The sequence below is a fragment of the Gorilla gorilla genome, chromosome 15, assembly GCF_029281585.2.
Source record: "Gorilla gorilla gorilla isolate KB3781 chromosome 15, NHGRI_mGorGor1-v2.1_pri, whole genome shotgun sequence".
In the NCBI taxonomy this organism is placed as follows: Eukaryota; Metazoa; Chordata; class Mammalia; order Primates; family Hominidae; genus Gorilla; species Gorilla gorilla.
In genome coordinates this window covers 69,055,427-69,127,515 of record NC_073239.2, presented here as the reverse complement: position 1 = coordinate 69,127,515, position 72,089 = coordinate 69,055,427, and the positions used below count along the sequence as shown (strand labels likewise).

Below are 72,089 nucleotides of genomic sequence, written 5' to 3'. Positions count from 1 at the left end.
AGCTGTTCAGGAAGCAGTAGTCTAATGATTAAAAGTATAGACTCCAGAGCCAAAATGCTTTGTTCGAGTCCTGGCTCTACTTACTAGCTGAGCTAAGGTGGGCAAGTTCCTCACTTGAGGTGTTAGAAGAGTTATTATAGGTAAAGCATGCAAAAGAGTTTCTGGAACATAAGAGGCACTGTGTATGTGTCAACTATTATGATGATTATTGTTGTTGACTGAATGTTTGTGTTCCCCCAAATTCATATATTGAAATCCTCAATGTGATGGTAGTAAGAGGTAACTAGGTCATAGGTAATTACCTCTGGGAGGTAATTAGGTCGTAAGGATGGAGCCCTCGTGAATAGGATTTGTGGCCCTAGAAGATGAGACAGAAGAGCTTGTTTTTCTCTGCCATGTGAGGATACAACCAGAAGATGACCTTCTGCAAATCAGGAAGCAGGCTCTCTCCAGACACCACATCTGCCAGTACCTTGAGCTTGAACTTCCAAGCCTCCAGAACTGTGAGAAATGAATGTTTATGGTTTAAGCCACTCAGTCTATGGTACATTTGTTATAGCAAGCCAAACTGACTAAGACAATCATATTCTTAAGGAAACCAACAGGGTTTAAAAACATAGTATATACTAATTAATCATGTGTATTTACTTTTGCTCCCTTATGAAATCTCACTAAAAAGGCTGGGCATGGTTGCTTATACCTGTAATCTCAGCACTTTGGGACTCTAAGGTGGGCGGATCACCTGAGGTCAGGAGTTCAAGACCAGCCTGGCCAACATGGTGAAACCCCGTCTCTACTAAAAATACAAAAATTAGCCACGCATAGTGGTGCACACCTGTAGTTCCAGCTACTCAGGAGGCTGAGGCAGGAGAATCGCTTAAACCCAGGAGGCGGACATTGCAGTGAGCTGAGATCATGCCACCACCCTCCAGCCTGGGTGACAGAGCAAGACTCCATCTCAAAAACAAACAAACAAAAATCTCACTAAAAGAACAGTAAAGGAATTGAGAAATCAAAGTCTATGAAGACAGAAGGAAAATGGAGATGCAGCACATACATGTTTTGGCCAAATGCTAAATGGGTGAACGTTAAAATCAATGTTTGTCCAAAACCAAGGCTAACACCAAATAGCACCATCATTTGATTAAATTTCTGAGATATGAGAATAAGTATAAAGTTTCAATTAATATTTCAATTTTCAAATTTATTATGACAAATTTTAGTAGTCAAATATTTGAAATTTGACATTGTTGAGCAGAAACCCAATTTTCTCAGCACTGTCAGCTGTGGAATGCTCTGAGGGTCACTATATTGCACATTGGCAATACTAAAGGCATTGCTGGTTTTAACTGAGGTGAGTAGAGTGGAAGATTTTTTGTTGTTGTTGTAGAGACAGAGTCTCACTCTGTTGCCCTGGCTGGAGGGCAGTGGTGTGATCTCGGCTCACTGCAAGCTCCGCCTCCTGGGTTCACACCATTCTTCTGCCTCAGCCTCTCCAGTAGCTGGGACTACAGGCACCCGCCACCACGCCTGGCTAACTTTTTGTATTTTTAATAGAGATGGGGTTACACCGTGTTAGCCAGGGTGGTCTTGATCTCCTGACCTCATGATCCACCCACCTTGGCCTCCCAAAGTGCTGGGATTACAGGTGTGAGCCACCGTGCCTGGCCAAGTGGAAGATTTTAGTAGTAGTAGTAGTAGTAGTAGTAGTAGTAGTAGTAGTAGTAGTAGTAGTAGTAATAGTAGTAGAAGCATTTTGGCTAGCTCTGCCAGTGTGAGATAATTACTGATTGTAATGTTAACACTAAGTTACCAAGTCTTTTTCCCTCTCTAATAGTAACTGCCTAAAGCAGAGTTAACTCATCTTTGGTTTCTGCAATTAAAACTTAAATGATGGTGATAATGCAATTTCATTGAGGCAAACCACTTCCTTTAAACGATGCTTAAATATATTTAGAAAGAGACTTAATATCACTGCCCTCCTTTCTTTTTCTTTTTTTGGGGGATAGGTGGGCAGATAGGCATTGGATGGTTTATCAAAACTTTATCAAAAGTTTTGTACTTATATCCTGATCTAGAAATGTGGCAATGGATAGATGCAATTGGCTTTGAAAGTTAGAAAATTTCTCTTTAAATTTCCATTTGTATCTCAATTTTTATTGTATGCACTCTAATTCCAGCATCTATCCTGGAATAGAAGGATAGATGGAGCTTTACAACAGGTAACATATGAAAGATACTTGGCCTCTCAAGGCACATCAGTTTGGTATACTCTGCAGCATACTCCAGGATACAAACTGCTTTTTCTGCAAACAACTGTTGGATTTTTGATCTGCTAGATTGACAGAAAAAAAACTTCCTGAATTATAATCTTCTCCATGTTGTTTACAATGTCCTAATTCTGTATTTTGTATTTGATATTTGGACATGCCATGTGTGACCACTTGGTGAATGAATGTTGATTATTGTTGACCTCTGCTTCTATTTCACTTGGCTGCCAAGAGCCTTCTGGGTCTCACACAGTTAAAATCACATTAAACCTAACTGAGGAGATATTTACATAATGGAAAGTCAGTGAAGAAAAGTGTTAGGCAATTGTCAATGACAATATGACAGCCATGATGGAGGCTATTGATTATTTGGGAGCCACAAGCATCTGATGTGTTGGCCATAGGCTTGGTTGTGTGTTCAGACAGTAATGATAGCATAGAGTAAGGTAACAGAAGTATTAGAAGTAGACAGTGAGAGAGTGGGCCCCTTGCCTTAATCTTCATCTCAATCTACCTGAATACAAGGGATTTGGAACTGCCTTGTCTACTCATTCAACTTGTTGATTTAAGATGGAATGAAAGCTGTGCAATGTTAAAGAAGCTGTTTGAACAAAAACAAGTCTTAATACTGCTTTTCTATGTAACATTGCCAGCCTAGTAGGACCAAAATTCACCAACTGATATAGCTAGTTTTTCTGTGAGGAACTTTTGTACCTAGAATTCATAGCTTCAGCAAATTGCCAAAAAATATTTTCTGTTTGATTATTGCAAATAGTTGGCAGTACATGGCAATTATTTTGACAAGTTTCCACTTAAATTTTTGGCCTCTATAAGAGACTCAAAATTATAAAGTGTTTTAATTAAGGAGATTTGGAAGTTTTGCTATTTGAAGTTTTATTACTAGAAAAAAATTGTTAATTAGTAGAAACATTTCTCTATTTTGCTGAGACCAGCTCAGTCGTGGAGACCCTAACCCAGTGGCACTAGAGAAGCTAAAGACGCACACACAGAAATATAGTGTGTGGAGTGGGAAATCAGGGGCCTCACAGCCTTCAGAGCTGAGAGCCTTGAACAGAGATTTACCCACATATTTATTGACAGCAAGCCAGTGATAAACATCGTTTCTATAGATTATAGACTAACTAAAAGTATTCCTTATGGGAAATAAAGGGATGGGTGTGGCTAGTTATCTGCAGCAGGAACATGTCCTTAAGGCACAGATTGCTCATGCTATTGTTTGTGGTTTAAGAACACCTTTAAGTGGTTTTCTGGCCTGAGTGGGCCAGGTGTTCCTTGCCTTAATTCCGGTAAACCCACAACCTTCAATGTGGGTGTCTTGGACACCATGAACCTGTCACAGTGCTGCAGAGATTTTGCTTGTTTCCAGTTTTGGGGTCCTGCTCCCAGCATGTCCCCCTTCTTTGTTTTGCAAAGCGAAACAAAGGCAGCTTTGTCACAGGAGTGTGGATCTGCATCTGCAGACTATACAAAGACAAACAACACAGATTAAAAGCACAATCATCATTGAAATCACAGAGCTTCCAAGTGTTTTTATCCATTTCAACGGGTTACTAGCTGCTAATCTGTCTGCAGCTCCTTCAAGCACTCCAGTTCCTGGCATTAAGGTCAGGTGTGCCTGGGATGCTTTAAATATTTGTTCTTTTAATTTTTCAATATCCAAAGACAAGTTTGTAGAATGTCCTTATAGATGCTTTTTTATTCTTTCCCAAATTTTGATCTTGTTAAGAGCTATTAATAGTTTCCACAAAGCCTTATGTTTAGCTCCTACAACTGGCCATATCATTTGAGGTTGAGGTGCCACTGTACTGCCATGTTTCCAGATAATAGGAACTCTTGCCATACTTCTTACCATTTCTACCATCTGACCATTTTTTTCAGACCAGCTGAACACAGTGTGGCTGTGGCATGCCGACTGAGAGGTGCAATTCAAGCTAAACATACCCTTAGGGGGCCAATCAATAATGATTCCATAGGAATCATTGCGCAGCACCTCTGCCTGTTCTGCAATGCAATCTTCCTTAACAAGTACATTCATTTTTTCTGGCCAGGTCCAATCCTGTTTACAGATAGGTTTTTGAGGGCAGTTTGCCTTAATTGTAGGAGCAGATTCATTATGATAAATACTGATATCAGAAAGCATGTGTAACTGTGTCATAGAGTGATTACATCCAGGCATTATTGCCAGCCAAGATTGACAAATGTGCCCAATAAGTATGATTGTTCTCTGTGTCAGTCCTTGTTGAAGGAATACTCATGGCAATGGTGATCACCAGTATCATAGCTACCATTAAATTACTCATTGTGACTGGTTGTCCCGCTTTCCTCAGGTTTTCTTCTGCCATCTGTGACAGCTTCTTGATCTGTCTCCAAGTAGGTGGCTGTGTTTGACAGGTGTTGCTTGTGACAGTTGGGGTCCTCCTGCATCAGTCTCAACATGGCTGCAACTGGGGGGTCCTTGGGATCCTCCCAGAATCTCTTCCTTGGCATCTGGCTCCTGATAAGGTTTCAGATATCTTGATGGTATCCAAATCGGCTATTGATTCAGTCCTGGAGAAACACAAGCATAACCTCTACCCCAAGTTATTATTTTACATATTTCCCAACTTTTTGTTATTGGATCTCTCCACCAAACCAGTTGTTCTGCTTCTGTCTTTGCAGCTGGTTTCTGTAAATGCTGTTCAGCTGCTGATAATATCTGGCCTTTAGGCAGGCTCAAAAAATTTAAAGTTCATAATGCTAGATTCAATTGCATATGGGGTGTCCCTTAGTCCCTGTTTTCCCCCCTCTGCTTTAGCAACTGCTGTTTCAGGGAGATTCATTCTTTCCACTATGGCTTCTCCTTGAGAATTATATGGGATACCAGTAATGTGTTTAATATTTCATATAGAGCAAAATGTAGCTAAAGCTTGGCTAGTATAGCCTGGGGCATTATCTGTTTTAATAGAAGCTGGAATGCCCATCACTGCAAAACACTGCAAAAGGTAACATTTAACACAGCCATAAGACTCTCCTGATTGGCATGTAGCCCAGATGAAGTGTGAAAAGGTGCCCACGCATACATGTACATAAGCTAGTCTCCCAAATGATGGAACATGTGTGACATCCATTTGCCAAAGAGAATTAGGTTCCAGTCCTTGAGGATTAACTCCTCCAGTAAAAGATGAGGAATGTACCATTTGGCAAGTTGGGCATCACTGGATAATAGCTTTAGCTTCTTTCCAGGTAATGCTGTATCTGCATTTGAGACCAGAGGCATTAACATGGGTTAAATTGTGAACTTGTCTAACATTAGATATTGCATTAGCAACTAGGCGATCAGCCATTTGATTCCCTTCAGTTAAAGGTTCTGGAAGAGGTGTATGAACCCTAATGTGAGTGATGTATAAAGGGTGCATTCTACTCCTAACTGCTGTTTGCAATTGGGTAAATAAAGTCATCAGTTGTTCATCTGTATGAAATCGTAACTGAGAATTTTCAATTAATTGTGTGGCATGAACCATGTATGAAATATCAGAAATCACATTAATAGGCATATTAAAAGCAGTCAATACCTCAATTACAGCTACAAGCTCCACTTTTTGAGCTGAAGTATAGGGTGTCTGGAAAACTTTACCTTTTCATCCAGAATAAGAAGCTTTACCATTACTAGACCCAAGTGTAAAAACATTCTCAGCACCTTCAGTTGGTTTAAATTTAGTTATTTTAGGGAGAATCCAATTAGTTAATTTCAAAAATTGAAACAGTTTCATTTTAGGAAAATGATTATCGAGAATACCCACAAAGTGAGCTAAATGGGTTTGCCGAGTAAGACTATTTACAAAAGCTTGCTGTATTTGTGCCTTCGTGAGAGTGACAATAACTTTTCCAGGATCATATTCATGTAATTTAACAATCTGAGTTCTCCTGTGTCCTATCATAGTAGCGATTTGATCCAAACAAGGAGTTAGAGTCTGTGAATTAGTATGTGGAAGAAAAAGCTACTTTACTAAGTCCTGCTCTTGGACAGTAACAACAGTAGGTGAATGCTGAGTTGGAAAAATTAGCAAATCTAGAGTCTTCTCTGGATCTATTCTATTTATTTGAGCTTTATGGACTTGCTTTTTGATTAGCTGCAGCTCTACTTCAGCTTCTTTTATTAATTGTCGAGGGCTAGTGAGACTAGGATCTCCTTTAAGGATAGAAAATAGATTACTCATGGCAGAGGTAGGAATACCTAGAGCAGGTCATATCCAATTAATGTCCCCTAGTAATTTTTGAAAGTCATTTAACACTTTCAACTGATTCCTATATATGGCTACTTTCTGTGGCACAATGGTAATGTCATTTACTAAGGTCCCCAATTAGGAGTAAGGAGTAGTAGTATGAATTTTGTCAGGAGCTATAATTAAACCAGCACGAGAAATCGAATTTTGCATGTGACCATAACATTGAAGTAATATTTCTCAAGTGGGGGCAGCACAAAGTATACTGTCCATATAATGAATAATGTAACACATGAAAATTTTTTATGAGTAGGTTCAATTGCTTGCCCTACATAAGTCTGGCAAATTGTTGGACTGTTTAACATACCTTGTGGCAACCTTTCCAATGAAAATGCTTAGCAGGCTGCAGGTTGTTTACTGCAGGAATTGTAAATGTAAACCGTTCAGTCTTGCTCAGCTAAGGGGATAGTAAAGAAACAGTCTTTTAAATCTATGACTATTAAAGGCCAATTTTTTGGAATCATAGCAGGAGATGCTATGGCTGTAATGCTCCCATAGGTGGTATAACTGAATTAATAGCTCTTAAATCAGTTAACGTTCTCCGTTTACCTGATTTTTTCTTAATTATGAAAACTAGAGAATTCCAAGGGGAAACTGTTGGAGCTATGTGTCCTTTTTCTAATTGTTCATTAACGAAGTCCTCTAAAGCCTCCAGTTTCTCTTTACTTAGTGGCCATTGTTCTATCCAAATTGGCTTATCTGTTAACCATTTTAAACGTATAGGTTCTAGAGGCTTAACAATGGCCACCATCAAAAATGATATTGTGTCCAGAATTGGTGGGTTCTTGGTCTCACTGACTTCAAGAATGAAGCCGTGGACCCTCGTGATAAGTGTTACAGTTCTTAAAGGTGGTGTGTCCAGAGTTTGTTCCTTCTTATGGGTTCGTGGTCTCACTGGCTTCAGGAGTGAAGCTGCAGACCTTCGCAGTGAGTATTGCAGCTCTTAAGGCAGCATGTCTGGAGTTGTTCATTCCTCCCATCCAGAGTTGTTCATCCCTCCCAGTGGGTTCATGGTCTTGCTGGCCTCAGGAGTGAAGCTGCAGACCTTCATCGTGAGTGATACAGCTCATAAAGGCAGTGCAGACCCAAAGAGTGAGCAGCAACAAGATTTATTGCAAAGAGCGAAAGAACAAAGCTTCCACAGTGTGGAAGGGGACCCGAGCGGGTTGCCACTGCTGACTCGGGCAGCCTGCTTTTATTCCCTTATCTGACCCCACCCACATCCTGCTGATTGGCCCATTTTACAGAGAGCTGATTGGTCCATTTTAGAGAGAGCTGATTGGTCCGTTTTACAGAGAGCTGATTGGTCCATTTTGACAGGGTGGTGATTGGTGTATTTACAATCCCTGAGCTAGACTCAGAGTGCTGATTGGTGTATTTACAATCCTCTAGCTAGAAGTAAAAGTTCTCCAAGTCCCCGCTAGATTAGCTAGACACAAAGTACTGATTGGTGCATTTACAAACCTTGAGCTAGACACAGGGTGCTGATTGGTGCCTTTACAAACCTTGAGCTAGATACAGAGTGCTGATTGGTGTGTTTACAAATCTTGAGCTAGATACAGAGTGCTGATTGGTGCATTTGCAATCCTCCAGCTAGACATAAAAGTTCTCCAAGTCCCCACCCAATTAGTTAGATACAGAGTGTTGACTGGTGCATCCACGAACCCCGAGCTAGACACAGAGTGCTGACTGGGGCATTTACAATCCTCCAGCTAGACATAAAACTTCTCCAAGTCCCCACCAGGTTAGCTAGACACAGAGCACTGATTGGTGCATTTACAAACCTTTAGCTAGACACAGAGTGCTGATTGGTTCATTTACAATCTCTGAGCTAAACTCAGAGTGCTGATTGATGCATTTATAATCCTCTAGCTAGACACGAAAGTTCTCCAAGTCCCCACCAGATTAGCAAGACACACAGCACTGATTGGTGCATTTACAAACCCCAAGCTAGACACAGAGTGCTGATTGGTGCATTTACAATCCTCCAGCTAGACATAAAAGTTCTCCAAGTCCCCGCCTGACTCAGGAGCCCAGCTGGCTTCTCCTAGTGGATCCAGCACCAGGGCTGTGGGTGGAGCTTCCCGCCAGTCCTGCGCTGCATGCCTGCACTCCTCAGCCCTTGGCGGTCGATGGGACCAGGCACTCTGGAGCAGGGGGCGGTGCCCATCGGGAAGGCTCAGGACACGTGGGAGCCCACCACAGGGGAGCTCAGGCATGGCAGGCTGCAAGTCCTGAGCCCTGCCCTGCGGGGAGGTGGCTGAGGCCTGGCAAGAATTTGAGCATGGTGCCGGTGGGCTGGCAGTGCTGGGGGACCTGGTGCACCCTCCGCAGCTGCTAAGCCCAGGTGCTAAGCCCCTCAGTGCCCAGGGCTGGTGGCGCTGACTGGTTGCTCTGAGTGTGGGGCCCACTGAGCCCATGCCCACCTGGAACTCATGCTGGCCCACGAGTGCCATGCACAGCCCCGGTTCCCGCCCACGCCTCTCCCTCCACACCTCCCCACAAGCAGAGGGAGCTGGCTCCAGCCTCAGCCAGCCCAGAGACGGGCTCCCACAGTACAGTGGCAGGCTGAAGGGCTCCTCAAGCATGGCCAGAATGGACGCTGAGGCCAAGGAGGCACTGAGAGGGAGTAAGGGCCGCCTGCATGTTGTCACCTGTCAATATCCTAAACCTTTGTGGGAACTTTGTCTTTCTGCTTGAAGCGGTTCCTTCAAACCTTGCACATTTTTTCCTAGTCCCATACCAGGGACATACCCCATTTCATGCATCATATGTTGACTTTGAGGGGTATATAATTGTTCTGGAATTAGAACTTGTGCTCCCCATTGTTGTAATAAATCTCTTCCCCATAAATTTATAGGTACAGAAGTTATAATTGGTTGAATAGTTCCAGGTTGTCCATCGGGCCCTTCACAATGCAAAATATAACTACTTTGATATATACTTCAGGGGCGTTACCAACTCCAACTATGTTAAATTGAGTGAGTTGAATTGGCCACATGGACAGTCAGTGCTGTAGGGAAATGATTGAAATGTCCACTCCTGTATCTACCAAACCTTTAAATTTCTTTCCCTGAATAGTTATTTCACAGGTAGGATGTTTATCAGTAATTTGATTCACCCAATAAGCCACTTTGCCTTGTTTATTTGGGCTTCAAAATCCTCTTGTTTGTTTAATTTCACTTTTCCCCATTTCCACATATGGCACAATCAGGAGCTGTGCTGAACACTCTCCTGCTCTGCTTTCCAGGGAACAGACGTAGATACAACAATTTGAATTTCACCATTGTAATCTGAATCGATTACTCCTGTATGTATTTGTACTCCTTTTACATTTAAACTAGACCTTCCTAGAAGTAATCCTATCATCCCCACTGTCAAGGGTCCACAGATTCCTGTTGGGACATTTTTGCGGGGGTTCCCCAGGCAGAAGGCTCACAGCTTTTGTGCAGCATAAACCTACTGTGGCACTACCAGCTGTGGTGGGGGACAGACATTGTACAGGGGTGAGGGAATGGCCTGAGCCAGAAATGCCCTGGTTTGGAATGGGGCCCAGGACGGGCCCCTCATGGCGTTTCCTGAATTTAAAAGGAAAAGGCTCAAATGTTGATCTGGGGGGTGGTGGTGTATTCTAACAGGAAACTGCCAAGCTTCTATATCACCCTCTCATCTAGCTTGCTGAATTCCTGCCTGAATAGAACTGACAGCGGTCACTCAAGGAGCTGCTTGAACAGTAACTGGGGCAACTACTTTTCTCCCAGGGTCCTCCAGAAAAGAAAGATCTGGAGGGTCAGGCCACTCTTTTTCTTCAAAATAAGGAGGGGGTGCAGAAGGGTAACAAAGTAACAAACAAACAAACAAACCTTGTCTGTTACTTTGTTATACTTTCCTTCCTCCTCATCATTAGTGTGAAAAGATTCCAAGTTGGAACAAACCAGAGCCCACACTTGTCTCATTGTTACACTGATGCTTCCGAGCTACCCTTTTTACTCAACACTGGGATTGCTTAAGAGTACTCTGGTGTCCTCCAGCTTAGTTCCAGGTTTTCCAACCATCACTCTGGTGACCCTTCAACCTGGGTTTGAGCCTCCATGTTGGGCACTGCTTACCAAGACCAGCTCAGTCTTGGAGACCTTAACCCAGAGGCACTAGAGGAATTAAAGACACACACACAGAAATATCATGTGTGGAGTGGGAAATTGGGTCTCACAGCCTTCAGAACTGAGAGCCTTGAACAGAGATTTATCCACATATTTAATGACAGCAAGCCAGTGATAAACATTGTTTCTATAGATTATAGATTAACTAAAAGTATTCCTTATGGGAAATAAAGGGATGGGCTGAAATAAAGGGATGGGTCTGGCTAGTTATCTGCAGCAGGAACATGTCCTTAAGGCACAGATCCCTCATGCTATTGTTTGTGGTTTAGGAATACCTTTAAGTGGTTTTCCAGCCTAGGTGGGCCAGGTGTTCCCTGCCCTCATTCCAGTAAACACAATCTTCAGCGTGGGTGTCATGGCCAACATGAACATGTCACAATGCTGCAGAGATTTTGTTTATGGCCAGTTTGGGGGCCAGTTTATGGCCAGACTTGGGGGCCTGTTCCCAACACCTTTTCTTCAAGTTTTTTACTTTTTATTATGATTGGATAAAAGATGTTTTATTATGCATGCTGTAGTCCAGGATTCATTGCTTTTATTTTCTTGTAAACATTTTAGGTGACAAAGTTGACATTCTGCTTCCTTCTCATTTTCACAAGATGTGAGCAATTTGAAAATAAAACATTTTCTTAAAAGACTCAGCCTAAATGGAGTGAAATAACTAAAAATTAAATATAATTCCTACAAGTTATTTTGCCTAATGTTACCAATGTCTGTATACCAAACAATTCTACAAAGATGAGAATTATAAGTAAATTTCTATTATTCTACCTTGCATTATTATTTAAGGTCTCATAAATATTTGTTGTTTTAGAAGGATATATTTTATTTCATAAAACTCTCCTGTGAATGCATCTTCTTTTAATATTTTAATTAGCATTAATCTGTTTTCCTTTTTATTTAACTTTTCACAATCATGAATTGTGGCAGCATTTTCCTTTTGAGAAATTGGGAGAACTCAGAGAATTTCAATATATAACTGAGAGAATTTCAATATACAAAGTACATAAGGAAATCTTCTACTTCAAGTTACATCTACATGTTTTAAAGTGAATATTCAGATATTAACAATAAGTCTTAATAACTAATTTGTTAATATTACTAAGATTGGTAACCTCATTTGATATGATGATAACTTAGCCACCTGATCATTGATCCTGCATAGCTCTAGAGGTGACAAAATTTTTTTTCTTTCTTTCCTTCTTTTTTTTTTTTTTAATTATACTTTAAGTTCTAGGGTACATGTGCATAACGTGCAGGTTTGTTACCTAGGTATACGTGTGCCATGTTGGTTTGCTGCACTCATCAACTCGTTATTTACATTAGGTATTTATTCTAATGTTATCCCTCAGCCCCCTACCCCCAGACAGGCCCCGGTGTGTGATGTTTCCTGCCCTGTGTCCAAGTGTTCTCATCTTTCAATTCCCACCAATGAGTGAGAACCTGCGGTGTTTGCTTTTCTGTCTTTCTGTTAGTTTGCTGAGAATGATGGTTTCCAGCTTCATCCATGTCCCTGCAAAGGACATGAACTCATCCTTTTTTATGGCTGCATAGTATTCCATGTTGTATATGTGCCACATTTTCTTAATCCAGTCTATAATTGATGGACATTCGGGTTGGTTCCAAGTCTTTGCTATTGTGAAAAGTGCCACAATAAACATACGTGTGCATGTGTCTTTATAGCAGCATGATTTATAATCCTTTGGTTATATACCAAGTAATTGGATCGCTGGGTCAAATGGTATTTCTAGTTCTAGATCCTTGAGGAATCCCCACACTGTCTTCCACAATGGTTGAACTAATTTACACTCCCACCAACAGTGTAAAAGCATTCCTATTTCTCCACATCCTCTCCAGCATCTGTTGTTTCCCGACTTTTTAATGATTGCCTTTCTAACAGGCATGCGATGATATCTCATTGTGGTTTTGATTTGCATTTCTCTGATGACCAGTGATGATGAGCATTTTTTCATGTGTCTGTTGGCTGCATAAATGTCTTCTTTTGAGAAGAGTCTGTCCATATCCTTTGCCCACTTTTTGATGGAGTTGTTTGTTTTTTTCTTGTAAATTTGTCTGAGTTCTTTGTAGATTCCAGATATTAGCCCTCTGTCAGATGGGTAGATTGCAAAAATTTTCTCCCATTCTGTAGGTTGCCTGTTCACTCTGATGGTAGTTTCTTTTGCTGTGCAGAAGCTCTTTAGTTTAATTAGATCCCATTTGTCTATTTTGGCTTTTGTTGCCATTGCTTTTGGTGTTTTATTCATGAAGTCCTCACGCATGCCTATGGCCTGAATGGTATTGCCTAGGTTTTCTTCTAGGGTTTTTATGGTTTTAGATCTAACATTTAAGTCTTTAATCCATCTTGAATTAATTTTTGTATAAGGTGTAAGGAAGGGATCCAGTTTCAGCTTTCTACATATGGCTAGCCAGTTTTCCCAGCACCATTTATTAAATAGGGAATCTTTTCCCCATTTCTTGTTTTTGTCAGATTTGTCAAAGATCAGATGGTTGTAGATGTGTGGCATTATTTCTGAGGGCTCTGTTGTGTTCTATTGGTCTATATCTCTGTTTTGGTACCAGTACCATGCTGTTTTGGTTACTGTAGCCTTGTAATATAGTTTGAAGTCAGGTAGTGTGATGCCTCCAGCTTTGTTCTTTTTGCTTAGGATTGTCTTGGCAATGCGGGCTCTTTTTTGGTTCCATATGAACTTTAAAATAGTTTTCTCCAATTCTGTGAAGAAAGTCATTGGTAGCTTGATGGGGATAGCATTGAGTCTATAAATTACCTTGGAAGTATGGCCATTTTCATGATATTGATTCTTCCTATCCATGAGCATGGCATGTTCTTCCATTTGTTTGTGTCCTCTTTGATTTTGTTGAGCAGTGGTTTGTAGTTCTCCTTGAAGAGGTCCTTCACATCCCTTGTAAGTTGGATTCCTAGGTATTTTATTCTCTTTGAAGCAATTGTGAATGGGAGTTCACTCATGATTTGGCTCTCTGTTTGTTATTGGTGTGTAGGAGTGCTTGTGATTTTTGCACATTGATTTTGTATCCTGAGACTCTGATGAAGTTGCTTATCAGCTTAAGGAGATTTTGGGCCGAGACTATGGGGTTTTCTAAATATACAATCATGTCATCTGCAAACAGGGACAGTTTGACTTCCTCTTTTCGTAACTGAATACCCTTTATTTCTTTCTCTTGCCTGATTGCCCTGGCCAGAATTTCCAACACTATGTTGAATACGAATGGTGAGAAAGGGCATCCTTGTCTTGTGCCAGTTTTCAAAGGGATTGCTTCCAATTTTTGCCCATTCAATATGATAATGGCTGTGGGTTTGTCATAAATAGTTATTATTTTGAGATACTTTCCATCGATACCTAGTTTATTGAGAGTTTTTAGCATGAAGGGCTACTGAATTTTATCAAAGGCCTTTTCTGCATCTATTGAGATAATCTTGGATTTTGTCATTAGTTCTGTTTATGTGATGGATTATTGCCAGTATTTTATTGAGGATTTTTGCATCGATGTTCATCAGGGATATTGGTCTAAAATTCTCCTTTTTTGTTGTGTCTATGCCAGGCTTTGGTATCAGGATGATGCTGGCCTCATAAAATGAGTTAGGGAGGATTCCCTCTTTTTCTATTGATTGGAATAGTTTCAGAAGGAATGGTACCAGCTCCTCTTTGTACCTCTGGTAGAATTTGGCTGTGAATCTGTCTGGTCCTGGACTTTTTTTGTTTGGTAAGCTATTAATTGTTGCCTCAATTTCAGAGCCTGTTATTGGTCTATTCAGAGATTCAACTTCTTCCTCGTTTAGTCTTGGGAGGGTGTGTGTTTCCAGGAATTTATCCATTTCTTCTGGATTTTCTAGTTTATTTGTGTAGAGGTGTTTATAGTATTCTCTGATGGTAGTTTGTATTTCTGTGGGATCGGTGGTGATATCCCCATCATTTTTTGTTGCTTCTATTTGATTCTTCTCTCTTTTCTTCTTTATTAGTCTTGCTGGCGGTCTATTTTATTGATCTTTTCAAAAAACCAGCTCCTGGATTCATTGATTTTTTGAAGGGTTTTTTGTGTCTCTATCTCCTTCAGTTCTGCTCTGATCTTAGTTATTTCTTGCCTTCTGGTAGCTTTTGAATGTGTTTGCTCTTGCTTCTCTAGTTCTTTTAATTGTGATGTTAGGGTGTCGATTTTAGATCTTTGCTGCTTTCTCTTGTGGGCATTTAGTGCTATAAATTTCCCTCTACACACTGCTTTAAATGTGTCTTAGAAATTCTGGTACGATGTGTCTTTGTTCTCAAACACATTGGAAAAATGTTTCAAAGAACGTCTTTATTTCTGCCATCATTTTGTTATGTACCCAGTATTCATTCAGGAGCAGGTTGTTCAGTTTCCATGTAGCTGTACGGTTTTGAGTGAGTTTCTTAATCCTGAGTTCTAATTTGATTGCACTGTGGTCTGAGAGACAGTTTGTTGTGATTTCTGTTATTTTACATTTGCTGAGGAGTGTTTTACTTCCAATTATATGGTCAATTTTAGAAAAGTGTGATGTGGTGCTGGGAAGAATGTATATTCTGTTGATTTGGGGTGGAGAGTTCTGTAGATGTCTATTAGGTCTGCTTGGTGTAGAGCTGAGTTCAAGTCCTGCATATCCTTGTTAACCTTCTGTCTCGATCTGTCTAATATTGACAGTGGGGTATTAATGTCTCCCGTTGTTGTTGTGTGGGAGTCTAAGTCTCTTTGTAGGTCTCTAAGGACTTGCTTTATGAATCTGGGTGCTCCTGTATTGGGTGCATATCTATTTAGGATAGTTAGCTCTTCTTGTTGAATTGATCCCTTTACCATTGTGTAATGGCCTTCTTTGTCTCTTTTGATCTTTGTTGGTTCAAAGTCTGTTTCATCAGAGGCTAGGATTGTAACCCCTGCTTCTTTTTTTTTTTGCTTTCCATTTGCTTAGTAGATCTTCCTCCATCCCTTTATTTTGAGCCTATGTGTGTCTCTGCACATGAGATGGGTTTCCTGAATACAGGACACTGATGGGTCTTGACTCTTTATCCAATTTGCCAGTCTGTCTTTTAATTGGGGCATTTAGCCTATTTACATTTAAGGTTAATATTGTTATGTGTGAATTTGATCCTGTCATTATGATGTTAGCTGGTTATTTTGCCCATTAATTGATGCAGTTTCTTCATAGCATCAGTGGTCTTTACAATTTGGAATGTATTTGCAATAGCTGGTACCAGTTGTTCCTTTCTGTGTCTAGTGCTTCCTTCAGGAGCTCTTGTAAGGCAGGCCTGGTGGTGAAAAAACCTCTCAGCATTTGCTTGTCTGTAAAGTATTTTATTTCTCCTTCACTTATGAAGCTTAGTTTGGCTGAGAAATTCTGGGTTGAAAATTCTTTTCTTTAAGAATGTTGAATATTGGCCCCAACTCTCTTCTGGCTTCTAGGGTTTCTGCCAAGAGATCTGCTTTTAGTCTGATGGGCTTCCCTTTGTGGGTAACTGACCTTTCTCTCTGGCTGCCCTTAACATTTTTTTCTTCATTTCAGTCTTGGTGAATCTGACAAATAAGTATCTTGGGGTTGCTCTTCTTGAGGAGTATCTTTGTGGTGTTCTCTGTATTTCCTGAATTTGAATGTTGGCCTGCTTTGTTAGGTTGGGGAAGTTCTGCTGGATAATAACCTAAAAAGTATTTTCCAACTTGGTTCCATTCTCCCCATCACTTTCAGGTGCACCAATCAAATGTAGATTTGGTGTCTTCACATAGTCCCATATTTATTGGAGGCTTTGTTCATTTCTTTTTCTTCTTTTTTCTCTAAACTCGTCTTCTCACTTTATTTCATTAATCTGATCTTCAATCACTGATACCCTTTCTTACACTTGATTGAATCAGCTATTGAAGCTTGTGCATATGTCACGAAGTTCTCGTGTCATGGTTTTCATCTCCATCAGGTCATTTAAGGTCTTCTCTACACTGTTTATTCTAGTTAGCCATTCTTGTAACCTTTTTTCAAGGTTTTTAGCTTCCTTGCGATGGGTTAGAACATGCTCCTTTAGCTTGGAGAAGTTTGTTATTACCGACCTTCTGAAGCCTACTTCTGTCAACTCGTCAAAGTCATTCTCCGTCCAGCTTTGTTCTGTTGCTGGCGAGGAGCTGCAATCCTTTGGAGGAGAAGAGGTGCTCTGGTTTTTAGAATTTTCCGCTTTTCTGCTCTGGTTTCTCCCCGTCTTTGTGGTTTTATCTACCTTTGGTCTTTGATGTTGATGACCTACAGTTGGGGTTTTGGTGTGGATGTCCTTTTTCTTGATGTTGACACTATTCCTTTCTGTTTGTCAGTTTTCCTTATAACAGTCCCTCAGCTGCAGGTCTGTTGGAGTGTTTTGGAAGTCCACCCCAGACCCTGTTTGCCTGGCTATCACCAGCACAAGATGCAGAACAGCAAACACTGCAGAACAACAAATATTGCTGCCTGATCCTTCCTCTGGAAGCTTCGTCCCAGAGGGGCATCCGCCTGTATGCGGTGTCTGTCCGCCGCTACTGGGAGGTGTCTCCCAGTTAGGCTACATGTGGGTCAGGTACACTCTTGCGGAGGCAGTCTGTCTGTTCTCAGAGCTCCAACACCATGCTGGGAGAACCACTGCTCTCTTCAGAGCTGTCAGACCAGGACGTTTAAGTCTGCAGAAGTTTCTGCTGCCTTTTGTTCAGCTGTGCCCTGCCCACAGATGTGGAGTCTATAGAGGCAGTAGACCTTGCTGAGCTGCAGTGGGCTCTGCCCAGTTTGAGCTTCCTGGCCACTTTGTTTACCTACTCAGGCCTCAATAATGGTGGAGGCCTCTCCCCCAGCCCAGCTACAGCCTTGCAGGTCAACCTCAGACTGCTGTGCTAGCAGTGAGCAAGACTCCATGGGCATGGGACCTGCCGAGCCAGGCGCAGGAGGGAATCTTATGGTCTGCTGGTTGCTAAGACCCTGGGCAAAGTGCAGTATTTGGGCTGGAGTGTCCCGTTTTTCCAGCTACAGTCTGTCACAGCTTTGCTTGGCTAGGAAAGGGAAATCCCCCCACCTCTTGCACTTCCCAGATGAGGCAATGCCTCGCCCTGCTTCAGCTCGCCCTCAGTGGGCTGCATCCACTGTCCAACCAGTCCCATTGAGATGAACCAGGTACCTCAGTTGGAAATGCAGAAATCACCTGTCTTCTGCATTGATCATGCTGGGAGCTGCAGACCAGAGCTGTTCCTACTGGGCCATCTTGGAACCCAGTAGTAGTGACAAAAATTATGTTGAAGTAGGTGTTTGGCTTTTTGACTTTTCAAAAGCCAGGGCTAAAGCCAACATCAAACAGTAGATTTTGATAAATAGTAGAGCTGAAGGAAAACTTCAGCATGTCACTAAAGAGGTTTGCTGAATAGAAAATGCTGGATAGAAAATAAAAATGAGGCTGGGTGTGGTGGCTCATGCCTGTAATCCCAGCACTTTGGGAGGCAGAGCCAGGCAGAGGTGGGTGAATCACGAGGTCAGGAGTTTGAAACCAGCCTGGCCAATATGGTGAAACCCCGTCTCTACTAAAAAACACAAAAATTAGCAGGGCATGGTGGCATGCGCCTATAGTCCCAGTTACTCAGGAGGCTGAGGCAGGAGAATTGCTTGAACCTGGGAGGGAGAGGTTGCAGTGAGCTGAGATCATGCGACTGCACCCCAGCCTGGGTGACAGAGTGAGACTCCATCTCAAAAAAAAAAAAAAAAGAAAAGAAAAGAAATAGAAATGGGTTACGGAGAGGGGACTGCCATAGCAATGTAGAGGAATTTACTACCTAAGTGACTGCAGAGGACACAAGAGGAGAAACAAGTCAAGTAGCCCCATGGTGTCCTGGAGAGAATCAGAACTTGGAGACACTTGCAGAACTGCAGAGATGGTGATGAGATGGGAGGCTGACAGCAGGGAGGGAGGACAAGGTGTGTTTATGTGTTATGGGCAAAGTCCCCTGTAGTGAGATACATATTCCTCATGCCCACATCTTACTCCACCTACCCTCTCGAGGAAATTAGGCCTTTATTTCCTTTTTGTGGAAGCTGAAAAAGAAAGAGTACAGAATAGAGAATTCCAGATATAGTAAAGTGGAGAAGAGAAAAAGCATTTTTTAAAAAGCAAATGAAGTCAAATCCTACATATTGATCAATAAGACCCCTCCCCCAAACCCCACCTGCCACTGCTCTACCTGGAGTGACTGACCCCATCCCTATTTCCAGGCCTTTCCATAGGCTACCCTATCTGGGCACACTCTTTTTCAAACTTTTCTACTATTATTTACTTCTCCCCTTAATTAAAATGTGCCTGTCTTGTGTCCTACTCTTCCAGTGATTTTTATTTGCTGTGCCTCACATGATGTCAATGAGATAAAAAACAAAGCTGCCTAGGACATGCTGTAGCCACTCACTCCGTGTGGCCATGATTGGGCACTTGAAATATGGCTGGTCTGAATTGAGATGTACTGTTAAGTGTAAAATACACACCAAATTGTTAAGACTTAGTGTGGAAAAAATGTAAAATATCTCATTAGTAATTTCATGTTGATTAATGTTGAAATGATAATTTTTGGATATATTGATTTAAAGAAAGTACAATATTAAAATTAATTTCATCTCTTTCCTTTTACTTTATTAAATGTAGCTACTAGGAGATTGAAATCTTCATATATGAAATTATATATGTCGCTCATATTACATTTCTACTGGGCAGTAATGGTCTGGACTAATGGGTTGTGGACTAGACCTACTACTTGCAGTAGCTATCAGAAGATTGAAATTGTATACGTTGCTCGCATTACATTTCTACCGGACAGCAATGGTCTGGACTAATGTGTTGGTCCGGGTGTTCGTCACGTTGATGCTCAGGAGCAGTTTCCAGACGTCTCTGCTGTACTGGATCCTGCCCGGCTTCTGCTGCTGCTCCGACATGAAGGCTGCCCGTATCTGCAAGTTGCTCTCGCATTTATTGTCAGGCCCGCACTCCTTCTGGAACTGGACCTCAGTATGGTTCTCCAAAGCCTGTGCCTGGTGGGCGTCCAGGGACCGGAGCCCCGGCTGCAGGCGATCCGGCATCCGTATAGGTAAAGAGTAGTTCATGGAGATGATGATGGGATGGAGTTTGTCACGGAGGTTGTCCATCTGGAGCAGCTCCAGCTAGGGCAGCGTATCTCGGGCATGGAGAAGAAGCCGTGGAAGACAGCGGACTCACTGCCGGCAAAGCCGAGCCGGGGTGGGCGGCGGTCCCTGTCAGCCTCCAGAGTGTAGGCCAGGGTTTACATACATAATTACATACATAATTTCAATCTTCTAGTAGCCACATTTAGTAAAGCAAAAAGAAATAGGTGAAATTAATTTTAATACTATATTTAAACCAATGTATCCAAAATAATAACATTTCAACATTAATCAACATAAAAATTACTAATAAGATATTTTACATTTTTTCCACACCAAGTCTTAACAATTTGGTGTGTATTTCACACTTAACAGTACATCTCAATTCAGCCACATTTCAAGTGCTCAGTCATAGCCACAGATAGCGAGTGACTACCATTTTAGACAGTATGTCCCAGGCTGCTTTGTTTTTTATGTGGTTGACCTCACGTGAGGCACAGCAAATAATGAGCAGTGTTTCCAAATTTCCAGGTGAAAAATTAGGTATAACTATCTATCCATAAGTCGAAAGTAAGAGTAAAATCAAGATTTTTTTGGATATGCAAAAACTCGAAAATATCAACTCTCATGCACACTTTGTCAGGAGGCTGCTAGAGGAAGTGGCCAGAGTGGGAGGAGGTGAGGTTACAAGATCTAGAAGATCCTCCATATCAGTTTCTGTAGAAGGGGCTGTGGTCTGGTAGCTACTGTAAGTAGCTATCTCATGTGAGGCATAGCAAATCCGGAATTCCCTCTTCTGTAGTCTATCTTTTTCAGCTTCTACAAAAAAGAAATAAAGGCCCAGTTTCCTTGAGAGGGTAGACGAAGTAAGATGTTGGGGCCTATTACTGAGATGAGAGATTGCAGGAAGAGAGGGTCCTTCCACCTGGTCAAAGTGAATACCTCCTTTGATACTATGGGCTCTAATCCCCACATCTCTTCAGGGACCTTCTAAAAGTGCGAACTTTTCCTCTTCTTGTATCTTCAGCCTCACCCTTTTTTGCCTCCCAAGTCTCCGCTGCTCCATGTTCACTACCATCCCTCCTCCAGCTGCTGCCTTTTCCTGCAGCCTCACTCTACTCCACCCTGGACATCATCCTTCTTTCTTCATTTCTCCAAAGTTCCACTGACAACAGACTGGGGCCTGCTACAGACATTTTCAGAAAGATTGGAGTATTATATGTTAATTGCTGCTCAAGGAAGGAAGCAACAATTGAACCTCAGACATTACTATTGCAAGATTTAAAAAAAAAGGATATTCCATCCCCTGCCCCAGAACATTTCTCTTGGGCCCTACCTACTCTCTTCCGCTGTGTCCTTTGGGCTGCTCCCTCCTTCTTCTTACCCAGTTATCTGAGGACTACTTCCAAATTCACATGAAGTATTTTAGCTCCCTCCCTCCCTTTGAAATAAGGCTTTGATCCTTTGCACATATAAAAATTCATTTTTGGCTCAGCTAAACAAGGAATTATTTGATCTATGACTTTTTTGTGAAAAAAAAAAAAGACAAAAAACTGGCAGAAGCTTTGAGACAGCAGTTGTCCTTTAATATAATCCAGGATCAAATTCTTAGGCACAGACTCTACCTACAGAGACCCCATGGGTATGGGCTGTTTCCTTTTTATAAATGATTATCTTACAAACGTTAGAAGTTATTGTAATTATGTTTGCTCAGCTGTTTCCACTGCTTGCACCAGTGCACCACTGCTGGCAAAGCTGTGCAAAAAAAAGGTAACCTTTTCTGAGGCCCCATAGCTTTTTTGGTTAACCTTAGACTTTCTTCATTTCTAAGAAGAGCTTACAGAGCTTTTTAAAAAAAAAAAAATTGTGGTTAAAAAAACATAAAACATTACATTTGCCCTCTTAACACATTTTAAGTGTACGTACAGTACAATATTACTAACTATAAAAGCCATATTATAGAGCAGATCTCTAAAACTTTCCCATCTCCTATTACTAAAACTGTATATCCATTGAGCAGTAATTTTTCCATCTCTCAATCCCTGCCATCCCTGGGAAATGCCATTCTACTTTCTGCTTCTATAAGTTTGACTACTTTATCAATAACTAATAAAAGTGGAATTGCCAAGTGACGATGGCTCCTGTCTGTAATCCCAGCTACTTGGGAGGCTGAGGTGGGAGGATCACTTGAGCCCAGCAGTTGGACACAAGTCTGGGCAACATAGCAAGACCCTGTCTCTTAAAAAATAAAATAAAATAAAAGTGAAATCATGCAGTATTTGTCCTTCTGTGATGGGCTTATTTCACTTAATGTCCTCAATGACGCATCCATGTTGTAGCATATGACAGGAATTCTTTCTTTTTTTATGACTGAATAATATTCCTTTACATGCATATAACACATCCCCTTTATCCATTCATCACTCAGTAGACACTGAGGTTGTTTCCACCTCTTGTTGATTATGAATAATGCTGCTATGAACATGGGAGTGCAAATATTTCTTTGAGATCCTAATTTCAATTACTTCAGATATATTCCCAGAGGTAGGATTGCTGGATCATATTGTAGCTCTATTTTTAATTTTTGAGGAAGCATCACAGTGTCTTCCATAATGGCTGTACCATTTTACTTTCCCACCAACAGTGCACAGGAGTTCTGATTTCTCCGTGTTATTGTCAAACTTGTTATTTTCTGTTTTATATTTCATATATATACATATATATATTTAACATATTATATATATTATATATATTATATTTATATATATATAATATAAAACAGAAAATAACAAGTTATATATATCATCCTCACAGGTTTGAGGTCATATCTCATTATGGTTTTGATTTGCATTTTCCTGATGATTAGTGGTGTTGAACATTTTTTCATATACCTATTGGCCATCTATATGTCTTCTTTGGAGAAATGTCTATTCAAGTTCTTTGTCCATTTTTTATCAGGTTATTATTTTTTATTTTTTTGATATTGAGTTGTAGGAGTTCCTTATATATTTTAGGTATTAACTCCTTATCAGATACATGATTCCCAAATATTTTCTCCAGTCCATGGGTTGCCTTTTCAGTTTGTTGAATTTTTTTTTTTTTTTGGTATTGTAGAAGCTTTTTAGTGTAATGTAGTTCTGTTTGTCCATTTTTGCTTTTGTTCCCTGTACTTTTGGTGTTAGATGCAAGAAATCACTGCCAGGACTAGCGTTGTGAAGATTTTTCCCTTTGTTTTCTTCTGAGAGTTTTATAGTTTTGGGTCTTATGTTTAAATTTTAAATTCATTTTGAGTTGATTTTTGTGTATGGTGTAAGATGAGAGCCCAATTTTATTTTCTTTAAAAACATGTACATCCATTTTTTCCAACATCTTTTGTTGAAGAGACTCCACTGTGTAGTATTGGCACCCTTGTCAAAGATCATCTAACTATACATGCATGAGCTCATTTCGGCTCTCTATTTTGTTCCATTGATCTTTATGTCAGTTCCACACAATTTTTATGATTGTAGCTTTGTAGTATATTTTGAGAACAGATAGTGTGAGGCTTCTAGTTCTGTTCTTTCTCAAGAATAGAAAGAACAGTTGGGTTTGTGGAGGTTTTATGCCCGCAGATGGAAGAGCTTTTCTAGTTTTATAGTCTCCTCCATTGAGGATATTCACCTCAAAATTCTATCATCTTTTGGCCAAAGATTGCTAGAGGTCTGCTGTGATATCTCACCCTTCCTAAGGTGGATAAACTAATGACACCCCCCATACCATGAGTTTAAGAGGCCTTAGAAATCACATATTCTCACCTTTTATTTAACTGATGAGAAACTGAAGCCTACAGAAGTAGTTAGTTGGTGGTAGACCCAGAGCTAGAACCCAGGATTCCTGGCCCTAATTCTATTATTCTTTCTACTCCATAAAATAAATGTACAGGAGGAGAGTTAGGGAGGCAGAAGACATATCTGAAGGTTGCAAAATAATATAGTTCTGAGTGAGAAAGGGGGCACATCCAAGAGGACCCTTCATTGATTTAAGGGTTGCTGAGCAGAATCCTGCTGTAGAGACAATAGGGGCACCACCAGGAGCCTGATAAAGTGTCCACAGACTATCCCTTGGGCCAGAGCCTTTTCTGACCAATTCAGGCCACTGTCAGTTTCCTAAAGCCAGGCATAACTTCTGGGCAAGGGGGATTATTCTGAAGGAGAAGCCACCTCTTTAGGGTCTATGAGCTTAGATTTAGGGCTTCCTTCTAATCACTATTGTTCTTGCCAAGCCCTCACAACCAGAAGTGATGGCCTCAGAGACAGAGATCATCAAAAGAGAAACAAAGGAGACAGGACCAAAATGCAACATTTTCTCCATCAGGCAACAGAGGGAGGAGGAGCCTGCAGAGGAGGTGAAGTGACAGAGAGGTAGGATTTAAACCAGTAGGGCTGAGTGGGAAAGAGTCCAACATGACAAATGTGGCAGAAATCAGAGGCAAGGGCTGCGGAAGACTGGAAACGGTTGTTCCTTCAGGGAAGCAATTTTTTGTGTGTGATGGTTACAGAGCCAGATTTTGAGGAAATAAGTGAGGAAATGGTGAGAGGCAGCAAGTATGGACTACTTTCAAAATCTGGTGTTGAAAGGAAGTAGAGGGACAGCGGAGAAGGGTGAAGAGGTAATCTTGGTGTTTACTGTTAACAGTTCAATATATGATGTTTGAAATTTATATGATGCAAGAGCTACAAGAGCTTAGCCCTTCAAGGAAGGAGCTTGGAGGGAAAACTTTTAATATTAAGAAAAAAGTCTCTGGGGAAGGAGCAAAGTTGGTGGACTAGAAGCTGCTCATGTGTATTGCTCACTTGGAAAGGAAACAAAAGAGCTAGTGAACACTGAAGGGCTAGTGAACGCTGACCTTGCAGGCTGATCATCTGCGAAACTACATCAGGATGCAACAAGGCAGCAGGGGGACACAGAAAGAAGAGAAAAGCAAAGCTGGGACCAGCCTGTCTGGGCTCAGGGCAGAGCCAGGAAAACCTCTCCAACATGGGAAAGGGTGAGCGAGTGAAAGCCCCCTGAGGGATTCACCCTCTCTACAGGGACCATTGTAAGACTGGAAAGGGGATAATCCTCCTGGCCCCCCCAACACCTTTCCACTGCACTTCTAGACGGAGGCAGAGAGCCACCTGGACATTCTGCGGGGGCAACTCTTGAGTCTAAGGGGACCTCTACCTGCCTTGGGCCCTTGAGCAGACCAGCACTGGTGCCACCGCTCCAATAGAGGCCACAGTCGCAGTGCCTAGGAGCAGTAAGATTTTTCCACTTCCTCTCGCCAGATGGGGCTCATTGCCAGCTTCCAGCATAGTGGTCCTGCTTCTGCCTAAAACTGGCCAGAAGCCACAGCCACTTGTTGTCCCAGAAAGCACTTGGATGGCAGGACAGGCAACCCCCACCCACCCCTGCCACTGGTAGCCAGATGGGCAATGTGTGCTAGAGCTTCTGGTCCAGTGGCTCTGCTTCTGTCTGAACTCAGCCAGCAGATGAGGCCTCCCACTGACCTAGGAAACACCCAGATGACAGAGTGGGCAATTCCACCCACCCTGGCCTCTCATAGCCAGATGGACCACACCTGCTAGTGCTTCCAGCCCAGTGTTCCCACTTCCGCCTGAACTCTGCCAGCAGGTGCAACCCAGTATTACCTCAGGAAGCACTTGGACAGCAGATTAGGGCCAACCCAGCAATCATATGGCCTGTCTGACAACTGCGGCCCCTGCCTGAGGGAGCCCCATGGAACAGAATACCCAACAACAACAATAACAAAAAGTAGGTATGGAGACAATAATCAGAGGAGGCTCTGGGCTCCTCCAAGACCATGAGCACACTAGAATTGAAGCCAGTAGACTGAACCCAACTTATTCCACAATCAAACCCCCAAAGGCATCAAAGAAGATAAAAGCAATTTTTAAAAACCCATCCAAAGGAAGAAACTTCAAAGACTGAAGGAACATCAACCCACAGGGAAGAGAAAAACCAGTGCAAGAAATCTGGCAACTCAAAAAGTCAGAGTATCTTCTTATCTCCAAATGACTGCACTAGTTCCCCAGAAATGTTTCTTAACCAGGCTAAAATGGCTGCAATGTCAGAAATAGATCTCTGAATATGGATAGGAATGAAGATCATTGACATTCAGAAAAAAGTTGAAACCTAATCCAAGAAATCTAAGGAATACAATTACATGAAAAACAACCTACTCCCGAATGAATTTTGAGTAAACAATGAAATTAAGACAGAAGTCAAGAAATTATTTGAAACTAATGAGAAAAAGATACAACATACCAGAATCTCTGAGACACAGCTACAGCAATGTTAAGAGGGAAGATTTTAGTACTAAGCATCCACACCAAAAGATTAGAAAGATCTCAACTTAACAACCTAAAGTCACAGGTAGAGCGACTACAGAAACAAGAGCAAACCAACCTCAAAGGTAGACGAAGATAAGACATAACCAAAATCAGAACTGAATTGAAGGAAACTGAGATGTGAAAAGCCATACAAAAGACCAATGAATCCAGGGGTTGGTACTTTAAAAGAATAACTAAGATTGACAGACTGCTAGCTAGACTAATAAAGAAAGAGATAAGATCCAAATAAACACAATCAGAAATAATGACAAAGAGGACATTACTATTGGTCCCACAGAAACACAAAAATCCCTCAGAGACTACTATGAACACCTCTAGGCACATAAGCTAGAAAACCTAAAAGAAATGGATAAATTCCTGGAAGCATACAACCTCCCAAGATTGAATCAGGAAGGAACTGAATCCCTGAGCAGACCAATAACAAGTTCTGAAATTGAATCAAAAATAAAAAGCCTACCAACCGGAAAAAGCACAGGACCAAACAGAATCATAGCCAAATTCTACCAGATTTATAAAGAAGAGCTGGTACCATTACTATGGAAACTATTCCCAAATGTTGAGGAGGAGGGACTCCTCTCTAACTCATTCCATGAGGCCAGCATCATCCTGATAACCAAAACCTGAAAAACACAATAACAAAAAGAAAACTTTAGGCCAGTATCCTTGATGAGCATACACGCAAATTTCTCAACAAAATACTAGCAAACTGAATCAAGCAACACATCAAAATACAAATCCACCATAATCAAGTATGCTTTATCCCTGGGATACAAGGTGGATTCAACATAAACAAATCGATAAATGTTATTTATTGACCACATAAACAGAACGACAAAGAAAAACCACAGGATCATCTCAATAGATGCAGAAAGGGATTTTGATAAAATTCAACAACCCAGGAAGCAGACTTTGCAGTGAGCTGAGATCATGTCACTGCACTCCAGTCTGGATGACAGAGCAAGGCTCTGTCTTGAAAAAAAAACCTTCAGTTCTGAAACCCTCAACAAAGTAGGCATTGAAGGAACATACCTCAAAATAAGAAGAGCCATTAGAACAAATGCACAGCCAACATCATACTGGATGGGCAAAACCTGGAAGGATTCCCCTTGAGAACTGTAACAAGACAAGGATGTCCATTCTGACCATTCCTATTCAACATAGTCCTGGAAGTCCTGGCCAGAGAGAGTTTAGTCCTGACCTAAACTATCTCTGTTTGCAGATAACAATATAATTTTATACCTAGAAAACCCCACAGTCTGTGCCCAAACACTCCTTGGTCTGATAAACAACTTCAGCGAAGTTTCAGGATACAAAAATCAGTGTACAAATTCAATAGCATTCCTTTTTTTAACTTTTATTTTAAGTTCAGGGGTACATGTGCAGGATGTGCAGGTTTGTTACATAAGTAAATGTGTGACATGGTGGTTTGCTGCACAGATCATCCCATCACCTAGATACGAAGCCCAATGTCCATTAGGTATTCCTCCTGATGCTGTGTTTCCCCCAACACCCCCTGACAGGCTTCAGTGTGTGTTGTTTCCCCCCATGTGTCCATGTGTTCTCATCATTCAGCTCCCACTTATAAGTGAGAACATTATGTTGTGTGGTTTTCTGTTCCTGTGTTAGTTTGCTGAGCATAATGGCTTCCAGCTCCATCCATGTCCCTGCAAAGGACATGATCTCATTCCTTTTTATGGCTGTATAGTATTCCATGGTGTATATATACCACATTGTCTTTATTCAGTCTATCATTGATGGGCATTTGGGTTGATTCCGTGTCTTTGCTATTGTGTCTAGTGCTGCATTGAACATAACGCATGCATGAATCTTTATAATAGAATGATTTATATTCCTTTGAGTATATACCCAGTAATGGGATTGTTGGGTCAAATGATACTTCTGCCTCTAGGCCTTTGAGGAATCACCACACTGTCTTCCACAATGGTTGAACTAGTTTACACTCTCATCAACAGTGTAAAAGTGTTCCTTTTTCTCCACAACCTTGCCAGCGTCTGTGGTTTCTTGACTTTTAAATAATCACCATTCTGACTGGCATGAGATGCTATCTCATTGTGGTTTTGATTTGCATTTCTCTAATGATCAGCGATGTTGAGCTTTTTATCATATGTTTGTTGGCCACATGTATGTCTTCTTTTGAGAGGTGTCTGTTCATGTCCTGGAAGAGACACAACAAAAAAAGAAAACTTCAGGTCAATATCCCTGATGAATGTCAATGCCAAAATCCTCAATAAAATACTGGCAACCCAAATCCAGCAATACATTAAAAAGCTTATCCACTGCAATCGAGTTGGCTTCATCCCCAGGATGCAAGCTTGGTCAATGTACGCAAATCAATAAATGTGATTCATCACATAAACAGAGCTAAAGACAAAAACCACATGATTACCTCAATAGATGCAGAAAAGGCCTCCGACAAAATTCAACATCCCTTCATGTTAAAAATGCTCAATAAACTAGGTATTGAAGGAATATACCTCAAAATAATAACAGTCATTTATGACAAAGCCATAGCCAATATCATACTGAATGGGCAAAAGCTAGAAGCATTCTCCTTGAAAACTGGCACAAGAAAAGGATGCCCTCTCTCACCACTCCTATTCAACATAGTATTGGGAGTTCTGGCCAGGGTAATCAGGCAGGAGAAAAAATAAAGTGTATTCAAATTGGAAGAGAGGAAGTCAAACTATCCCTGTTCACAGATAACATGATCCTATACCTAGACAATCCCCATCATCTCAGCCCAAAAGCTTCTTAAGCTGATAAACAACTTCAGCAAAGCCTCAGGATACAAAATCAATGTGCAAAAATTGCTACATTTCTATACGCCATCAACAGGCAAGCAGAGAGCCAAATAGTGAATGAACTCCCATTCACAATCGCAAAAAAAAAAAAAAAAAAAGGATAAGGTACCCAGGAATACAGCTAACAAGGGAAGTGAAGGACCTCTTCAAGAAGAACTATAAATTACTACTGCTCAAAGAAATCAAAGAGGACACAAATCAGAGAGAACTGGCTAGTCATATGCAGAAAATTGAAACTGGACCCCTTCCTTACACCTTATACAAATGGAAAAACATTCCATGATCATGGATAGGAAGAATTAATATTGTTAAAGTGGCCATACCAGACAAAGTAATTTATAGATTCAATGCTATTCCCATTAACATTCTTCACAGAATTACAAAAAACTCTTTTAAAACTCATGTGAAACTAAAAAAGAGCTCGAATAGCCAAGACAATCCTAAGCAAAAATAACACAGCTGGAGGCATCATGCTACCTGACTTCAAACTATATTACAAGGCTGCAGTAACCAAACGGCATGGTACTGGTATAAATGCACATGCATAGACCAATGGAACTGAATAGAGAACTCAGAAATAAGACTACCCACCTACAACCATCTGATCTTTGACAAACCTGACAAAAACAAGTAATGAGGGAAGGATTCCCTATTTAATAAATGGTGCTGGGAGAACTGGCTAGCCACATGCAGAAAATTGAAATTGAACTCCTTCATTATACCTTACACAAAAATTAACTCAAAATGGATTCAAGCCTCAAATATAAAACCCCAAACTATAAAAACCCTAGAAGAAAATCTAGGCAATTCCATTCAGGATATAGTCATGGCCAAAGATTTCATGATGAAAATGCCAAAAGCAATCACAACAAAAGCAAAAATTGACAAATGGAATCTAATTAAACGAAAGAGCTTCTACACAGCAAAAGAAACTATCATCAGCCTACAGAATGGGAGAAAATCTTTGCAATCTATCCATCTGACAAACGTCTAATATCCAGAGTCTACAAGGAACTTAAACAAATTTACAAGAAAAGCATTTCTACACACTAACAACATCCAAGCTGACAGCCAAATCAGGAACACAATCCCATTCACAATAACCACAAAAAGAATAAAATACCTAGGAATACAGCTAATCAGGGAGGTGAAAGATCTCTACAATGAGAATTACAAAATACTGTTCAAAGAAATCAGAGAGTCCAGAAATAAAGCTACGCACCTACAACCAACTGATCTTCAACAAAGTCAACAAAAACAAGCAATAGGAAATAGACCCTCTATTCAATAAATTATGCTGGGATAATTGGCTAGCCATATGCAGAATTGAAACTGGACCCCTTCCTTACCCCATATACAAAAATCAACTGCTGGGCGTGGTGGCTCTCGCCTGTAATCCCAGCACTTTGGGAAGCCGAGGCAGGCAGATCACGAGGTCAGGAGATCAAGACCATCCTGGCTAACACGGTGAAACCCCGTCTCTATTAAAAATACAAAAAATTAGCTGGGCGTGGTGGCCGGCGCCTGTAGTCCCAGCTACTTGGGAGGCTGAGGCAGGAGAATGTCCTGAACCCAGGAGGTGGAGTTTGCAGTGAGCCGAGATCGCGCCACTGGACTCCAGCCTGGGCGACCGAGAGAGACTCCATCTCAAAAAAAAACAAAAAAACAAAAAAACAAAAAAACAACCATAGGGGTTTAAAGACTTAAATGTAAAACCTACAACTATAAAAACTCTGGAAGATATCCTAGAAAATACCACTCTGGATATATGAATGGGCAAAGATTTCATGACGAAGATGCCAAAAGCAAAAATTGACAAAAGGAAATAGCTTCTTCATATCAAAGGAAACTATCAACAGAGTAAACAGACAACCTTCAGAATGGGGAAATATTTGCAAACTATGCATATGACAAAGGTCTAATATCCAGCACCTAAAAGGAACTTAAACAAATTTACAAGAAAATAAAACAACCGCATTAAAAAGTGGGCAAAGGGCATGAACAAATGCTTTTCAAAAGAAGACATACATGTGGCCAACAAACATATGAAAAAATGCTCAACATCACTAATTATTAGAGAAATGCAAATCAAAACTACAATGAGATACCATCTCCCACCAGTCAGAATGGCGATTATTAAAAAGTCAAAAAATAACAGATGCTGGCAAGGTTGCAGAGAAAAGGTAATGTTTATACATTGCTAGTGAGAATGTAAATTATTTCAGCCATTGTGGAAAGCAGTGTGGCAATTTCTCAAAGAACTTAAAATAGAAGTATCATTAGACTCAGCAATCCCATTTTTGAGTATATCCCCAGAGGAATATAAATTATTCTGCCATAAAGACACATGCATGTGTATGTTCATTGCAGCACTATTCACAACAGCAAAGACATGGAATCAACCTAAATGTCCATCAATGGTAGATTGGATAAAGAAAATGTGGTACATATACACCAGGGAATACTATGCAGCCATAAAAAAGAATGAAATCATGTCCTTTGCAGCAACATGAATGGAGCTGGAGGCTGTAATTCAAGGCAAACTAATGCAGGAACAGAAAACCAAATACCACATGTTGTCTCTTATAAATGGGAGCTAAACATTGAGTACACGTGGACACAAAGAAGGGAACAATGGACACTGGAGCCTACTTGAGGCTGTTAGGGGAGGCGGGAGAGGACTGAAAACCTATTTATTGGATATTAATTACCTTATTACCGGGGTGATGAAATAATCTGTACGTCACACCCCTGTGACATGCAATTTACTTATATAACAAACATGCACATGTATCCCTGAACCTAAAATAAAAGTTAAAAATATATAAGAATTAAACAACAACAAAACAATAACAAGTCTATGCTGGCATAATTACAAAAGGTGGGATAGGAGATGCATTCTTTTAAGTGGAGATCCACTAGCAATAGCCACGTCTTAGGATTGGCCAAAGGACCAATATATCGAGGACAACGTCATCATTCATCCTGGATGCCAGGAACCCTGCTCAGTTCTCCTTCCTTTCCTCAGGCCATTGATAGATCCTTACTTTTATAACCCAGAGGTTTAGAAAGCGTATTTCCTAGACTGCCTCCTCTCGTCACAAGCTGCAGAGGACCTGGGAGAGAGTGGAGAATCTTTGGGTAATCCTGTTATTAATTTGAGCTCATCTACCCTTTAGCAGAAAATTGGCACCTGCTTTTTTTTATTTCCACAAGGGAATAAATAAATTAAAATTTAGAATGACATTTCTGAAAGATTATCATCAACTCCTGATATAAGTCATACAAGGGATGGTCAGCAGCTGAATTCCCAAGATATGGAGTGGAAGAGATGAGAGGAGTGTTGAGCGTTGGTCTCTCAGCTCTTGTAAGGTCTTAGAAATGAAATGAGACTGGAGTTGGCTGATGGGACCTGTCAAACTTCCCACTGGTGGTGGCATCTGTGTTCCTTGCCTTGGAAATTTCTGGAGGAATATGCTTCAGTTTCTGTTGCAGGCTACTAATTGTGTCTTACAGTGTGCCCAGCAGAGCAATAGGAATGCTCTCTAAGAAAAACCGCTCTACTGAGATTCGAGCTTTGAAATCAAAGAGACCGGATCAGCAGATGGAATTTAGAGGGCTCTGCTAAACAGAGATATTTCTAGATGTGTGACATGTGCTGTATATCCTGATGGGGCCAGCAATGGGTACAAACACATCTGTAGTATTTGGCTTAGTGACTCATGCCTGTTTTTTCATCAGGCAAAGCAAATGGGGCCAGGATCGGCGGGACCACTTGCCTGATAGTCTAGACAACTGTTTGACCTTTTGAGTGGTGGTGGTAGAAGACAAGGCTAGGTTAGCTACACACTAGGCTGTAAAGCTGTCAGTCTTTAGTCTTCCTTTATCCACCCCTCTGGTGGTACAGCACTGGGCTTAGGGTCCAGAGTTCTACATTCAAAGCCTGGCTCTGACATTAGCTGTATCTTGCACAATTTTTCAACATCCCATAACTCTGGTTTTCTTTGTAGTATCCTTCCTGGCCTTGCTCCCACCTCCAGTTGGAAGGAAAGTGTAGTGGTTAAAATCCCAGGCTCTGGGGTCAGACTGACCCGAGTTCAGATGCTAGCAGAGCCATTAACTAGCTACTGGACCTTGAGAGGAATTCCAGACCTGATCACCAGATCAGCTGAATTAGAATGTTTGGAAGAATGGCCTTCCTCCTTAACAAACTTTCCAGGTTTCATAGGCATTCTGAAATGTGAGAACCACTGTCTGAGAGTTCTTTCTCCATCCCTTTCCATGGATGTGCCAAACACACCATGTTCCATTTTCTTAATATTAGATTCTTGTCATAAAATCTTAATTTGAGGTTTTAAAACAAGGGATTGTTATTCTTTATTTTTGTTATTAATTTTGTTTTATGTAGGTAGCTGGATTCTTTGGAGAGAAGAATTCAAAAAGTCCTTGAATTTGGAAAGAAAAAAATTACTTCTTTTCACTAACCTCGAACTGAAATTAAACATTCCAGTATGAGCACAGATAACACACTCCAGGAGTTATAGCAATCCCTGAGATGCTGTCACCACAGGAAATACCGATATTCTTATAGCACAGATATTCTCTATAGTCACTGCAGACATCTTGAAAGATCATAAACTCTCGTTGCTACTTTAAAATCATGGTAGCTATAAAGAAGCACCTATATTGTATCACAATTTAAAAATTATTTTGCACTTTGGGAGGCCGAGACGGGCGGATCACGAGGTCAGGAGATCGAGACCATCCTGGCTAACACGGTGAAACCCCGTCTCTACTAAAAATACAAAAAATTAGCCAGGCGTGGTGGTGGGCGCCTGTAGTCCCAGCTACTTGGGAGGCTGAGGCAGGAGAATGGCGTGAACCCGGAAGGCGGAGCTTGCAGTGAGCCGAGATCGCACCACTGCACTCCAGCCTGGGGGACAGAGCGAGACTCCGTCTCCAAAACAAAACAAAACAAAAAACAAAAATTATTTTGATAACAATTTCAATATCATCGGTTTCCATTGTAGTACCTGTTTTTTAAAATGCATTTAAAAATATGATTCAGAGAAGGGATCCCTAGGCTTTACCAGTTTGTCAGCAGGGCCCAGGGCACAAAAAGCTTGAGAATCTTTGTACACAGGGAGTGTTTGACTCAACACACACTCCAACATGCAGCTAACTCCTGCTTCTCTGGTAGTTCTCCTTGCTAACCCAAATAAGCCACTAGAGGATAGCATTTCAAGTGGGGTGAGGAAGACATTGGAGATAGGAGCGGCCCTGGTGATGGGCATTTTTCCCTTAAATCTTACCTTCAGCTTACTGCATTGAGCAGCTCTGGGAAGGTGTAAGGAAAAACAATGTGTCTCATCTGTTTCCTCAAGCAGGTCCTGACTTCCTACTCCTTAGGTTTGACATGCCAGGAACCCCCATCCAGCACTCCTGGAGGTCTCTGAACTGTGATTTAATTGTTCTTTTTTTGCTTAACCTATTTGAGTTCAGTTTCCATCTTTGTAATTCAAAGAGTCCTCCTGATATAGTTGTAAATGTTATTTGACTCTATCCCTAGCTTCTGGGTAGACCTCATTTTCATATTTTATTACTCATGGGATATTTTTGTCTGCTCATTGTTTACAAAAAAATATTCCTCCTATCCCTAATCTCTCTGCCAGCTTGATAACAATCATTAGGTTAAATCATTTGTTCAAGGTAAAAGGAGCAGAAGTGTGATTCAAACTCAAGTTTGTCTAATTACAAAATGATGAGTTTTCTACCATATCAAGCTTCCTCTCCAACTTGAGGCAAAAATGTTTTCCATGTGAATTTGTCTTTGACATTATGGTGAAGGTTAGTGAATAGATTAATTTAGCAAAATTCACTTTAAATGTCTTTTGTGAGTCAAATTCTTTCTGAGAATTACCACTAGAAGTGATGTTTTAGCAGGCACAAATGCTTGTGCCTGTACTCCCAGCGACTCAGGAGGCTGAGGCGGGAGGATAGCTAATTCCCATGAGTGCGAGTTCCAGTAAGCCATAACTGCACAAGTGCACTCCAGCCTGGGCAACAGAGTGAGAACCTGACTCTATTTTATTTATTTATTTATTTATTTTTCATCGATTTGAATTTATTTCTATAATCCCATTTTGTTTTATTCATTTTTTATTATTATACTTTAAGTTCTAGGGTACATGTGCACAACGTGCAGGTTTGTTACACATGTATACATGTGCCATGTTGGTGTGCTGCACCCATTAACTCGTCATTTATATTAGGTATATCTCCAAATGCTATCCCTCCCCCCTCCCCCCACCCCACAACAGGCCCTGGTGTGTGATATTCCCCTTCTTGTGTCCAAACATTCTCATTTTTCAATTCCCACCTATGAGTGAGAATGTGCAGTGTTTGGTTTTTTGTTCTTGTGATAGTTTGCTGAGAATGGTGGTTTCCAGCTTCATCCATGTCCCTACAAAGGATATGAACTCATCCTTTTTTATGGCTGCATAGTATTCCATGGTGCATATGTGCCACATTTTCTTAATCCAGTCTATCATTGATGGACATTTGGGTTGGTTCCAAGTCTTTGCTATTGTGAATAGTGCTGCAGTAAACATATGTGTTCATGTGTCTTTATAGCAGCATGACTTATAATCCTTTGGGTATATACCCAGTAATGGGAGGGCTGGGTCAAATCATATTTCTAGTTCTAGATCCCTGAGGAATTGCCACACTGACTTCCACAATGGTTGAACTAGTTTACAGTCCCACCAACAGTGCAAAAGTGTTTCTATTTCTCCACATCCTCTCCAGCACCTGTTGTTTCCTGACTTTTTAATCATCACCATTCTAACTAGTGTGAGATGGTATCTCATTGTGGTTTTGATTTGCATTTCTCTGATGGCCAGTGATTATGAGCATTTTTTCATGTGTCTGTTGGCTGCATAAATATCTTCTTTTGAGAAGTGTCTGTTCATATCCTTCGCCCACTTGTTGATGGGGTTGTTTGTTTTTTTCTTGTAAATTTGTTTGAGTTCTTTGTAGATTCCGGATATTAGCCCTTTGTCAGATGAGTAGATTGCAAAAATTTTCTCCCATTCTGTAGGTTGCCTGTTCACTCTGATGGTAGTTTCTTTTGCTGTGCAGAAGCTATTTAGTTTAATTAGATCCCATTTGTTAATTTTGGCTTTTGTTGACATTGTTTTTGGTGTTTTAGTCATGAAGTCCTCGCGCATGCCTATGGCCTGAATGGTATTGCCTAGGTTTTCTTCTAGGGTTTTTATGGTTTTAGGTCTAACATTTAAGTCTTTAATCCGTCTTGAATTAATTTTTGTATAAGGTATAAGGAAGGGATCCAGTTTCAGCTTTCTACATATGGCTAGCCAGTTTTCCCAGCACCATTTATTAAATAGGGAATCCTTTCCCCATTTCTTGTTTTTGTCAGATTTGTCAAAGATCAGATGGTTGTAGATGTGTGGCATTATTTCTGAGGGCTCTGTTCTGTTCCATTGGTCTATATCTCTGTTTTGGTACCAGTACCATGCTGTCTTGGGTACTGTAGCCTTACAGTATAGTTTGAAGTCAGGTAGCATGATGCCTCCAGCCTTGTTCTTTTGGCTTAGGATTGACTTGGCAATGTGGGCTCTTTTTTGGTTCTATATGAGCTTTAAAGTAGTTTTTTCCAATTCTGTGAAAAAAGTCATTGGTAGCTTGATGGGGATGGTATTGAATCTATAAATTACCTTAGGCAGTTTGGCCATTTTCACGATATTGATTCTTCCTATCCATGAGCATGGAATGTTCTTCCATTTGTTTGTAACCCCTTTTATTTCATTGAGCGGTGGTTTGTAGTTCTCCTTGAAGAGGTCCTTCACATCCCTTGTAAGTTGGATTCCTAGGTATTTTATTCTCTTTGAAGCAATTGTGAATGGGAGTTCACTCATGATTTGGCTCTCTGTTTGTCTGTTATTGGTGTATAAGAATGGTTGTGATTTTTGCACTTGATTTTGTATCCTGAGACTCTGCTGAAGTTGCTTATCAGCTTAAAGAGATTTGGGGCTGAGACATGGGGGTTTTCTATATATACAATCATGCCATCTGCAAACAGGGACAATTTGACTCTCTCTTTTCCTTATTGAATACCCTTTATTTCTTTGTTTTTATACAGGCTTTTAAAATAACCTTTATTTTTTAAAAGGTAATATGTGCGTCGTAGGAAACGGAAAAACACAAGAAGCAAAGAACAAAGCCATTCACAATCACAAGCAGTTTATAGTTTGACATGTTCTTCTAATTCCTGTGTGTAGGCACAGCATCCAATTCTATGGGACTGAGATTGTACAGTATGTATCACGATTTTTTTCACACATCATGAATATTTACCAATTCAAAATCCCAAAGCTATATGAGTATTTTGATAACCAGGAATACACTACACCAACTCGAACTGCTAAAAAAAAAAGGTAATCCTCCCTTTCTTGAGACAAAAATTTCATAGACGACAAAAATGGCAACACGCCTCTAGATAAAAGCATTGGCAGAGTTCCGATTTAAATGCTGCATTCCCTTAATGCTCAATTTAAAATGAAACACACGGCAACAGAATACACTAAGTATAATGTTTTTAAGAGAATTCATTAGCAGATCTATACCATTAAAATATTAGCAAAGTATATTTCCATTGAATCACTTAATGTATTCTTATAGTACAGCCAAAAGAGATGCATACATCAATGGCTATCAAAATGTAAACATGGACATATATGGACACATCTGCATACATCTCTGCCTGTATACTTCCTTCTGTCCCTCTGCTGCCAACCTAATGAACAAGTCCTGACATACACTGCTCAGAGGTGACTTAACAATTCCATGTCCAAGATGCATCTTTTCTATCAATTATAACAAACGTATTTACAAATAGGCTAATTCACTAGCTCTGGTTTTTATCATAAGTTGTCACCCCATTCATACAGCTCAGATGTTGCAAAATAATAACTTTGTCCAAAATGAACACAGGCACTTTACTAAAAACGCTCATATAGACCTGTGGTTATCATCTAAACCCATCGTCTAGATATGGAGATACTAGCAAAGAGCCCTTCCTTTCACCCTTCCTCTTCTCCCTCTTCCACCATCCCAGTGACTAAGTATAGGACGTCTGGCTCCAAGAGGTGGACTAATAAAGGTCACTCCCAGAAGACAGGCCTTCCTAAAAACTAACAAAAACTACATCTATTTTTAACATACTTTGAGCATTAAGACTTATCCTTTAATACACAATATTAACTAAAATGCACATATAGAACAATGGTTAGACCATCTGAACTAATCTCAGGAGCACAGAACCCTTCTCTCTGCATACCTCCTCAGCCCCCTGCCCCCACCCCAACCACTCAATGAACAGCCTGCATTCGCTTCTAAGCATCAAGTTTTCACAATTCCATTCCCAAATGCAACCACTTCTAGGAAGTATTGAAAACAAATGCTTAGAGGGGTGTTACTTAAGCCCTCTACTTTTAACCTATGTTGTGCAAAATCTCTCAGCATTTGCTTGTCTATAAAGGATTTTATTTCTCCTTCACTTATGAAGTTTAGTTTGGCCGGGTATGAAATTCTAGGTTGAAAATTCTTTTCTTTAAAAATGTTGAATATTGGCCCCCACTCTCTTCTGGCTTGTAGAGTTTCTGCCGAGAGATCAGCTGTTAGTCTGATGGACTTCCCTTTGTGGGTAACAGCGAATATTGCTGAACAGCAAATGTTGCTGCCTGATCGTTCCTCTGGAAGTTTTGTCTCACAGGGGTACCCGGCCGTGTGAGGTGTCAGTCTGCCCCTGCTGGGGGATGCCTCCCAGTTAGGCTACTCAGGGGTCAGGGACCCACTTGAGGAGGCAGTCTGTCCATTCTCAGATCTCAAACTCCGTGCTGGGAGAACCACTACTCTCTTCAAAGCTGTCACACAGGGACATTTAAGTCTGCAGAAGTTTCTGCTGCCTTTTGTTCGGCTATGCCCTGCCCCCAGAGGTGGAGTCTACAGAGGCAGGCAGGCCTCCTTGAGCTGCTGTGGCTCCACCCAGTTTGAGCTTCCCAGGCCACTTTGTTTACCTACTCAAGCCTCAGCAATGGCGGGCACCCCTCCCCCAGCCTCACTGCCACCTTGCAGTTTGATCTCACACTGCTGTGCTAGCAATGAGTGAGGCTCCATGGGCGTGGGACCCTCTGAGCCATGCACGGGATATCATCTCCTGGTGTGCTGTTTGCTAAGACCATCGGAAAAGCACAGTATTAGGGTGGGAGTGACCCGATTTTCCAGGTGCCATCTGTCACAGCTTTGCTTGGCTATGAAAGGGAATTCCCTGATACTTTGCACTTCCCAGGTGAGGTGATGCCTCGCCCTGCTTCGGCTCATGCTCGATGTGCTGCACTCACTGTCCTGCACCCACTGTCTGACAAGCCCCAGTGAGATGAACCTGGTACCTCAGTTGGAAATGCAGAAATCACCCATCTTCTGTGTCACTCACACTGGGAGCTGTGGACTGGAGCTGTTCCTATTCAGCCATCTTGGAACCGCCCCCCATCATTTTGTATCTTTTTTAAAATTTAACTTTTATTTTAAGTTGCGTTACATGTGCCGATTTGTTATATAGGTAAACTTGTGTCATGGGGGTTTGTTGCACAGATTATTTCATCACCCAGGTATTAAGCCTCACCCATTAGTTATTTTTCCTGATCCTCTCTGTCCTCCCACCCTTCACCCTCTGATAGGCTCCAGTGTGTGTTGTTTTCCTCTGTGTGTCCATGTGTTCTCATCATTTAGCTCCCATTTATAAAGTAAGAACATGTGTTCTGTTCCTGAGTTAGTCTGCTAAAAATAGTGGCCTCCAGCTCCATCCACATTACTGTAAATGATATTATCTCATTATTTTTTAGGGCTATATAGTATTGCATGGTGCATATATACCACATTTTCTTTATCCAGTCTATCGCATTTGGGTTGATTCTATGTCTTTACTTTTGTGAATAATGGTGCAATAAACATATATATGCATGTGTCTCTATAATAGAACAATTTATATTTCTTTGAGTATAAACCCAGTAATGGGATTGCTGGGTCGAATAGTATTTCTGTTTTTAGGTCCTTGAGGAATTGCCACACTGTCTTCCACAATGATTGAACTAATTTACACTCCCACCAGCAGTGTATAAGCATTCCTTTTTCTCTGCAACCTCTCCAGCATCTGTTATTTTTTGACTTTTCATTAATAGCTATTCTGACTGGTAGAAGATGGTTTTGACTTGCATTTCTCTAATGATCAGTGATGTTGAGCTTTTTAAAATATACTTTTTGGCAGCATGTATGTCTTCTTTTGAAAAGTATCTGTTCATGTCCTTTGCCCATTTTTAATGGGGTTTTTTTGTGTGTGTGTATATAAATTCATTTAAGCTCCTTATAGATGATGGATATTAGACCTTTGTCATATGCATAGTTTGCAAAAATTTTCTCCCGTTTTGTAGGTTGTCTGTTTACGTGTTGATGGCTTCCTTTGCTGTGCAGAAGCTTTTTAGTTTAATTAGATTCCATTTGTCAATTTTTGCTCTTGTTGCAATTGTTTTTGGTGTCTTCATCACGAAATCTTTGCCTGTTCCTGTGTCCAGAATGGTATTGCCTAGGTTTCTTCCAGGGTTTTTATAGTTTTTGGTTTTACATTTAAGTCTTGAATCCATCTTGAGTTAATTTTTGTATATGGGGTAAGGAAGGGGTCCAGTTTCAATTTTCTGTATATGGCTAGGCAGTTATCCCGGCATCATTTATTAAATAGGAAATCTTTTCCCTGTTGGTTGTTTTTGTCAGGTTTGTGGAAGATCAGATAGTTGTAGATGTGCAAGCTTATTTCTGGGTTCCCTATTCTGTTCCATGGTGTATTTGTCTGTTTTTGTACCAGTACCATGCTGTTTTGGTTATTGTAGCCTTGTAATATAGTTTGAGTTCAGGTAACATGATGCCTCCAGCTTTGTTCTTTTTGCTTTGGAATGCCTTGGCTATTCAGACTCCTTTTTCGTTCCATATGAATTTTTAAATAGTTTTTTCTAATTCTTTGCAGAATGTCAATGGTAGTTTAATAGGAATAGCATTAAATCTATAAATTGCATAGGCAGTATGGCCATTTTAATGATATTGATTCTTCCTATCCATAAGCTTGAAATGTTTTTCCATTTTTTTGTGTCATCTCTGATTTTTTGAGGAGTGTTTTGTAGATCTTGTAGAAATTTTTCACCTCCCTGGTTAGCTGTATAACTTGGTATTTTGTAGTTTTTGTGGCAATTGTGAATGGGATTGCATTCCTGATTTCACTCTTGTTGGTGTATAGGAATGTTAGTGATTTTTGCACACTGATTTTGTGTCCTGAGACTTTGCTGAAGTTGTTTATCAGCTTAAGGAGCTTTGGGCTAAGACTGGGATTTCCTAGATATAGGATCATGTCATCTACAAACAGGGATAGTTTGACTTCCTTTATTCCTATTTGAATGCCCTTTATTTCTTTCTCTTGCCTGATTGCCCTGACCAGTACTTCCAATACTGTATTGAATAGGAGTGGTGAGAGAGGGCATCCTTGTCTTGTGCTGGTTTTCAAGGTGAGAAGTGATGCCTTATATTATATCACACATGTCTAACCTGCCTACCCCAAATCCGTGTAAAATAAATGCATATTTTATAGTGACTTCAATGCAATGTAAATAAAGAAAGATTAGGCCTGAAAGTGGCATTTACCTTCAAATTGCTTTAACTCCAGTGCTGAAGATGCACATACAATGGAGCAAATATTTTGCAAGCCAGAGTTAGATATATGATACCATCAGTTCAAAAGATGGGCTATGGCCACAGAGGAAGGACCAAGTATTAGTGGGGATGGGTGGACCAAGTATTAGTGGGGATGGGTAGACCAGAGAAGGAAGGCTTCAAGGAGGGCGAAGCATTGAGCTATGACTTGAAGCATAAGAAGAATTTCTTAGAGAAGAATGTATATGCAAGTGATCTAAGAGTTCACGGTCAATGCTGGATCCTAGAACACTGTAAGGTTTCTGTGTTGATCTGGATGTGCAGATGCTGGGCTAGGTGCTCAGAATACAAGAGGGAAGCCACAAAGTTCCTGCCTTCACAGCACTTACAGTTTGGGGGATACAGACCGACAAGAGTTTGCAATGTAGAGGGATGAGGGTAAAGTATGGGGTGCGGTGGCCCTGTCTCAGGCAGCCAGAGACACTGAAGATGGGATCTGATGGTTGGATGGGAATGGGCTAGGAAGAACGGGGGCACATGTCGATAGAGGTCTTGATGTCAGTGGATGACCATTTTGGGGACTAGCGATGATGTGACTCGTTTAGAGAGCTGCAGGTTGTTTGCTAGAACATTTCAAGGTGGGCTGGAGCCAGATGGTGAAGTGGGAGAATACATAGGGACAGGATGGATATGGGCCTTGAAGAGCACAATGAGGAGTTGGATTGCCCCAAACCTTGTTCTTGTCTTTGACATTAGTGTAACTGTGAAGAATTCCCATTTGGTAAGAGAGATTAGAGGCTTGTGACAAAGGACCCCAGTTGCCACTCTTTTCCATTTCTTGGTCATCATCGAACCCCTCCTCCCTCAGCTCAGCCTCACAAAGCATTCTGAGTTTCTGTCCCTTCTATGTTATTGGTTACACGCAGTCCCCAACATACCTTCATCTTTGCACCATATTTCTTTTTTAAAATGGTTATTTTATTTTAGTTTATTTTTTTCAGTTCTGGGGTACATGTGCAGCATGTGCAGGTTTGTTACATAGGTAAACGTTGCACCATGTTTCTTATGCACGAATAACCTTGCAGGAATGGCCTCCTGGAGATGACCAGGCGAGTGACTTCCTTCCCCCTTCCCCCAATCCCAGCTCCCATGGCATTCCTTCCCTTTTCTCTCTCCTAATCTTCTCTCAGCTGATGTGAAGATTGCTCACCTCTGCCCCATGGGCATGGTTTTTATCTCACCGTGGGGTAGCTTGGCAAGAGGGGAAGGAGAGGGAACTGGAGAGAGTAAACATCAAGGGCTGTCCTCTGCCTCTGCTTCCCGCGCCAGACCTTGTCTTCCTGCCCCCTCAGATCTCCACTTCCTCACCGTGGGTGATAGATGGACCCCTCTGGTAACCTTGGCTTTCAGCTTTCTCTCAAATATCCAGGTCTGCCACTTCAGAATACAAGAGGGAAGCCACAAAGTTCCTGCCCTCACAGCACTTACAGTTTGTGGGATACAGACTGACAAAGGTTTGCAATGTAGAGGGATGAGGGATGAAGTGTGAAAGGGGCCATTGCTAGGACATCTGTGTGTGGATTTCATCTTTCTCTATGATATTTCAGTGAAAACAGAACGAGGTGCAGAGGAGAGCCTCGTAATCCCAGGTTGGCCTCCCTTTATTATCGTAGATGAATTAGAACCCTTTTAAAAGAAAGCTTGCTTTGAGGATAGAAAAGTAACAGGAAAGCTCTGTGATTATCATTTGTTCCTTAATGGAAAGATAGCAAAAGTTTTCACAGCTACAGACAGCCAAGCCCTGGGGCCACTGAGACGCAAGGGTAGCAGGGGTACACCCCAGAGTTAAGCAGAGACCCTGTTCTCAGCCTTTCTCGTGATGACAATTTATGCTCCCGGGTTTTAGTTGCTAAAGGATCAAATACACTTTAGATCTAGAAGTGAATGAAGAAGTGTGTCTGTGAAAGAACACTACTGCCACCTCAACAACAAAAAAAACATTTTCCTCCCAGCCTAACACAGGTAGGTCCTGCCGTGGTCTTGGTGGTCGACCACTGGGGGGCAGAAGAGGATAAAAGTTTTCCCTAGAAGGTGCCTTGTCGACGGGAATCATTGGTCTCCCTGGCGCTTTTCCAATTCTCTCTCTGTGATCTCGTTCAGGCTAACTCTCTCAGAGGTTTTAGAGGAAATTACAGTTTGATCTTCCGGGCAGGAAGGTTATGTAGAGCACTGGTCCTCAAAATGTCCTCAGATTCCTGGGGATCACTGAGACCCTTTCAGGAGGTCCTGGAAGTCAAATTATTTTCAGAATAATAACAAGATATTGTCTTTTTTCCCTGGGTTGATACCTGCACCAATGGTGCAAAAGTGATGGTTAAATCTGCTGGTAGCTTAGCACAAATCAAGGTACTGGCACAAAACTCTTCTAACAGTCATTGTATTCTTCACTATCACACACACGCAGTTAAAAAAAAGCCAGTTTCACCTAGGAATGGCCTTGATCAAGTGGTAAAAGTTATTGATTTTATCAAATCTTGACCCTTGCTTGGATTTATTTCCTTTTACTATTCAATGTGACAGAATGGGAGTACACACAGAACAGTTTTGCTGCATACTGAAGTAGGATAGTTATTCTGAGGAAAAACACTTCTGCAACATATACAAGATTCCTCCCTTTTTGGGGAACATCAATTTAACTTTAAAAAAAAAAACTAAAAAAGTCACTGACAGAGAAATTATGGTTTTTCAGACTTCAGTATTTGGCTGATGTTTTCTCAAAAATAAAGTGAGCTTATCCCTTTAAGGAAAACAAGTAACTACAGTATGTGTGTCAATGACAAAATGTGAGCTTTCAAGCAAAACTTGGAAATCTAGAAAACTTGTATCTACCACAGTGAGCTTCACAAGTTCATATCTGAAGACTTTTCTGATCCATCTGATGGTGATATTAATAAATTTGATATTTTTTGTATTGTATAATGAAATGTGTCAAAATGGTGATGATTTGCATAACTCACTGAATGACTATTTTACCCTACACATAGTAAATTAAAAGATCTATTCAAAGTGTAAGACAATAAATGGATTTTAATATAACAGAGTACAAAAAGTTCATCGATATGGTTTCAGATTCCATATTACTACTAATCTTTCAAAAACTAACATTTCGGTAGTTTGTTTTTTTTTTAATTGGCCACAAAAATATCTGAAAAGCTGTTGAAATACCCCTTCTTTTCCCAACTACTTATCTGTGCAAGGCTGGATTTTCTTATGTCAATCGAAACATGTAGGGCCTGGCGCGGTGACTCACACCTGTAATCCCCGCACTTTGGGAGGCTGAGGTGGGTGGATTACAAGGTCAGGAGTTCAAGACCAGCCTGGCTAACATGGTGAAACCCCGTCTCTACTAAAAAATACAAAAATTTGCTGGGCGTGGTGGCAGGCGTCTGTAATCCCGGCTACTTGGGAGGCTGAGGCAGGAGAATTGCTTGAACCCGGGCGGCAGAGGTTGCAGTGACCCGAGATCGAGCCACTGCACTCCAGCCTGGGTGATAGAGTGAGACTCTGTCTCCAAAAAAAAAATAAAAAAGAAAAAAAAAAGAAACACTGTGTTACAGCCAACGGAGAACAGGAGCAGATATGAGGCTCTGCTGGCCACTAACCACTAATTCTACCATGTTTTGAATAAACATTCAGGAAAGTAGGTGTCTTGATTTGTTCCCCTGTCATTTAATTACTACAAATAAACATGACTTCCTCATTTGTCTACAAACGCTCTTCTTTTGAAAACCAAAGATCTTGACCAGGATAGTTTTACTAGGCAACCTGTGCTTTGCTAACAGCAATATGATCTATCACTTATATTGTAAATGTTTTTAGTTTACAAATACTACGCATACATTCCACTCAAATACTCTGAAGTCAAGATGGGATTTGCCCAAGGTTGTGTAGTAAACAGCAGCAGAGTCACTAAACTCTGTTTTAATGACTTAAGGTCATTTGCTGCCCCATGACACTGCTTGATCTGGAAAGTGTCTTCGCCTAGGCAGTTTTCCAGAAGAGGGAGAGAAGAAATTAAAGAGACCAGATAACTTTGCATTTGGTAAAGAACAAATATGTCTCTCTTAGGCAGGAGTGAAGAGGATGAGATTCTTGTATGTGGTAGGTTATGGGTCTGAACTACAATTCAGATTCTTTTTAATTTTTTTTTAATTTTTTATTTTTAGATAGTCTCTCTCTGTTACACAGGCTGGAGTGCAGTGGCACGATCTGGATTCACTGCATCCTCGACCTCCCAAGCTCAAGCGATCCTCTCACCTCAGCATCTGAGTAGCTGGGACAACAGGCGCCACACCACCACGCCCAGTACATTTTTGCAATTTTTGTAGAGATGGGGTTTCACCGTGCTGCCCAGGTTGGTCTTGAACTCCTGGACCTAAGCGTTCCGCCTGGCTCGGTCTCCTGAAGTGTTAGGATTACAGGCATCAGTAATTGCACCCGGCCAAACAATTCAGGTTCTTTTTTGTTTTGAGACCGACTCTCAAACTGATCGCCCAGGCTGGAGTGCAGTGGCACGGCCTCAGCTCACTCCAACCTCTGCCTCCCAGGTTGAAGGGATTCTCGTGCCTCAGACTCTTGAGTAGCTGGAGTAAGCCTAATTAATTATTATTATTATTTTTTTTGGTATTTTTAGTAGAGATGGGGTTCCACCATGTTGGCCAGGCTGGTCTCGAATTCCTGGCCTCAGGTGATCCTGCCTGCCTCCTCTTCCCAGAGTGCTGGGATTACAGGCGTGAGCCACCGAACCTGGCACATTTGTTACATTTGTAGACAAGCGGGACAAAATGAAGGGAGGGAAGCTGTGTATAGAATGAAAAAGGCGATTCTTCAGGAGTTAAGAGTAGTTTATAGAATCTGTCACGAGTGTCTTTTCCTTGTATTCTGTTTTCCCGTTTCACACATCTCTTTCCTAAAGAGTTGGCAACTTTAACAATATTTACATTTGCATGGCCCCCTCTCAATTTTCAAAGTATTTTCGCAATCATTGTTCACTAAACCTCAGACAGAGCCTTCCCTCTGTGAGGAAAGCTCACAGAGTAGGCGTTATGGGCTCCTGGTGCCTTGGCAAGCAGAAGTATTTCAGGAGCTAGGCGAGCTGATTCTAGCCTAGTCTGGAGGATGAGCTGGTAGGATGGGGAGAGCCTACCCCAACTCAGCTGACCACAGCATCAGCACCACCCTTCACTTGGAAAAGAGGAAGCACCAGAACCCAACATTCCCCCAGACAAAAAGCCCCAGAGTTTCTGATTCAGTTGGTTAAGGGTGGGGCCTGGGAATGTGCATTTCTATCACGTTCCCAACAGATGCTACTGGTCTGGGAACTACACTTTGAGAACCACTGCTTTAATTCATACCATATGTTTGCAAAATTGGTCCACAAACTTGTATGTTAGGTGACACCTGATAAAAGAAAAAGTTCATCTGAATTAAATTTAAAGAAGTTTAATTGAGCAATGAACAATTTGCGAATGGGGCAGCACCCAGAGTCACAGCAGATTCACAGAGACTCCAGCACAACCACGTGGTGGAAGAAGATTTATAGACAAAAAAAGGGAAATGAAGTACACAAACCGGAAGTGACGTACAGAACAGCTGGTTGCATTTGCCTTTTTTGAACACAGTCTGAACACTCATCAGTGTGTGAGTAGTTGAAGTACGGCTGCTGGGATTGGCCAAGACTCAGCTATTGTTCCAGATGCATACTCCTAAGTTAGGTTTTCAATCTTGTTTATTAAGCTAGGTTACAGTTCATCCACAAGGACTCAAATATAGAAGAATGGAGTCCTTCTCAGGCTATATTTATTTTGCTTTAACACACCTATGTCCTTGAAGGAACCCATGAAGAGCCCTTTCATGAAGAGTCTGTTTTGCTGATGAGGAAGATGAATAGAAATAAGCAACTTGTCCAAGGCCATGCTGATAGAAATTTGGTAGAGTCCATCCGAAGTAGACCCATGATCTTCTGATTCCTAACTAAGGGTAGTTCCTGAGGCTGTTAGTCTTTCACAACTTTCTTTAATAGCAGACAGGGGTGATTAGCAGTTGCTATTTGTGAAATGTCTAAGAGTTGATGCCTGGGTTGGCCCTTGAGTTCATAGCTGTGAAAATAAACCCATTACAACTATTTTTGTTTGTTTGTTTGTTTGTTTGAGATGGAGTCTCACTTTGTTGCCTGGGCTATAGTGCAGTGGCCTGATCTCGGCTCACTGCAACCTCCGTCTCCTGAGTTCAAGCAATTCTCCCCCCTCAGCCTCCCAAGTAGCTGGGACTACAGGCGCACGTCACTACACCCGGCTAATTTTTTTTACTTTTAGTAGAGATGGGGTTTCACCATGTTGGCCAGGCTGGTCTTGATCTCCTGACCTTGTGACCTGTCCGCCTCGGCCTCCCAAAGTGCTGGGATTACAGGCGTGAGCCATCGCACCTGGCCCCCCATCACAACTATTTTATGGTCTGTGTCCCAGATTTTATTCACCTCTCTACCCCCGCAGCAACCTACACAGTGTTTTCTGCATTCTAGGTGTATTAAATAAATACATGTTGGCTGAGCACAGTGGCTCACACCTGTAATCCCAGCACTTTGGGAGACTGAGGCAGGAGGATTGCTTGAGCCCAGGAGTTTGAGACTAGCCTGAGCAACATAGTGAGACCCCATCTCTAAAAAAAAAGTTGAACATGAGCATGACCTAATAGCAATGAAAAAAGAATGCTCCCTATTTTTATCCATGACATATTATAGGAGATAAAAATGTCCTTCAGCGTACCTGAGATTATCAAGGATAGAAGTACATAAAACATTAAATTTCAGCTCTTTAGAATTATATGCCTAAATGCTGTTGGGTTTCCAAAGATAGTGGATTTCAACCCAATTTAATTTTAAAAAATGATGTTCACTCTAAACAAATAACTGTGCTGGGTTGTAAGTAAGATCTAGTTTCTCACTTACAGGAATTTAGTGTCAAGTGGGAAGATGCAGAATGTTCGTAATTAACTACTGTATTACATGAAATAGAATGTGTTACCTGCCAAAATAGAGATCTACAGTGCAAAGAGACAAAAAGGTGAGAATTGGCTTTCACTTAGGAGAGTGAATGAAGCATTTGTGGAGGAAATGGTATCTGAACCGAGCCTCTAAAGGGTAGGTGGATCTTGCCTGTTAAAGAGAAAGAATCTTCTGGGCAGAGAAAATCACATGGGAAAAGAGATAGGCACAAAGCTCTCTTGGGAGCAGCTACTTTTCCATATGGACTGGGCAGGGCACACGAGTGAAGTATGAAGTTCAACTGGAATGACATTGGGAACAGCCAAGGCTGAGAACTATGGAATAGTTTTGAGCCAGGGGAGATATGATCAGGGCTGTGCTGCAGAGAAAGTGGCTGCAGCAGGGAGCAGTGTGGAGGGCAGGGGGAAGCGATAAGAAGAGAGAGGTGAAGAGTTGGAAACCAGTAAGAAGGACACTTCAGAATGTGACATGAGTGAGAGAGTGGGTTTGGGCTCCTCTGTGGTAAACCTCATTTTGAAACTGGTTTCACTCGCTACCCCTGCAATTTAGGCTTTAAAATAAGACTGTCTTTGGACTTTAGTTTTCTCACCTGTGAAAGGAGAGGGTCGATGCTGGCTCAAGTCGGCCATCTCTGATGGTCTGTGATTCTAAGCATCTTGTCATCTGCTACAAATCCAATTCTGGATGGCCGAGGTCACTTCTCATCCTTAAAATTTGCTAACATTAATTTGGTGCTGTTTGGTGCTGTTTGCAATTGGAAATCCCACTGATATGGCCATGATTTGGGGCAGGATTGGGAAGATGAAATCATTGAGTTGGAGTTTATTCCAATTTGCCTTATTTAAAACTTATTTCAGTTATACCAACTTTTCAAGCATGGCTGAAAAGAGAAAATATATCTTGCTGGGTTTACAAACTCGGGGGACAGGAAGTAGGTTTCCAACTCTGAACATGTGGTAGGTTACTTAGGTTACTTCTTATAAACACAAGGGTTTTACATCAGGGGCAGAGGCCAGATTTCATGACTATAACTGGAAATCTTAGGGAACAGATGAATCATATAACCCATCACTTCAACCGGAAAGCAAATGTATCCTACTATTAGAGTTTATCTCGAAATGCTTTGGGAAATCTCAGGGGGCTGGAGGAACCCTCAGCTCAAGCCATTTGTGGGATGTGTTGGTCCGGCATAGACTCCAGCCAAAAGACCAAATATTGCCTTTTGTTGTTTCCTGGAGGGAAGGATATGGACAACAATGATCTGGCCATGGGGAAGATTCAAGGGAATAAAAATGAATCATCACCAGCCACCAGGAAGCACCAGGAGCTCTCTAAATGGAATGGAGGCCTCCCATACCTTGGGTGGGTGAGGTAAAACAATAGCTGATGAGGGAGACAGAGGCGGAGATAGAGACACTCAGCTTTACTGAGGCTGGCAACCATGGTGAAGGAACTAACCAAAAGAAATATGAGCTTGCTGCTGCCCCGAATTTCAAAAGAAATCACTTTGGGGCTGGTTTCCTGTAGTGTCCCTTAGGGAGGTAATTTTTTTTTTTTCTGAGCCGCCCCTGGTGATTTCCTCATCAGCTGCCCCAGCTCTAGTATCCACCATGAGCAATGTCATCTGCATAAAAATGTGGAGAATGTAACCAACTATTCACTCCGTGTCCAAAAGGGCTCTGTGAACTATGAGGCTGCACGTGCAGCCTGCTGCACAAAGAGCCTCCAACCAGAAGACTGGAGTGCTAATTGCTGCCCTAGGAAGGAGGGTGGAGGGACATCTGCCCTCCAGTTCAGGTCCTCAGCTGCGGCTTTGGGGGAATTTTAGGCACACCCTGCTAGTTGCTGGACCCTGGGACATAGGATTTGAGCTGGATTCTTTCTTGTCTTCTTGTGCTTTTTAAATAATTAAATTAATTAATTACCTTTTTAAAGCATCCTTATATCTCTCCATTTATTTTTGTCTTCTTTAGTGTTTCTAAATAAAGTCTTCTTTAACCTTTAAAAATTAAGGATATTTTCAAACATACAAAAATTAGAGGATAGTATGATGAACCCACACCACCTAACTTCGATATCTGACCAAGTTTGTTTCACTTATGTCCCTTCCAGTTTTTTTCTAGATATGTAAAAACACATTCCAAGTATCATGTCATCTGTAAAGTCTGCAAAATACATTGCTAGCAGATAAGGAGTTTTAACAAATAACAGTACAAAACTAGTAATTTTTTCACCTCACATAATGCCCAGTGATCCACTTTCTTTTGTTGTCTAAAATGTCTTTTTTGAAGTTGGCTTGAGTTGGAAACCAAGTAAGATCTATACAAAATACACGTTAGTTCCTCTCTTCTTTTCATGCTATTCATTTGTAGAAGAAATCAGATAATAGGTTCTGTAGAATTTCGAGCTTTGGCTTATTGCCTTCTTGTGGTGTTTTCCCAAGGAGCCCTTGTGTCCAGATGGTGGTCTTTCAATAACATTTGCCAGTTTTTTATGATTACAGGGTTTTTGCTTATTTGATTTTATATTTGTATCTTCTTGTTCCTATGCTGAAAAGCTCAGTCTCTATATTAACATAATTACTTATCAACTTTAGCTTACAACACATATATAGCTTAAAAATAATAGGCAATAAGACTACTGAACCTAGGTTAAGAGTTCTCTGCAATAATTCCATGGAGGTAATATCTTCTTTTACATCCCTAAAGATATTTACTATAGTTCCTTTCTGCATTGATGTTTTCCTTTATTTTCTTTATCATTTCTGTTTCACTTTTCAGGCATTGATAAACCTTGGCTGTTGCTTCAAATATAAATGATTCTAGAACATCAGAATAACTAGTAACAGTAAGATTACTCAAATAAGCACATAAAATCAAAGAAGGTAAGTAAAAATTTTATAATCTAGCGTTTGAATTGGACATATCACTATAAACTCATTTTATCTTTTAAAATAAATTTTAAAATGCATATTTCATTGCTCTGTCCCTTGAAAAAGTCTAAAAGGAATGACAACTCAGCAGTAATTAACAAAATAAGCATCCAGATTGTGGTTTTTAAATCCTATTGTGTCCAGAATTGGTGGGTTCTTGGTCTCACTGACTTCAAGAACGAAGCCTGCAGACCCTCGCGGTGAGTGTTACAGCTCTTAAGGTGGCACATCTGGAGTTTGTTCCTTCTGATGTTCGGATGTGTTCAGAGTTTCTTACTTCTGGTGGGTTCGTGGTCTCGCTGGCTCAGGAGTAAAGCTGCAGACCTTCGAGGTGAGTGTTACAGCTCTTAAGACAGTGCGACTGGAGTTGTTCGTTCCTCCCCGTGGGCTCCTGGGCTCGCTGGCTTCAGGAGTGAAGCTGCAGACCTTTGTGGTGAGTGTTACAGCTTGTAAAAGCAGCGTGGACCCAAAGAGTGAGCAGTATCAAGATTTATTGCAAAGAGCGAAAGAACAAAGCTTTCACACTGTGGAAGGGGACCCGAGTGGGTTGTCACTGCTGGCTGGGGCAGCCTGCTTTTATTCTCTTATCTGGCCCCACCCACATCCTGCTGATTGGTAGAGCCCAGTGGTCTGTTTTGACAGGGCGCTGATTAGTGCGTTTACAATCCCTGAGCTAGACACAAAGGTTCTCCACGTCCCCTCCCGATTAGCTAGATACAGAGTGTGGACACAAAGGTTCTCCAAGGCCCCACCAGAGTAGCTAGATACAGAGTGTGGATTGGTGCATTCACAAACCCTGAGCTACACACAGGGTGCTGATTGGTGTGTTTACAAACCTTGAGCTAGATACAGAGTGCCGATTGGTGCATTTACAATCCCCGAGCTAGACATAAAGGTTCTCCACGTCCCCACCAGACTCAGGAGCCCAGCTGGCTTCACCCAGTGGATCCCGCACCAGGGCTGCAGGTGGAGCTGCCTGCCAGTCCCGGTGCCGTGCGCCCGCACTCCTCATCCCTTGGGTGGTCGATGGGACTGGGCGCCCTGGAGCAGGGGGTGGCGCTCGTCGGGGAGGCTCCTGCCGCACAGGAGTCCATGGAGGGGGTGGGAGGCTCAGGCATGGCGGGCTAAAGGTCCGGAGCCTTGTCCCGCGGGAAGGCAGCTAAGGCCCGGTGAGAAATCGAGCGCAGCGCCGGTGGGCTGGCGCTGCTGGAGGACCCAGTACACCCTCTGCAGCCGCTGGCCTGGGTGCTAAGCCCCTCATTGCTCGGGGCTGGCCCGGCCAGCTGCTCGGAGTCCGGGGTCTGCCAAGCCCACGCCCACCTGGAACTCCGGCTGGCCCGCAAGCGCCGCGCGCAGCCCCGGTTCCCGCTCGTGCCTCTCCCCCCACACCTCCCTACAAGCTGAGGGAGCCGGCTCCGGCCTTGGCCAGCCCAGAAAGGGGCTCCCATAGTGCAGCGGTGGGCTGAAGGGCTCCTCAAGTGCCGCCAAAGTGGGAGCCCAGGCAGAGGAGGCGCCGAGAGCGAGCGAGGGCTGTGAGGACTGCCAGCACGCTGTCACCTCTCACTATTCCCAACTAACAGGACCTAGAGCTCTTTAGAAAAATGCTTGATTCCAAGTCTAGGGCAAAAATTAAAAGGTGAGTCTGGGACATTGTTTTGTGTCAAAGAAGAAACAAGAAAGCCTTTCAAAACAAATGGGGCTGTAGTTATCCAATGGGTTCTTCCTGCCCGCTGCAGAGACAAAACCCATTCACTGAGACCACAGTATTGCAGTAAAGAAGAAGTTTAATTAATACGAGGCCGGCCATGTAGAAGAACTGGAATTATTCAAGTCAGTCTCCTGAAGGCTTGGAGGTTAGAGTTTTTCAAGGAGAGTTTGGTGGGCAGGAGGCTAGGGAATGGGAAATGTTGATTAGTTGGGGATGCAGTCATAGGAGCCTGGAAAATGGTCCTTATGTGCTGAGTCAGCCTCTGGATGGCGGCCACAGGACCATTTCAGTCACGAGTCATGGTCTGGGTAGAGTCAGTCAGTTGCCATAAATGTAAAAGTCTAAAAACATCTCAAAAGGCCAGTCTTAGGTTCTACAATAGTGATGTTATCTACAGGAATAATTGGAGAAGTTACAAATCTTGTGACCTCTGGAACAATGGCTGGTTATTAACTATGCCTGTATCTTAACCAGAATTCAGGCCCTTCTCATAATCCTAATCTTGTGGTCTTCCATTATTTTTACAAAGGTGGTTTAGTTTTGGGAGTGGCTGTTATCATCCTTGCTTTAAGGTTAAACTGTAAACTAAAATCCTCCCAAAGTTAGCTTGACCTATGCTCAGCAAATGACAGCTTGGAGGTTAGAAGCAAGATGGAGTCAGCTATGCCAGCTTTCTCTTACTGTCATAACTTTGTAAAGGCAGTTTTAGGGTCATATCAAAAAGACACAAGAACTGCCATTAAGGGGCTCCCACTGGCCAAAAATGGGATAATTTGTGTGTGAGAAAGAATTAAAATACATCAGATATCTAAAAATTCGTGAGTATTTAATGACTTTTAAAATTCCTCCTTGGTCATCTTTGGAGGCTGCTAAAATTACTCAAAAATGTATTGAAAAGGGAAATCTAAAGGATTTATTCTGCCTTTCTTGTATGTACTATATTTCAGGGTAACCACACTGTTGATGAGGGGAAGCTCTTTATAGTATAATTCCAATGAATAAATGCAGAAGAAATGATAGAATTAGAAAATCATCATTTTGCAATCCCTATAAAATGAATCCAGGCAACAATTATGAGTCGCTTTTAACCCGTTTGCTAATACAGGTTAAAAGTTGACAAAGAACTTCATAGTGGAAATATTAGGCTTCTCTCATCAAAACCCAATCACCAATCTTGGTATCATTAAAAGTACAACTGGACCATATAATGATGTTGTGCAGTAGAAAAAACATACCACCACTTAGAAGTATTTTTGCCTAAAAATCTTATCAAGTCAGTAGGTTTAACTACCAGTTTAAAGAAAACAAAAGAAATAGAACAATTTAAACAAGACTATGAAGATGCAATAAACCAAATCCTGAATGAGATATTCTACAAACCAAACAATCCAGTTTCTCCAAAAAATAATTGCATATAAAAAGAGGGATAAATTTTTAGAGAATAAAAGATACTTAAGAGATGGAATAACTGATGTCTAGACCTTGTGTGGATCCTGATTTAAACAAACCTACTATAAAATACATCTTTGAGATAATCAGAGAAATTTGCACAGACTTAGTATTCAATTATATAAAGAAGTTATTATAAGTTGTATTACTGTCATAATGGCACGATTGCCAGTTTTTAAAAAGTTCTTATTGGTAAAAGATGAATACATATTGATGTATTTACTGGTGAGTTGATATGATGTCCAGGATTTGCTTTAAAATACTCCAGGAAAAAAAAATAGGAAGAGGAGAGGTAAAAAAGGAAGAATAGCTGTTTTTTTAAGTGGCAGACTGCTGATTAATTGTTGAAATGGGGTAATAGGTGCATGTGAGTTCATTGTACTATTCTTTCTAAGTTTGAAAATGTCTATGTTTTTCAAAATAAACATAAAGGTTTTCAAAAATAGAGAAAATAGCAAATTCCTTGTGAATAATTAAAAATCTAAATTATTTCTAAATAATAATAATTTAAAAACAATGGAAAAAATAAATCTTAGTAATCATAGGGTATGGCAAAAAAGGAAACTGAATATTCAAAACAAATGAAAAGAGAAAAATTATCTCATGAAGTAACCATCTTTTCTGTAGGATGATTTATCTTTATATTGTCACTACCAATTATCTAGAACCCAGGAACCCTCTCTTCCATGTGACTCTGGTAGTACACAGACAAATTCCAATTTTTTTGGACTTTTTAAAGATGTTCCTTCTGTTTATATTTGTAATGTCATCACCACTTAATCCATGCCATTATGAAATTGCCCCGTGATTAACATGATTTGTGGATTTCAGTTTGTTTAATATGGCTACATATTAGATTTCTTTTTCTTGATGTCACTAAAGGAGGCACCCAAATTGTGTTTGCATCACAGTGTTGGTTGGGGTACAAATCATTCCTTCCAAGCTGGGCTGTTTCCTCTCCATTGGTGGATCCTGGTTTTGTCACTCTATCCCTGACAGCAAATTAGGGACCCATTTTTCGCTCAAGCCTATTACTTATTAGAGTGACCCATCATCTACTTACTACAGTGACTATCAGCAGAAATGAATTTTCTAGTTTCTGAAAATGAGCCCATTTCACAACATAGCTAACAACTAGCCTGATTCAAGAATTCCAACTCTCCCAGTACAGACTTCTCCTTCTCTTCAGAGGCAAACGCTGAGGGTTGGGTCGGGGCGGGAACAACTGAGCCTTGTGCTCTGCCCTCAAGGTCAACAGATTGAATGTGGCCTTGTGTGTGTTGTGAATGTACAGTACATGACATCATGCATATTCAGTGGGCTTTTCCAACCGCCAGTCTCACTAATGATTAAAATTTCTTTTTAGAAAGGCACCCTTCTTCAGTTTTTAAGATTATTTGACTATCTTGGTACTCTTACCTCCTTTTCTGTCTTAGCCATGATTCTTGTTCATCCTGACTTGCTCCTTTTTCTCTCTCCTCTCCTTTCTCTTCCTCTCCTGCTCTCTCCTCTGCTTGCCTTTTCTCTCTTTTCCTTTCCCCTCCCCATGCCTGTCCTCCTCTACCTTTTCCTTCCTCTCCTCAATCTTCCTTCCTCCCTTTTTCCCTTTCCATTTTCCATACATTAAACCGATAGAGATACCTGACCTCAACTATCAATTTTAAGTGGATAAATTTAAACCTATACCACTTTACTCCAGTGCCAATTCTATACGTTCCATGGACTGTGAAATATTTATACTCATATATCCCATTATTAAATCCAAAGTATTAGGTTGGTGCAAAAGCAATTGTGGTTTCTGCCATTGAAAGAAACGGCAATTTCTTTCATTAATTTGCATCAACCTAATAAAACTTATCTCCCAAAAAGATTCCCCTCCCTTTTCTTTGACTTTGTAGATGACTTCCATTCTCCAGACTTGGAGCCATGTAGTCATCTCTTATTCTTTCCTTAACTACTCTTTTGAGCTAGGCAATGAATTCTATCCCTTCAACCTTTAAACCACATCCTAGCCCATTCCTCCCTCCATTTTTGCCAGTACCACGGTGGTCTGGGCCCTTGTCATGTGAATTATAGTAATGGGCCCCTTCATGCTTCTGCCCTCTATACATTTTTCTTCTTGGGTCTCCTGGGCCCATGTTCAGCTTGGATGATTCTCACTTGAACACTGCTTAACTTGCCTTGATACACTTAAAACCTGTGAATACCTAACTAAACCTCCTCTGCAGGAACCTATATCCTCAGGCTGGCATTTGAAACTTTTCTTTTTTGTTTGTTTGTTTGTTTGTTTTTTCAGTTCGAACTCATTTCCCTTTTATTAAAGTCCAAGTTATCATTACATGGTTTCGTACTCAGTAAAGGAAAACTTGTTCAAATAAGGTAATATATTATCATCAGTATTTCCAGGTGACTGTTTACACTTAAGTAGCAATATCAATAAATCCTTGGGAAGCTCATCCATGGGGTTTACACTTTGTCAAGGCCCAGTTCCTCCGGAGTGGAGATTCCCAGTTCATTTAAAGTTGGTCTGAGTTCCTGGATGACATAGGGGCAGATTTCCCTATGAGGTCCTGCTTTGTCCTTAACAGCCTCTAGGATGCCAACTGCACTAGCAAAATCATATAACTGTCTGAATGCCCACAAAGCAGCATCAGTGATTTGGGCTCTGGAACCAGATCATAGCCAACAAGTGTGTTCACCCCTTTACACAATTCCCAAGCATCTATATCTGGCTTGTTGAAGTATGTTACCCGGACAGCATCAAATTCCTCATCTGTCTCATGTGACCCATGGGAATAGCAGCGAACTGACTCGATAGCCACGGCCGGGCGGGGGTCACAGCTGGGTGCAGAAGGCCTCGAGGGCCAGAGAGCTGTGCCTAGTAAGATTGCAGGCTGAGGCTGGAGAGAGGCCTGGCGTGAGCTCGCGGGCTGCTCCGGAGCTGGCGGGTTGAAACTTTTCTTAATCACTTCCAACTGATCTGTCCAACTTTCTCTCCATTCAGGAGGGTTTCTTCCTGACTCTGTATACATAATTCTCATTTCCTGTCCAAACTTCTTGTGCTTTCATTCCCTGTTAGGATGCCACTCTGCCTTCTTCCCACCCTATCTATGACCTTTCCATTCTCCAAGTCCATATGAAAGCCCTCTTCCTCCAGAAGGGATTTATGGATGAAACGACTTAGATGTCTGGTTTTGCTTTAAAGTAATCTGGTAGGCAATGGAAAAGAGTGTGAGAGCTATAAATGAGACAACGTCAGCGATGTGTTGATGTGTTAGATATATGGGGGCTCATTATCCTATTATCTCTACTTTGGTATTTGCTTGAACTCTTCCATAATAAAAAGTTTTTTTTAATGAAAGAAAAGAAGCTATGAGTGTGGTTATGAAACCTGATGCTCTATACCAGCAGGACTCATCAGCAGCTGGGGAGGATCCCAGCAGAATGGCAAGTTGGTCTTAGGATGGGTGGGAAAGAGGAGGCTGCTGGCCAAGTAATTTCCTATAAAATGAACTCCACAAGGGTGAGGATTTGCCTCCATTCTGTTTATTGCTGCACCCAGAATATGGAATATTCCTGGCCCTCCATAGTATTTATTGAGTGAATTTATTGAGTGAATAGATGAATCTACAAATCGAGGTAGGTCTGAGAATAGCCTGCAAATCCATTCTGTGGGAGAAGAGGGAAATGATCATGTTTCTGCTGGGCTCTAAATTTGCTCAGTGTGCCACAAAAGTATCGATAAAGGCATCAGATAGCTCATCAATTCCAAAGGTCATCATGGTGTGCATCCCTTGCTTTACGGGTGGATAAGGCAGAGAACAAAGAAGTCTCTGTCTTCTGGGGCTTATACACTGGTGGAGATACAGACAAGAAAACCCATTGTTAAATCCTATTGTCTGAGAGATAAATGCAGGGTGAGATACTTAGTGCCATGGGAGTACAGAAGAGGCTTCCCCAACTCTGGAAGCACAGCTGAAACCTGTTGCCTTCGTGAAAAGCAGGGGAAGATCCATTCAAAGCAGAGAAAACAGCTTGGAGAGGAACAAATGGAAGAGTTTGCTATGGGTGGGTTATTGAACAAAGGGGATGGCGTGGGGTGGTTGTTGAAGCATCAAGAGATAAGACTAGACAAAAAGGCAGGAGCCAGATGCTACAGGGTCTTGTAGGTCATTTTAAGGAATGTGACTCTATTCACAGAGCTGCAGGAGGATGTTTAAAGTTTTGGAGCAGCTGGAGTGATCTTTGCATTTTAGAAAGATCTCTCTGGCTAAAGGGTGAAGAATAGATGGGTGGGTGAGAGGAGCGGAGCCTGGAGACAGCAAGAAGAGTTAGAAAGCAGTTGCAGTGGTTCTAGAGAGATGAGGGGAAATTGACCTGTGAATAGCATGGGATACAGAAATTTTAGGATGGATAATAAGGTCCTTTTTCAAATCAGGAAATGAAGAAATGAAATAGATATCTATTTGTATGGGTCTTACTCTAATTTAAGTTCTTTTTCCCAAATAGATTTTATTTGGGAAAATAAAGAAATGTCTTTAAAGTCCTTCTACTATATAGGGAGTGCCCGACTTAGGGAAGGATGCAGTGTGGAAAAGGGAAAAGAATGGTGGCCTGAGAATGAGGAAACCAGGATTCAGCCTTGAAGTGCTGTTCTGATTGCTCCACTAACTTTGTATTATTATCCATGAGTTCTTCCATGGCTTTAGTTCATTGTCTCCATTCATGGAGGTTGATTTTCTCTAATACTTCATGTTTCTTGATTATGGGCTCATCTTTGTGGTTGAGATTTCCTGTTAGACTCTTCCCATCTGTTTGCATGGTCTTTTTGGGAGAGACAAGAATTGCCCTTGTGATTTGCATTCTGACTTGCTTTCAGGAAGAGGAAGGACAGGATGTGTCACCTGGCAAGGCCATTTGGTGGTTGCTCTGTTGGGTGTTGGTACTCCCCACTCCTTCCTAAGGTCACTGGCCACCTGTTACCCTGTCTCTGATCTAGTGTGGCCTGGAGGCAGACTCCCCATCATTGCTGCCTGGTGGCTGCTGCTTTCACATCTACACCCTGTCTGTTGCCTCAGACCCCTTTCTGCTCCAAGTGTATACAGCCTCCAGGCATAGCCTACCTTTCTTATTGATCTTCTATAAGTTTGGACTATAGATTTCCTTTCCAGGCCAACCTTCTTGGGTGCAGTGGCTCATGCCTGTAATCCCAACACTTTGGGAGGCTAAGGCAGGCTGTCACTTGAGCCAGGAGTTTGAGACCAGCCTGGGCAACATGGTAAAACCCCATCTCTACAGAAAATTAGCTGGGCATTGGTAGCACTCGCTTGTGGTCCCAGCTACTTGGGAGGCTGAGGTGGGAGGATCATCTGAGCCCAGGGAGGTTGAGGCTGCAGTGAGCTATGACAGCACTACTGCACTCCAGCCTGGGTGACAGACCAAGACTCTGTCAAAAAAAAAAAAAAAGAAAAAGAGAGAGAGAGAGAAAGAAAGAAAGGAAGGAAAAGAAAGAAAAAGAAAGAAAAAAAAAAAAAGGCTGGGCGCTGTGGCTTAAGCCTGTAATCCGGGCAGATCAATTGAGGTCAGGAGTCCAAGACAAGCCTGGCCAACATGGTGAAACCCCGTCTCTACTGAAAATACAAAAATTACCTGGGCGTGGTGACACATGCCTGTAGTCCCAGCTACCTGGGAGGCTGAGGCAGGAGAATCACTTGAACCTGGGAGGTGGAGGTTGCAGTGAACTGAGATCATACCACTGCACTCCAGCCTGGGCGACAGAGTGAGACTCTGTCTCAAACAACAACAACAACAACAAAAACCAAAGAAACAAAAGCAACCTCTTTAACTTTTATTCCTTAAATTATTGGTAGCCAAATTCTTAATCTAGTTTTTAAGCACAACTATTTCTAGAAATTTGGAGGAAACTACAGCTTGTACATGGTCTACCATTTTGAAACAAAAGTCTCAGTTCTGGCTAGACCAGCCAGATATCTCAGAAACCAACCGTCTGATGGCCATTGGGATTAGTGTTTATTCACCATCTTTGCTGTAAGCAACATAAAAAGAGGGTGTGCAAAGTTTGGAAGGAAGGACAATTTATTTTCTTAAAGCTGATTTATTGTTAATGCCTGAGTGGGAAGTAACAAGTTTACATCCAAATGAGTATAGTTTTGGTCATTGGGAAATGAGTCAATAAAACACACTCAATGTCAAAAAAGTATCTCTAGTTGCATTTTGGAATTTGGAATTATATAATCCCACAAATGACTACATTTCAGGCTCCTGGGTTTGGCAGGGCTGCTCCCCTAGGCTGCGAAGCAGTTTGGTTCCAGGCAGCTAGAGGATTGAAGGGCACCTGAGCTCAATCCAAGTGAGGAGGAGAAAAGCTTGAGAAGGAGGTAGCCAGGTACATGGCACGATTAAGGCCACAGCTGGGCAGAGGGCAGTCCTCCAGGGCAAGCCCCAGCCTGAGGGGCTGTCATCAGTGCAGAGAGAATTTGGAGGGCTCCGGGATTCTCCTTGGGCCTTGGTGGTGAAATGGAATGTGGGCTTTGATCCTTTGGGGAGGGGCAGGCTCTGTTGAGAGAGATTCCAATGAGAGAATCTCTAGAGAGGGGAATAAAAGGTTAGTCCTGAACAGTTAAAAACTCTTTTTCCCCCTCTTTTCTTTTTTCTTTTCTTTTCTTTCCTTCTTTCTCTTCTTCTTTCTTTTTCTTTCTTTCCTTTCTTTCTCCTTCCCTCCTTCCTTCCTTCCTTCTTCCTTTCTTCCTTTCTCGCTCTCTTTTTCCTTTCTTCCTTTCTTTCTTTCTTTTTTTTTTTTTGATGGAGTTTCACTCTTGTTGCCCAGGCTGGAGTGCAATGGCACAATCTTGGCTCACCACAACCTCTACCCACTCCAGGTTCAAGCAATTCTCCTGCCCCAGCCTCCTGAGTAGCTGGGACTATAGGCGTGTGCCACCACGCCTGGCTAATTTTGTATTTTTAGTAGAGACGGGGTTTCTTCATGTTGGTCAGGCTGGTCTCGAACTTCTGACCTCAGGTGATCTGCCCGCCTCAGCCTCCCAAAGTACTGGGATTACAGGCGTGAGCCACCACGCCCAGCTCGCTCTTTCTTTCTTTCTTTCTTTCTTTCTTTCTTTCTTTCTTTCTTTCTTTCTTTCTTTTCTTTTCTTTTCTTTCTTTTTCTTTTGGATAAATTTGTCAATCTACTCAGGTTCATTGTAAATAGGGATTAATGATTTAAGAAATCATTGCTTTGTTTCCCTTCAAGAAGCTGTATAAAAAGATTCAGGACCACTTAGTCATTTTTAAATGTGTATGGTCTACACAAGTATGGGTAATTGGGCATGAAGAGATTAATTATGGTGCTTAAACAATGTATTCACCTTGTCATATGTTTTTGTAAAATTTGTAAAAGTAAAACCAGGATCCCTTTCTATACTGACTTCCCCTCCATCAGCATCCGTCCATATCATGTGGCATTTAGTGGCCCACGGAATTTTGGGATGTGGCTAAAGGGATTTTAAATTAAGGATATATTCAGTTTGGGTTTAGTATATTTATGATATAATAAAAAATACAGTCATGAATTGATTAATGAGGATATGATGTTCTGAGAAATGCATCAGTAGGCAATTTCTTCATTGTATGAACATCATACAGTGGTGTACTTTACAAACCTAGATGGTATAGTCTATTGCTCCTAGGCTACAAACCTGTACAGCATGTTACCGTATTGAATACTCCAGGTGACTGTAACATAATGGTAAGTATTTGTGTATGTAAACATATCCAAACAGAAAAGGTATGGTAAAAAATGTGGTATAACAGATAAAAAATGATATATCTTGATAGGGCACTTACCATGAATGGGGCTTGCAGGACTAGAAGTTGCTCTGGGTGAGTGAGTGGTGAGTGAGTGTGAAGGCCTAGGGCATTACTGTACACCACTGTAGACTTTCTAAACACTGTACACATAGGCTACACTAAATTTATAAAATAATACTTTTCTTTCTTCAATAATAAATTAACCTTTGCTTACTGTAACTTTTCCACATTATAATTCTTTTAATTTTTAAAACTTTTTGAGCCTTTGTAATAACACTTAGCTTAAAAGACACATTGTATAGTTGTATGAAAATATTTTTTCTTTATATCCTTATTCTATGTGCTTTTTTTGTACTTTTTTTTAACTTTTTAAACTTTTTTGTTAAAAACTAAGACACAAACACATGTTAGCCTAAGCCTACGCATGGTCAGGAGCATCAAAACCACTGTTTTTTGCCTCCACATCTTGTCCAACTGGAAAATCTTTAGGGTCAATACATGCTTGAAGTTGTCATTTCCTCTGGTAATAATACTTTCTCTGGAATACCTTGGAAGGACCTGCCTGTTTTACAATTAACTTGTTTTTAAACAAATAGAAGGAGTACATTGTAAAGTTATGATAAAGAGTACAGTACAGCAAGTACAGAAAATAATATCTGTACAGTACAGCAAGTACAGAAAATAAAAATGAAAATTATTATCATTATCAAGTATTACGTACTATATGTGATTGCATGTGCTATACTTTCGCATGACTGGCAATGCAGTAGGTTAGTTTACACCAGGATCACCACACCCATGTGAGTAATGCATTGCTCTATGACATTATGATGGCTATGACGTCAATAGGAATTTTCCAGCTTCATTACAATCTTTTTTTTTTTTTTTTTCTGAGAGTCTTGCTCTGCTGCCCAAGCTGGAGTGCAGTGGTATGATCTGGGCTCACTGCAAACTCCACCTCCCGGGTTCAAGCAATTCTCCTGCCTCGGCCTCCCAAGTAGCTGGAATTGCAAGCATGTGCCACCAAGCCTAACTAGTTTTTGTATTTTTAGTAGAGATGGGGATTCACCATGTTGGTCATGGTTGGTCAGGCTGGTCTCAAACTCCTGACCTCAATTGATCTGCCTGCCTCAGCCTCCCAAAGTGCTGGGATTACAGGCGTGAGACACCGCACCCAGCCAGCTTCATTATAATCTTATGGAACCACTGTTGTGAATGCAGTCCTTCCTAGACTGATATGTTGTTATGCAGCACATGACTGTATATATTTGCTTTCAGCTCCTGGTTCCTGGCACACAGCTCCTAACACCATTGGAATCTCTGGAGTGAAAAGAGTGTCTTTTGTAAGTGAATGAGATGACTGAAGGTTGGGGGCCTGTAGATAGCCCCTTCTCCTATACCTCGACCTTTACATCTCTTCCATGTTTCTTTCATCTGTGTGCTTTGTAACATTCTTTATAATAAACAAGTAAGTGTAAGTGCTTCCTGAGTTCTGTGAGCTGTTCTAGCAAATCAGTTGAACCCGAAGAAGAGGTCTTGGGAACCCCTGATTTACAGCTGGTCGGTCAGAAGCACAGGTAAAACAACTGGGGGCTTGCAGCTGGCATCTGAGGTGAGGGGAAGCCTTGTGGAACTTAGCGCTTGGCATGTGGGATCTGATACTCTCTCTAGGTAGATAGCATCAGAGTGGAACTGAGAGAGGACACCCCGCTGATGTCTGCTGGAGAACTGATTGGTGTGTGGAATCTGGTTTTAGAAGTATTATACTGAGTGGTATGTGAAAGTAGGAAACACACTTCATTTTTTTTCCATCTTTATAATATTTACATAGTTTTCCGGCACTTCTGGTTATAGCTATTTCTAGCTATTTAAATGTAGGAAATGCTTCCAAGAATGCCTCTCACTTTTTAAAAAAATTGAGAGATAACTCACATACCATAAAATTTACTTTTAAAGTATACAGTCCAGTGGTTTTAGTATATTCACAAGATTGTGCAACTATCACAACTAATTCTAGAACATTGTCATTACCCCCTACAAAGAATTCCATTAGTAGTCACTTCCCATTCTTCCTTCCCCCACTGCCAGCTTCTATCTTTTAATCTACTCCTATTTTTTGTCTCTATGGATGTGCCGATCCTGGACTTTTCATATAAATAGAACCAGCCAGGTGTAGTGGCTCATGCTTGTAATCCCAGCACTTTGGGAGGCTGAGACAGGCAGATCACACAAGGCCAGGAGTTTGAGACCAGCTTGGGCAACATGGCGAAACCCCGTCTCCACTAAAAATGCAAAAATTAGCCAGGTATGGGTGGTGCACGTCTGTAATCCCAGCTACTCGGGAGGCTGAAGCATGTGAATTGCTTGAACCCAGGAGGTGGAGGTTGTAGTGAACCCAGATTGTGCCGTTGCACTCCAGCCTGCGTGACAGAGCAAGACCTTCTGTGTCTGGCTTCTTTCTGTTAGCACATTTTCAAGATTCATGTATGTTATACCATGAGTCAATACTTTATTCCTTTTTGTGGTTGAATAATATTCCATTTCATTTCTCCATTCATCAGTTGATGGACACTTGGGTTGCTTCCAGAAATATTCTCTCTGACCAACGTGTTAACTAACCCAATGAGAAGGTCTAGGGCCAGAGGGAGTATCATACTATGAACAAGGTCCAGGATGCCTGATGTTAGAAGTGTGAGGGTTGTGGAGAAAGAACAAGTTTGAAATAGCCGGAGTCAGAAGCTGCCATGATGGAGGAATAACTAAATCTATCTTTTCTCTCTATAGAAAATGAAATTGCAAAATTGTTGTTAAGTGAAGAGATTATAAAAATATTTACAGTTCCCAAATGTAGAAAACATAGAGGTGTCAGATAGTTAAGATATCTTGTTTTTCTGAGTTTTGATATATTTTTAGTAATTATCAGTTTTTTCAAAATGTGTAACTTGTGGTTTATCTTCCTTTATTTATTTATTTATTGTTATTATTCTTTAGAGATGGAGTCTCTGTCACCCAAGCTGGAGTGCAGTGGCGTGATCTCTGCTCACTGCAAGCTCTGCCTCCCAGGTTCACACCATTCTCTTGCCTCAACCTCCTGAGTAGCTGGGACTACAGACACCCGCCACCACGCCCAGCTAATTTTTTTGTGTTTTTAGTAGAGACAGGGTTTTACCGTGTTAGCCAGGATGGTCTCAATCTCCTGACCTTGTGATCCACCCACCTTGGCCTCCCAAAGTGCTGGGATTACAGGCGTGAGCCACTGCGCCCGGCCCTATCTTCCTAATCTTAATCTAACTTATATTTGTAATTTTGCGTTACTTTTCTTTAAGAATGCACCCCAAATCAAGTATATAAAAGCCCCTCAAAACCAGGATCCACCTTGCTTTCAGGTAAGTTTGAACCCACTTTCCTTGTGGTCAGAGGCACTTAGATACTGTGTGAGGGACTTCCTCTTTGGGAATTACATGGCAAGCTGGTCATTTCATTGCTTTCCATCCCTTTGCTGTAAACGATTTCCTTTCTCAGCTTGGAGCACTTTCAGGAGAAACTGGCTCATGCAACACCTTCATTAAATGTGCAATATCTTGCAGCATTGCTATGGTTGGTTGAATATTGTTCAGCAAAAACTCCCTCTCTCTACTCCCCTTTCCTTCATAGTAGAGACTACTTCCTTATCCTTCTGACATTGGGCTTGGCCATCCATCTCACTTTGGCCAGTGGAAACTAGACAGAGAAGACATGTTGACAGTTTTGAGCGCTCTTCAGGGTCTTCCCTTGTCTACCCTATTGGGAACTTATGCTCCGGTAGCTGGTGGTCCTTTATTGTGAGTCCTGGACGAAGATACGCAGGACAGACCTAGATCTTGAATCCAATATTCAGCATAAAGAGGAGACACTGCTGCTGGCCTGCAGACCTTGAGTAAGAAATAATTATTTGTTATTCTGAGCTACCAAGACCTGGGGGTTGTCTTAAACCCAGTAGAATTGTAGCAGGAGCTGACTACTACGGTTATACATTCCTAACCTGAACATCAGAGCTAATATCACTTACCTCCCAGGAGGCAGCTAAGCTTGGACCCAAAGCTCAAACTTCCACGATCTCTGACAGCAGCTCCCAATACAGCACCTTCCCAGGTTCCCACTTTAGCATGCTTCCACCTTACAAGGAAAACTGTGTCTAGGAAAAGGTGCTGTCTCCTTTCCCTCCCTCCTTCAGCCATAATTATAAATGCAAGGTAGTTCATGGTTTCCACTCTCTATAATCGCATTTTTGTCACTGCAGTTAATCTCCTTCCAGGATAGACCACTACACTTCGCCTAATAAGCACTCTACTCTTTAGCTTCAGTTTGGCAACCCTATCAAAAGTCTAAACATATCTGGAGGATTCTTTGACCAAGAAGTTACACTTTCAGAAATTTAGCCTGAAGGAATATTCATGCAAATATATAACAGTACATATATAAGGATACAAAATATAGGAAACAATCTAAATGTCCAACTATAGGCAATTTATTAAATAAATTAAGGTGTAATGGACTCACTCAAACTGCATCATGAAGAGTGATACAGTAAAAATGTGTTTTTCCTTGACACAGAGAGGGTTATCAAGAGGAATGCACAGTATAAATTCATTTTGTGAATAAAAAAGTGTATATTATATATATATATATTTAGAAGGATATATGTTGATTATGTACAGTTGTTATATCTGGTTGTTAGAATTATGGGTAATTTTTATTTATTTCATTTTGCTTATGCTTTTTTCTTCTTTTAAAATCATATTTTCTAAAATGCCACACATGTTTAACTTTTGTAGTAAAAAGTAAACAGTAAAATGTATTGTTATTTTTGCCCCTCACAACTGTTTTAGATGAATAAAGAGGCCTTCTTATTATGAAGCTGTCTACTTTTTCAGAGAAGAAATCATTTCAAATCCAGTGTTCTCTATCTGAAATAAACAACAGTAAAGAAATAAAATCAGGCCAGGCTCTGCGCCTCTCACCTGTAATCCCAGCACTTGGGGAGGCTAAGGTGGGAGGATTGATCACCTGAGCTCAGGAGTTTGAGACCAGCCTGGGCAACATGGTGAAACCTCATCTCTACAAAAAATGGAAAAACTTAACTGGGCATGGTAGCATGTGCCTGTGGTCCCAGCTACTCTGGAGGGCTGAGGTGGGAGGATTGCTTGAGCCCAGAAGGCAGAGGTTGCAGAGAACTGTGATTGCACCACTGTATTCCAGCCTGGGTGACAGAGCAAGACTCTGTCTCAAAAAAAAAAAAAAAAAAAAGGAAAGAAAGAAAACCAATAAAATGAAAAGCTAAAATATAGGGAAATAACTATAACAGTGTAAATAACTTGAGATAAAATGGTTAAACAATCCAAGTTTTAAAAGATCACAGAGTAAGACTGTGCTGTTTGTCTAAACAAAGGTAGTTAAAGCTGCAGTAGAGAAGAGAGCTGGACTTCTTCACAGTGGGAACTTCCTAACAGGGCTGAGTAAATCTGGAAAGCAACAGACCCTTAAGTAGGCCTGACCATTGCGGATCAGAACACATAAACGAGTGGAGTGCTGGAACGGCTCTGGATCTCTTCCTGGCTCTGTATTCAGTGAGATCAGGCTAGTAGCTTAAAATCAGCTACCATGGGAGTACTGACACCATAAAAATCAGCAAATGCTACAAATCAGTGCTCTCTTTTCCCAGAGAATTGGTTGTTAAACATTTACTTGAGACAAAAACATATAAACTTCCAGGGAAAAATCCAGGAACCACCAGAATCCTGGCAGAAATTCAAAGTTATACAAACACCTTCCCCAATGGCTTCTCCCCACTACCTCCTGCCCACCACAGTGCCCTAGGACTCCCAGCAAGCCCACCTCCCCAAACCCTGCTTTTTATGCCCCAGTGGAAGCTCCTCAGGGGCTCTGAGTCAGGCCTGAAAATAGGGTATGTTCTCAAGGAGAAGCAAATGAATGAATAAAAAATGACTCCTGCCATGCACGGGCCATGCCACCTCTTAGCACAAAATGAAACTTAAACTCTTCATCCCTTTGAACTTATAAAGAAAATATGAAGAGAAATTAAAATGCCCCTAGTGGCACTTGAACTTGTAGAAGAGTACTTCTAACTTCCTTTGTATCTTTTCTCTAACATTCTTAGCTCTATCTTGAGTAGAATTGCAGATGTTCTCTTGTTGCTTTTTTCTTTTGAATGTCTGGAAAAACAGCTCAGCTTTCAAAGTAGAATTATTAAAATAATTCCAGTTAGAATGTAAAATCTTTCGCTTTTTCCAAGACGTCAACTTTTCCTGTGTTACCATAAATTCTATAACTCGACCTACTTCTCTCCCTGTCTTGACTGCGCTCTTGTTATAAAGTAGGTTCAAATGATTCCTTCTTCTGATTGGGTTTTGGTAGGAAGAGGGAAAGAGGCTGGGGGCAGAGAGAGTGAGTAGGCAGCTACAATAAAATAACACCCTGTTCACACCACTGCTCTCCAGCCTGGTGACAGAGTGAGACTCTGTCTCAAAATAAATAAATAAATAACACCCTGCTTTACTGTCCACTTGATGTGGCTCTCATGTTTTATGCTGGTGTCTGCGAGTCTTGTATCTCTATGACTCTGTCAGTAATATCTGTTTAACATCAACTTTTAAGAACAATTGAAGGGAGGAAAAGGGAAAGGGTTGAAAAACTAACTTTTGGGTATATGCTCAATACCTGGGTGAGGGGATTAATCATACCCTGAACCTCAGCATCACACAATATACCCAGGTAACAAACCTGAACATGTAACTCCTGAATCTCAAATAAAAGTTGACATTATTTATAAAAGAACAATTAAATATTTAATTTAACGGCAACCATATGTAGGGAGAAACAAGAAAAAGAAGCACCAGGTTTTGGGCAAGGTATTTTTTAAAAAAGAAATTATACTTTGGTGAAAAGCAATGCTTTAAAGTTTCCATTATGAAAGTATCCATGCATATTAAAGAAAACTTAGAATATACTGAAACATTAAAAAAAATAGAAAACACCAGAATCCCATTATCCAGCCATAATGGCTGTCTCCATTTTGATCTGATTCTGTCTTATAACTATTAATGCATGCATGTCTTTATTCAAATATAGAGCAGAAGGTATAAACAAATATCCTTTGGGAGAAAAAAAAAAGTCTGATGTGTTTTATTTGGCCTAGGCAATATATTTTTAATTTAAATTAGATCTTAAAGTGTAAAAATTAAGAGATGTCACATTAAATTTAGATACAGGGTTTTTCTTGAAAAATTGAACGTGCATTCCTAAATGGCTGGAGTTGAGGAAAGGTGGCTACTCTCAGAGGGGGACATGCTTGCCAATGTGCCAATGTCTCATTGTTTGGCTCCTGTAGGTATTTATGTTTGATGCCCCTGTAGAGTTTTTTTTTTAATCCTTGCACTCATATTATATATGCAACTTTATATTCAGATGCTTTCTCTGAGCAATGTATTATTAATCTTGCCATATGTTGCCCGCTGATTATACCAGTGTACCTAGTAGTACATATCAAGTGCTTAAAAGTATAAACAGGAAAATAACTATAAACAGGAAAGTAATTGGAATATGTTCTTCCAATTGTTTCTATGCAAATATCTTTTTAAATGGTGGAAATCATACAGCACACAATCTTGTATCCAGCTTTTTTCACTTTTTGTTGTATTATAAACATGCTACTCATCAAATATATACAATGTAGCTAAGTCTTTTTCCCATGGTTGGATACACTACAACCTCCGCCTCCTGGGTTCAAGCCATTCTCCTGCCTTGGCCTCCCAAGTAGCTGGGATTACAGGCACACACTCAGTCCTGGCTAATTTTTAATTTTTTTTTATTTTTAGTAGAGATGGGGTTCCGCCATGTTGGCCATGCTGGTCTCGAACTCCTGACCTCAAGTGATCTGCCTGCCTCAGCCTCCCAAAGTGCTAGGATTACAGGTGTGAGTCACTGCGCCCAGCCTAGATTATCCTTTTTCTATCATAATTATGCTATGATGAATATTTCTGTGCTGCAGGATTTTTTTCTATATTAAAGATTCTTGTCCTAGGATGTATTCCAAAAAATGGGCTATGCAATTGAAGAATACAAACAATTTTAAGGCTTTTGATGTATGTTGTCAAGTTGTATCCTAAAAGGTTATCCAGTGTTCTGATTTGAATGCCTGCCTGCATTGTGTGAGAGTTATGTTTCAGGACACATTGACAGAATTAAATATATATACATGCACACACACACACACACACACACACACACACAGACACACAAACGCATATATAGTTGTAATTGTATATAATGAAAACCTATATGTATATATGTGTTACTGATTTGATACAGAATATGGTACCTTCTGGGTTTAACTTGCAGTCTTTTCCTCTCCAAAAACCCAACTTTGCCCTTTGAAAGGACCAGAACAGCCAGGATGGAAACTCACTAATTCAAAAGGATGGCCTCAGCAATGCAGGTAGAGGCAAGTGTTGGGGCAGAAACCCAGAATTCCTCACATTAGGCAGAACCGGAGGAAGAGGCTAGGAGCAGAGACACCTGAGGACAGGATGAGGCAAAGAATTCAGGGCCACAAAAGTCAGTCCTGTGAAAACCAGGAAGGTTCACACCACGGTCTAGGATCCAGACCTCACAGCTAAACCCAAAATAGCTAAATCCACAGGATCCAGATTTTTCATCTTCTAATGTACAATGTTTTCAGGTCTTAAGTCCTAATGAGGCCCACAGTCTGGGAGGCCACTTTAAAATTTCTGCCACAGGCAATTTCTTTATTTCGCTATCAGCTCTTTCTCCTCAGTTCATTCCATCAGCTAGAAATTCCTCTTGAAAAACGATTTGTCCAGAACAGAATGTCTTGAATGAAAATCATTTAGTCAACTCACAGAAGCACGTAACCAACCTAGAAACCGAGTACCACAGACCTGGACTGCCACCCTGGGTTAAAGCCACCCAAGATAGGAAGCAGAAGCCCAGGTGGCCCATTAGACTGGCACCAAGGGCAACATAAAGAGTGGCCAGCGCTCACTGCCTGGAGCTATTTATTATCAACATGGAGTGAAAAATCTCTTCATTTTTTTTGTGAGCACTTCATGAAGTGACAAAAGAAGTATGAGTATCTGAAACCTCATATGAATAAATGAGTATACATAGCTACAGCAATCTGTAATCAAACTTGAAGAGAATGGTTGTTTCTAGATAGAATATGAAATCTTTTTCATTAAAGGCATTTTTATTCCT

The 72,089-nt window shown here is 41.2% G+C and overlaps 1 long non-coding RNA gene and 1 pseudogene across 1 annotated transcript; one reads left to right on the top strand and one right to left on the bottom strand.

The window, feature by feature from the left end:
* Nucleotides 1–49,958: 49,958 nt before the first annotated feature.
* LOC134757182 (uncharacterized) lies at nt 49,959–64,297 on the top strand. Its single transcript, XR_010130879.1, has 3 exons — nt 49,959–50,262; nt 51,681–51,784; nt 64,095–64,297. It is a non-coding gene; the product is annotated as an uncharacterized lncRNA (long non-coding RNA).
* LOC101151774 (cytochrome c oxidase subunit 5A, mitochondrial-like) lies at nt 57,438–59,810 on the bottom strand (annotated as a pseudogene).
* Nucleotides 64,298–72,089: the final 7,792 nt, after the last annotated feature.